Genomic DNA, 71750 nt, shown 5'->3' on the forward strand with positions numbered 1-71750 from the left:
GCAGGTTTGCAAAAGCTCGAGCAAGTCCAAAGATATTTTACTTAGGAACATGAGATTAGAAGAGAGCTCTCGTACTGGGAGAGGTTAGAAAGGTTGGGATTGTACAGTACGCAGAGAAGGTACGAAAGGTATCTGATATTGTACGTTTTCCAAAAGCATTTATGAGCTTTGTCCCAACCCAGGATTTAGGGTCAATTCTAGTGACCGTAGAGGCTTAATGTCCGTTTTGAGAGCACCTTCAAGCCCTCGAGAATCCAGGCTAGTTAAACAATGAAGTCCAATCTCTTCTTTCTCGGGCTCCTTCATTGTCAATTTGCTGCCTTTGAATATTCGTAGGGTTTTGTAGGCGTTGATCCAGTAGAAGATATAAGTCAGACTTGGCAAGTTTTTGACTAAAATTCCGGATCAACCTTATATTCAAAGATTAGCCAGATCAGCCAACTCGAATAATCTTTTCGTCTGAACTGCTGGGATTCCAATCCCGGTAGCGGTAAGGAATCCGCACAAAAAAAATCATGGACAAACAGTTCTTTAGTTCTTATCGTATTTTGCTAAACACATGGTCCACATTTTTTGATAAAAAAATGAATGTAATGTATAATAATATAAATATCATAATGAAAAATATTCTTACCAAGGTAGAATTGCTTGTCTTCACATTCCCGAAATTAATCAGCAATCTTTGCAAAGCGTAGTTGAGGTGAAATCCAATAATCCCTCCAGGGAATTTAGCTAGTTCGTTCGTGTCGACCAAGTCCTCCATATCTCCAATTGTTGACTCATCCGCATCCGTTTTAAATATCATTCTGAATGGTCGCTGTTGAGCTATAAAAAAGGAATAAGCCAATTATTTGCCTTATCAAAGTGATGCAACCTACATTTTATTTGAAAGGCTTTTAACCATTCGCACTCCATCATTGTTTGCAAGCTAATAATTCCTGAAAACCATCTCTACTTACAAGACATGTTTCTTGACATGCATTGAAGTGTTCCAAAAAAATATGGAGCCCCTTTAGCAGAGATACACCTCTTTGTGATGGCAATAAAATGAGTACAGATTGATCGGCATTCCATAGTCTTAATCTATCTGAAATCATCCAAATTCACTTACTGCAGATATAGACTAACGATTGTCAGAACAGCTCCAACTCCAACTAAGTCAGTATCAGAGTATCCAAAAAATCGTCCACACACACGATCATGACCATGAGATCCAGTGGTTCCCACGGTGAAGTCATCTGGAGCAGCAGCATCTCTTTCACTGCCCGGGATCTGAAAGTCAAGCCAAAACCGTACTTGATTGCCTTTGAATGATGAATGATGTCAAGGCGAAAGTTCAAAAGCATCCACAGAATTGCAGAATTCGGAAAGAAGTGGGAACAAGAAATAGGGGAGACGTTTCCAATTTGCAAGAAAGAACATAAGGGAGCTTTATTGGTCAGTTGAAAGGCATGGAAAGTGAGAGAATGAAATGGATGGTGGATATAATACCCACACATGAGCTCGAACAATGACATCGACCGTTATTATTCCGATTGATGGAAAATCTTACAAGAATGTGCGGTATGAAATTGATTGAAATTAGAGGAAGACGGGGTGTAGTGGCTAACGTTGTTTCCCAACCTGAAGCGGGTGATTAGAACCATGGTTTAACAACATAAGGCTTCATTCGGAGAAGTATAAAAAATGAACTCCATGTTAGGTAGATATAACTCATGATAGAGCATTCGACTTGGACATAAGGTATGATAAAGATGGGCTTATTTTTTTTGGTATTCGTCTCCGGACAACATAATCAATTTGTTTTTCAATTCCGTCCACCTTCGCGATGCTCATCAGAGTATTACGAGAGCCCAAGTGTCTGTCCCAATTATAAATACATTTGCCAAACCTTTATTCTGACATCAATTCAAAGATCAATTGCCTTAACATCAATCAGAACCATATGTCAGAAAAGAGGAACCTTCTCGTCCTTTTGAAAAACTAACAGTCGATCTAGTTACAGTTTATGCCCGATGCCCGACCGAAATTTTATTCTCGTTACCCAACAGCCCCACACGAAGTGTTTTCTGTCACATTGCAGCACCATTAATGAGATGATCGGACCATGGTCCACAACTTAAGTCGGTGTTGTTTTAGGATTTTTTTCACGATTAAGGATTATGTTGAATCACAATCATCAAAACGAAAATCTTTGTTCTGTTTCCCAAGTGGTAGAGCATGTAAAGCTGGTCATTGAGGGACTAGAGTATACAACCACACGTTTTAAAACTTTATCTCTTTTCAACTGGTTACGCTCATCAAACATTTCATTGTTTTGGAGGAGTGCTAAATAGCAACTTGTAATGACTTTGTCCGTAAAATTTGAATTGAACTTCAAGTTCAAGGCACTAGTTTTATGAAGTATTAGTGGAGCAGATCGTTACTGATAATTCAACTTTAAATTGGGCAATGTTGATGAAATCGGTATTCAATTAGAATTTTTTTTACAAATATTTGAAGACACTGACCGTTAGAGACAGCCCAATTCATCAGTGTGATCAAGGAAGTGCAGAGTCACCCTAAAATCGACAGCTACGAGACATTGAAAGCGCTAAATTTGAAGAGACCGTGCCCCGACCTTAGGAAATCTGAAGCGAAATCATCTTTTAATTCATGTGTGTGACTGATATTGAATTGTCCGCCCTTGGGTTGACCTCACTACCATCTTGTCGATCCATATCAAGAACTTGGCCACTTGACCCGCGCCCACGCTGGATTACAGCCATTGAAAATATCAGATCTAATATCGTCTACTCGTGTGTTCCCCATTGGAAAACTTTGTATTACAAACTCCAGATGAGACTCAAGACGGAAGAGAACGGCATGAAAGATCCTTCATAGGTGAGCTAGTATGGACAAAGCGTCTATACTGTTTCAACACCTTATCCTTGTTTCCCAAAACTTGGCCATCCGATTTTGAAGTCATATCATTAGGAATTGCGAGTGCAAGCACCTGATACAGATTCAATTAAAATTAGGAAAAATTGGACCAGCATGAAGAAGATGTGATGTTATTGACATGTGGTTTTGGACACAAGATTTGTAAGTGAGTCTCTATTTGCCTATCTGTGAAAAGAATGTCAATCTTTGATTTCCCTTGAAAATTTCCTTCCCCTCCTTCCCTTGAAAGCTCAGGTCATGACAAACCAAGTGGATTCACTCTCAGATCACGTACCAAGATAAATCATTTCAATGACCGTTACTCTACAAATTGCAAATCACATTACTGAGCCCGGGAAGGGGGATTAAAGGTTTAAAGATATGATGTAAGAAGCCACCTGTAATTTCAATTCTTACCCCGTCAGTTAATAACAACCACCAGTGTCTAGCTCTGAGGCTCCAACTTGTAAACCCATAAGACATTGAGTGAGGGAGTTTCGCAGTGTAGTGAAGTGTGCCTGTTGCAATTTGGCCTGGGGCCCCCCTTTCCATATATTAAGCTTGGAATGCAAAGTTGTTGGCTTGTGCCCTGGCCTATAAACACACCAAAATACTCTTCAAAACTGGAGGGAATGAAGAAAACCAACGTTGAATTCTAATGAAAGATTGGTATGAATTATGTGTTGGTTGGTCTTCTGACTTTAAAGTGTATTTGGAAAAACCCATTGAGTTGCATCTTTTGATCTTCGTTCAATGTACTACGTCAATTCTGGTTAAGAATAATCAGAGATTCTGACAGAAGTTTGTTATAATTCTTTAATTTTGCCATCCTTCAGCAATAATAAGGCGTAAGAGCTATTCAATAAAACCTTCACACCTGGCATTTTTATCTCTTGGGTTAAAAAGACTAGATCTCTATTTTATTGAACCTATGTAAATACACTTACTAGAGATGTTCATCACCACTTTCATGTGGCTTTAGTTTTTAATGGCTTAAAGCTGAATTTATTGCCCATAGCGTTTAAATCCGGGTTTAAATTATCGCCATTAAAAATGTTAAATCTTTCAGCAGGTCTCATCCATAAAGGATTTAGGTGCAGTCCTCCAAGATAATGGAAAGTTCGATGAGCATATCCAGTTGAAAGTTGGTAAAGCTTTGCAAACATGTGGTTAGATATATCGCACGTTTAAGTCCAGAGATAGTATCACGATGCTAACTCTGTACATATATGCCTCGCCCATTAAGGCTCCAATTAGTTCAGCAGGTTTAAAGAAATTCAAACAGGTCCAAAGATGTTTTACCACAAACATAAAGGATATGAGAGAGCTCTCGTAATAGGAGAGATTAGAAAGGTTGGGATTGTACAGCATTCAGAGAAGGTACGAAAGATATCTGATATTGTACTTTTTCAAAAGCATTTATGAGCTTTGTCCCAACCCAGGGTTTAGGGTCAATTCTAGTGACCGTAGAGGCATAATGTCCGTTTTGAGAGCACCTTCAAGTCCTCGAGAATCCAGGCTAGTTTAAACAATGAAGTCCAATTTCCTTCTTTCACGGGCTCCTTCATTGTCCAATTTGCTGCCTTTGAATATTCGTAGGGTGTATGTAGGCGTTGATCCAGTAGCAGGATATAAGTCAGACTTGGACAAGCTTTTAACAAAAATTCCCGATCAACCTTAACCCTTCAACTCCTGTGTACTGAATCGGAAAGGCAGCTGTTTAGCCTAAAGGACCTTAGCTAGGGCTCCCATCTTTAGCAAAAGAGGGAACAGAAGTAAAAATCAAAAATGCTTAACCGAGTGTCAAAACGTGACCCTGCCTTGCTAAGACTCGAACAAAGGGTTGCTTCAAGACTCGTTCTTGATGTTTAATTGCTCGGCAGTACCTGTTTTTGCTCGAGTTGAGAACCCAAACTGAGGTCCTTCAAGCTAAATAGCTGATTCGCATGAGAAGCATAGTGACGAAAATGTCGACCTAGGAGCTCCCGGGTTATATTCAAGGGCTAGCCAGATCAGCCAACTCTAATTCGTTGGTCGATCAAATAACATATAAAAAATAAAAGTTAAGTAAATTGAATAAATTTCTCGTCTTGAACTGCTGGGATTCCAATCCCAGCAGCGGTAAGGAAGTCCGCAAAAAAGACGGGAAAATGAAACATTGGAGGAGATGGTAATTTGTACATTGGCCATTTTACAACATTTCTAGATGTTTTTTACACTATATATACCTTTTTAGACAACAAGGCTCAAAAGCGTGATGAATGAAGCATTAGTGGAGATTAGATGAAAGGAGCATATGTTCCAACCTGATTACCAAATTGAAACAGTGCTTGCGCTTTTTGACCTACTGTTGTGAACAAGACTATTGCCTTTTCCTTGTCCGTCCAATACGCACTGTCCATCGCTAGTTCTGGAGAACTCCATGTTGTGATTCAAGCAAAAATACCGTCATATGTGAGATAATGTATAGGACAAGTACTGTACCTCCAGGTAGTCCGATGTACATCCTGAATCTTGAACCCCAGTCACTGCTGCTGCTGTAGTACTTGAGACGGACAGACCAAAAGATCCTTGGTCAATGATGGCTGATCCCATTTTCACGGCGGTAAAGCAAATGGCACATTTGCCTACTTCTTGTCGAAAACACATGGTGTAACACTGACTTGACAAGTGTGTCACTGAAAGTGGCAAAAAGCTACATAAATATTATGCGTAACGTAGTGCACGACTAGTTTTTATTTTTTTGCTATTGTATTATGGGAGGAGACGTGGTGTAGTGGTTAGCTAGCACAGTTTCCTATCAAGTGAGAGGTCACCGGTTCGATTCTCCTCCCCGACCTCTCTCAAGGAAACAGTTAGACGCTTTCCACACCCACAGACGGAGAACCAATCTGATACCGATTATGGCACTGCCAATCGGAACTAAATACGGACGATGTGCTGGCTAGCTTCGCTGGCCGAGCGAGGCTCGCCCCTCCGACCCTAGCACCCCAAATACAAACAAAAATATTAATTGCCATAGGTAAACGTAGGCCTCCCAAAAGGGAGCTTGCCAATAAAAACCTTCGCTAGACACCAAAACATTGTTACGTAAATACTGCAGAAATAAAAAGAGAAGGAAAAAGGACGGTTTAGTTCCAGTCAAAGACTCTCAGCACCTCTCCCATCGCTATACATCGTTGTACACATGTGCTCTAAAATCTCCTTATGCTTTCTCTATGAAATAAACGCTCTTCTGTGTTCAAACTCTCTCGTCGTATAAGGTACCCTATTTGCAACGTCATACGGCCCAGAGAAAACGGGAAAAGATTGCTAAATAAACTGCTGTTGCCTTGCCTTGAAAGCAATTTCTTTTCCGGACATTATGTGACCCGGGTCATTAATCATAAATAAATTTTTGACAGAATTAGCCAAAAACAACACAAACGCATTAAAATTCAAGAAAGAGGAATCGGCGCAATCAGCCCTTTATTTGGTAAAGGCTGCCTGAACAAAGCGCCGTCTGAAGTGCAAAACGTAAACCATATTTCGTGTAGCATAAGTAGGCTAAACGTGACTCCGGATGGCGAAGTCTGCAGGCATAAACCAAGCCGTTTAACCAATGTACCAACCCTAGAGGAAGCAACTCTTACAGAGTGCGATGCGAGCTAGCCAGGCGGACTCGTTTTCAGAGTTAAAGGGTTACAGCCGACCGACTGATAGGGTATAGTTTCTGATTATAGAGGCGCTACAATCTATCGGCTGGAGTTGCACTGCCCACGGGTAACCCATTCAGGTGCAGTAAAAACACAAAATTGATTTTCACTCTTGCTGCCGTTACTCAGGTTTCAACTCAAATTGAACCCAGGAGGGTGCCTGAAGGATATCACTAAAAGTTATATTTATTCAAGCATCAAATATGATTTTTAGAACTTGAACAAGGTATGTTACTCACAATTAAACACTATTCACTCTCCAGTTTTGGCCTTCCAGCCTGCGTTTTTTGAAAAAATGCTCATCTTGATCAAGATTAGATGATCGTTGTTGCTGCAGAAATCGGATTCCTCAATTCGCGGAACAAGCGCGAGTCCTAATTGGTACCGATATCAAATGCTAACAACGCTGCCAAAAAATGCACAATCTTTATTAACGATGTTAGGACAGTTTTCAAAAAGGTACGTGACAAGGGTCTGTCATTTCACAAATTGCTCTCGCTTTTTTTTCACGAATCATACGGCTTTGGGGCTTGGCGGGAAATTCAAACTTGGATATTGTTGTAATATCTGGCTCAATCCAAAGCCGGATTGGTTTGGACCCTACACGTTTTCTTCTTTTTCCATTACTTTCTTTTGACCCTGTCTTCTGGCTCCCTCGTTGGGGTTCTTGGACCCATCACCCCTCTCTAACAAGACCAGCTTGTTCGCAGGGCGGTGATACTTGGGGCAAGTAAAGGTACTTAGATCGTTTGGGACCCACAGGGTCGTATACACTCGACATTGTTGACAACATCGATCTTTGAGTAAGCATAGTTTGGTCAATCTTGACTCGAAATCCAATTGTATCGTCCTCGACGTTCCAAACGACTCCCAAAGCTCTCTTGGCTGGAAGCTCCGAAGTTTCAAGGGCAAGAGTTCCCAGTGGGGTGACTCTCCAATCTTCAGTGAAATGATGTCATCAACTCCAGTAAATTGCATGGCACTGGGAATGCGGGGATTGACGAAATCTGAATCCGACAAATTGGCTAACATTTCGGCCACGCCCAGGTCTTTGATGAGTTCTCTTCCAAAAATTCGTCCAGGTACAACTTTAGTTAAATTACAGAGGATTTCTCTACAATCTCCACCAGTATCTAACGGCCGCATTACGGACCATCCCAATTTGGTCTGAATGGCATACGGAGCAAGTTGATAGGAATCATCTGCCACGATCACCTTAAGAGGTCGCAAGGCAGCAGGAATGTCCACGCTGATAAGCAGGAGTACCGGCGGGCGATTTCATTCCAAATGGGTTCAAAGTCTGGCCACTTCTTTATTAACTTGAGGCTGGCCAACTCGTTAACTTGCATGGTTCTGACAAATCAAGACCGAGTTCAAATGGATGAGTTCTCTTTCGTTGCCATTCTGCACACGATGTCCCGTCAAAATAGTTGTCTCCTCAGTTGGGCAGCCGTGTATGGTCTGAATTGATAACCTTGTTTGTGGTCCGGCCAGCCTGAGAGCCTCCTGCAAAAACTTAGAAGCAAACGTCCCTGAACTCATTGGGTCTAAAAGAGCCAAACCCTCAATAAAGTTTGATTCGTCATTCGCATGGAAAACCCGAACTTTGACAACGCTCATCCCAATGGTGGTGCCCGTTACAGCAACGACCCTTGTAGTTACCAGTTTCTCCTCTGATCCATCTTTGTGTTGGATTTGCTCAACACTCTTTTGATCCACGTGGAGTGATGTAAGGTGGGTTTTCTCACAAATCTCGCGCACACGTCACGAATTACACTTTCTGGAGATGTGGCCGCCCCTTAAACATCCGAAACAAGCACCTTTTTTCGGATCAGGTCTTGCCTTTCCTTTAGATTCTTGGTCTTGTATGTTGCACAAGACTCGGTATCGTAGGCAAAGCCGCAATCTAAACAGCCACTTTCTTTGGGTTTTGTGGATGTCACGTATGTAGTCGTTTTCTTTACGGGACTTGATCTTCTCAGATCAGTCTCAATATCGCCTCGGGACCTTGCAATAGTAAGAGTTCCCTTGATAGCCTCTTCGCCGTAAATTTGATCGCTAGCCTTCTCCAGCATGTCTTTCACGAACATGATAAACAACTGGAAGCCTCCTCTACTCGATGGATCTCTTTGGCTGCGAAGGACAATTGATCTCCAGGCGTTCCTCATGTGATACGATATTTTCTTTGCAAGATCTTCAATGAAACGAGGGGAATCTAACTCGGCTTTACTCACAACAGAAGAACATTTCAATCGAGCACAATGGAAATCTTGTAGGCTCCTGACGTAATTATCTTTGACTGGTTGCCAACTTCTCAGTTCTTCCATATAAACATTGGCTAAAAACGACTCATTACCGTAACGTCTACTCAAACGATACTTGGCCTCAAAGTAACAATGCCCGTTTTCAAGGATGTGCAACTTTCCACAAGTTTCCTCGGATCTCCATATACTACTTCGAGCAATTGATTGAATCAAGATCAAGGATTGGATAAATTTCGCTTGATGACATCCTCAATTTGACAAATGAATTGTTTATAACTCAATGGATTGCCCGAGAATGGCCGTTTTGCTCTGGACAAGAAGTTGATCTCCTTGAGGTGCAGTCGACGAAGCGGGAAGAGCCTGTGCTGGCAAATGAGCCAAACCCAGAGCTGACGGTGCCATCTTATTGACTGTGGGTGCTGGATTGACCCTCAAAACTTCTTCTCTAATCCTTGGGTCAGGGCCATCTATTTCTTCCCTAGCTCGAATTTCCGCGGTCAGGACGTCAATGCTCATCTTCCGGAGAAGCTTTTTCTTGCGGGCCTCCAGCTCGGCTAACTCTTTGTCCACTGAGTCGAGCTCCAAAACGCACACGGCTTCAGCCTGTTTCTTGGCCAATTCAACGTGGGCTTCCACTCACTTGACATACGATGATTCACTGGACTGATTGAACCGCCCACTGACCTGGCTCATGACTTCGTCCACCTCATTGTTCGGACCGTATAGAATCTCGGCCGCAGCGCGGGCGTGGCTCCCGTGGAAGGAATCACCCTCCATGTTCGCATCGGCTGACTTCGATTTGTTCACTATCGTGTTTTCTTTCAAGGAAACGCTTATCCTTGTCACTGATGTTGCTGCAGAAATCGGATTCCTCAACCCGCGGAACAAGCGCGAGTCCTAATTGGTACCAATATCAAATTCCCGCAACGCTGCCATAAAATGCACAATCTTTATTAACGAAGTTAGGACAGTCTTCAAAAAGGTACGTGACAAGGGTCTGTCATTTCGCAATTGCTCTCGCTTTTTTTCACGAATCCTCCGGTTTTGGGACTTGGCGGGAAAACAAAAACGATAGATAATAGTGGGAAATTCAAACTTGGATATCGTTGTAATAATCGAAATTAAATAGTTTTCTTTTTATAACTTGCATTCTACCACAGAAATCCTGCACTAAATATGTGTATGTATAAACCACACGGGTTACAGTGATTTCTGTTTTGAATATTTCCGACCTCACGATCTGATTTTCTTATAACGCGTGAGGGGAGATACCATTAAATCATTCTATATTCACGTTTATTTAAAGATTGCAACTTGGTACTATATGCACCGACAAATATTATATCATGTTAGCCAACCCACAACGAAAAACAATTGTGGGTGCCAAAAGATGGTGTGCCTTCATAATCTTAGCAAAATCTCCTTTCAGATTAATAAGCAACTAGAATGACTTATTTTGTGTTCCGTCCACCAGCCAGGGGTGAAAGGTCCTGACTTAATATATTCCCGTGGTGAACGGAAACATGGAACACCTGACCCAAGCACTAGGTAAAAATACCTTGATATCTCTCAAAGATGGAGAGCACCTAGTACAAGGGCTTAAATTTCTTAGACCTGTCTTAAGGCCTTCGGTTATAACCCTAATCAGGGTACAAGCAATAGTTTGAGCTTCCTTTATCAGGGCTTCAAACAATCATCAAATGACTAAGCATACAAATCGCTAGCTACCTCTACTCCCTACGATGCCAGCACGATCTCGGTCGTCTGGGAAATCTAAGCTACTCTTCAAGGCAGACTGTACAGTTCAATCTACTTTATTAAATCTAGGCTACTCTTCAAGGCAGACTGTACAGTTCAATCTACTTTATTCATCACAAACACACCGCCTATCAGCTGTCTTGCTCCGGTAAGAAAAGTGGGGGAATTGTAGGGGCCTATGGAAAAGGGGACATGCGCATTTGAAATCGATGAATTAATAATTACTGCTAGATGTCTGGCAAGATGGTCCAACGGAGATGCTTGGATGACGTCCACTCGACGGGATTGAAGGTCCACTAACAGAGTGACGAAGTGCTTTACTCAGACTCGGCACTTCCCCAGGTCCTCTTGCTCTTCTGCACAGCTTCCTGGGTTTCCTACTCCCATATGATGACGATCTCTGTCCTTCAAAACAGTTCCAACTTATTGGAACCACAACAATGGCGAAGTCCCAGCACTTAACAATGGCAGGTGGTTCTTCCTCGGAGAGGTTCAAAAACTGACTTCTCTCCTCGAGCTCCAAATCGAGGCTTCTGTCCTCCATGAAAGGTGATGCGTGACTGCGCTCTCCTCGAGCGCGAAAATGTGACTGTGGTTTTGGTTAAATTTCCCGTACCACGTCGGTTTCCGCCTCTTCTTTATGGAGGCTAAAATGGGTTGTCCCAGGGCCCTTGGTGGACGGCGACGGTTTCTTCTGTAAAACTGTTGCACACAAAACATTGGGCCAGAACTGCGTCCCAACGGGGCATTCAGGAAGAACAGTCATTTGCCGTCAGGGGGCCGGCATTTTGGTAACATTGATCCTTGAGGATGAGCTTGCTTATTCAGATCCTCTTCCCTCTTCTCAAAATGATCACGAGAATATCGTTTTTGATGACCGAGGATTTCCTGTTTCTCCTCCCTTCCAACATGTAGCCGACATTCCTCACCCATGGATGTAGCTGGGCTGACCAGCCCCTCGCGTACTGGGGCTTTTCCTTGGTGATAGGAACGATGTAGAGATTGATTCACCCTGAATCACAAAGCTCTTTGATACAACCGGTTCCAGCGACATTGTACATCTATGATCAAGGGCTGGAGGAGCTGGTTATGATGGATCACGACGTCGCTACGAGCATTAGGCTGGCATTTGGTTGACATCTGACCGACAAACGGACTACACGATGGGCAATCCAACAACTTTGTGGTTTTCCCAAGATCATAATATACATTTTCTTAACATTTTGATAAAACCCGTTCCGGGAGCAATCATTCATCCTGTACATCACTTATCCATATCATATTAAGATGATGTACGCGATTGTGGACGGAACATTTTGTTGGCTTAATGTAGTCTAAGCATTCCAACAGAAATCATATTGTAGATACAGTGTAAAAGTTCCATGGAATGACCAATAGATCCAACTGTTCAGGAGAGCCTTGAACCCGAGACGCCATCGATGGGTTTGAGGAAGACAGCTGAGGAGGAGCACTGTGGGCTTGCTCAAGTCCTCAGAAAGATAAACGTTATTATCCACTGTAGTTGTTAAAAAGGGTTGTGATACTCGCTGGTTATTGAAGTAGAGTGTATTTCCCAATCAAACACAAAGCAATATATAGTCAAACGCCAACGCATTCTTGTAATTAGCATATTCGCTACACCTCCCATCCAGTTCGACTCCATCTCATCAACCGACAAAGAATGCCATTCATCACGAATCTTGCCTCGCTTCCGTCTTCATAGGACAAGCCCAAGCAAAATGGCCCTTTCTTCGACAGTTGTAACACGTTCGTTGTAAGTCGTTATAATTCGGATTCCCCAAGGTTGACCCATCGCGGACCAATATTCCTTCGCCCAGAGTATCTCTCACACCCTGTGCCATCAAGCCCGTCTAGATAGCCTCATCAAGTTTCCCATTTCATCCGTTAAAGACAACAGCTTTCAGCTCGGGGCCCAAACCATGAATGAAACGATTTCTAACCAAAAGATCTCGATTTCCCTTGGCGAACTTTGGGTAACATTCCATCACCACGTCTCGACATCTTCTTACGAATTCCATCACGGATTTCGTCGTTTTCCATGACCAGGGACCAAAAGAATTTCTGAACCTCAGCCTCCCGGTACGTTTCTCCCAAAGGTGCGACAGTAGATTTGATTAGCTCAAAGCTCTTCAGGACTCGCTCCTCCAAATCTTCCATTACCGTCGACCCCACCTCTAGAAGTCCCGGAAATATTCTCGCTGCTTCCTGATCCGTCCACCCATTGGCCTTTGCCACGCGATCAAAGTACTTCACGTAATCCACCAACTTGTCCTCGGACCTCTTCGGGACAGGCGATATCCACACACCGTTGCTTGAACTGCCCATTGCCATCTCGGCTTTGCGTTCCCCCGAATCCATCATTATTGAACTATGGACACGACTTTGATCGGACACTATTCAACCAGGCACCACCGCTGCCACCATGTAGTTGTTAAGAAGGGTTGTGATACTCGCTGGTTATTGAAGTAGAGTGTATTTCCCAATCAAACACAAAGCAATACATAGTCAAACGCCAACACATTCTTGTAATTAGCATATTCGCTACACCACCAATTACTTGTCGGTGCTCATTTTTAAATGTGTGGCAAAATGTTATAAAATTTACATAGAGGTTTTAAGGGTTATTAATATCGTGTTAGGTTAAATGGGGTCAGGTTAGGTTAGGTTTGATTAGGTTAGGTTAAGCCTAAAAAAGTAGATCCGCCAACTAATCGGTGGAGAATAACGTTTACCCTCAGAAACTGTCTAGATCAAATCCAGGGTGGCTGCAAGGGATGAGCTAGACTGCTTAGAGCATTTTTAAGTTAGATCAAGGACGACTTTACCTCCGGACAGCGACGGTGGTGGCGGAAAACAAGTAATTCCAATGGGGCACCCCCACGTGGTTTCGTAAACGCAAATTTTGAAATGCGAGAGTACTAAATTTTACCCAGTCGCATTTCAAGATGTGCGTTCACGAAACTATGTGATAGTCGGAGTAGGTGCAACTGGGTGCAAATCGCATCTCAAAATATGCACTCACGAAACCATGCGGGGGTGCCCCATTCCAATCAATCAAATTCATTTCTCGTCACACGAATTGACTCAATTATAGCCCGAGAAAGCATTCGTCAATTTTGACCTCAATTGAAGGTCTGTGTCAAAAATTATAAGCATTTCAAACTCAGATCACTGAGGGCAAAAAATTGAATGAGCTAGCACCACTTTGGTAAGATCTTACCAAGGTGGTGCTAAGCAAGTCATTTTGTGCCCACGTTGTACTGAATTTCAAGAGCTCATTGCTTTTGACGCAGACGTTTGATGGAGATTGACGAACGCTCTCTGAGTCAACTAAAGTCCTGCTTGTGTGAAGAAAAATGCATCCGGTTGAATTGGATAAAAGTTACACTTCCCCCACACTACCGTCTCTGTCCAGTGATAACGTCGTCCTTGGTTAGACTAAGGCTCCAGCATTATTCTGCAATGATAAAGTTACCGAAACTAAATTGCGGTCCTTTGTTGAGGTTATTTACTTAAATGGAAAGGAAACTATATTAAAGATGCATTGCATCTTCATCGCCAGTATCAATACTAATACGGCAAATAAAGAAACAAAACAATTGAAAAGTACTTGTAATTCAATGCTCGAAAGAAGCATGAAATTGGCCAGCCTGGGCTTGAACCAGGCTTCGCATATTGGAAAGGAGTTACTCTACAAGACGGGGCTGCAACTATCCTGATACCGGAAAATACAGACAATGAATTTGGGCTTATACTAAAATAATAATACAAAGAACCATATAATCGCCGGTCATTATCTTTTTCACAAGATTCGCCAATTTTGAATGTTATTTTAGGCTAAACATTCCAACTTAACAACGTATCAATTGACAAGAGACAGTTACATTAGTGTTCCAAATCAGAGTGTTGCGTCTAATTAAGACCAATTTTACAACGAGAAACGAAATTAAGCAATGAAAGCAAATTGGGGTATTCATCAGTTTGAATAAAGGAAGTCTTGTTACCTGTTGAAGATATCGTTGCAGATGTTGTTGGAAAGTTATAACTAGAAATTCAAAAAGAAAAACATCAAGTTAAGCACAACTGAAGCATTCTACAATTGAGAAAGACACGATTTAATTTCACGGTTTTCAGCTGGTTCATCCAAGCATGGCCCATTAAGGTACACAATTGAAACCGTTAATGTCAAAAAATGTGTTTTACCTGGCAACCTTTCCTGAAACTCCCGTGAAGTATTGGAGACAGCCTTTTGGACCTTGAAGCAAATTAGAATGCCATTAGTACTGGGGATTATATTCCCTGCATGGTTAAAAAGCCCGTGCAAGCCTTAACCACAAACAAATGAAAAATAAATTGGGTTTGCTCTTGTCGACAAAACCAAGAATGGTGTTACCTCCTCTTTCATCTCCACAAGTGTATTGAGTGACTAAAATGGCATACCAAAAAAATTCAAAAATAGTTCAAAACTTTTAGTTATAGTGGAAATATGTTTGAAACGTACCTTTGATATCAAATTGACGAGTTGATCCAGTTCCAGTAAAATCAAAAGTTGCCTTATGGCATATACCGGAAGCATCCAGAATCACTGAAAGAAATAGTTCATATTTGCTTTTACGAAATTCATAACAAGACTGATGAGCGGATTGAAGATGTGACTAGGGAATGAAATATGGCAACAACTATTACCCACTTGATACATGTGTAAAGTGCATAATAATTTTTTCCAACGCTCATATCAGATTTAGAGGACCAAAAAAGGATCATTCATACCCTATTTACGTATATATAGTGGCTCTTAATAAAACATAAAAACAATAGAACGATACTAAAAGGACGGACACTTACTGTGCTGACCCGAATTGAACCCACAAACTACAGGAGATGACTTATACCCTGGAGCGGTGACGCTAAATGAATCCACATTGCAATCTCCAACTGAACCACCTAGAGATTGAGCAGATGGTTATCATGGCGAATCAATATCCAACCAGGGGTCTCACAAAGAACTCTACCTTTATCCTCTGGTATTGAGGTACCAGTTGATGTCGTACCTATGGCTGGTCCAGCAATTGAGAAGGTCTAAAAAGCATGAGGGATTACATTTATTTACATCCATTAAATGCGATAGACATTTTGGTCGTCCTCGACATGTTTGATTTCCCCCAGTTCGAGATAAAAACACTTTGTGCGTTACATAAATCTCTATTGCCACTGCAATTGACCCTAAAACGTGGGTTGCGATAAAGCTCATGAATGCTTTTGAAAACGTACAAATACGAGCGGCCGTTTTGATGAACTTAAAAAATGGTTACTAAATACCGAATCCAAAACTGGCTTAATTGACCAAAATTCTCAGGACACCTCAGTTCTTGTTTATTTAACAAAACCATGCATTTGCTTCATTGCTTTAATTTTTCTTAACAAGTGAGACAATATGATATCAGCCTTTTAGAACGTTTTTCATAACTTTTACATTTTTCTACCTCTAGAGGAACATTTTGGAGATACAGCAGAAAATGCAAACTCCTCCGACTTCTCGAACAACTGATACGTCGATTTCGAAATGTAAACATTTCAATCCGGATTCATGTCTAGCCAGAAAATGAAATACAAAATAATGTTTTCTTCTTTTTTACCCAACCTTAAAAACGCATGAAACATGCTTCAGAGTGTGGCAAAAATTACCGTTTTTTCAATTGATACATTCATTGGCGGCTTTGGATGCTCCCTTCAATTTTTCCTTCTCAATATTCAAAACTCATCGGTGAGTTGTCCAGCTACATCATATGAAATATTTCAGGCGACGGACTGTTAAGGGATTCCAAAATGGTATTACGTAACGGCTAATGAATCGACAGCTTTCAAATTCAAATCACAAAACTGAAGCAAGTTATTGTGGGATCATTGCTATATCGGTGGAATTACTCAGGTCTTTAACGGTATTACGATCAACTATACAAATAGAAAATATCGTACCGTGAAATCGAGGCGAATCCTGCAGATGTCAGAGGATTGCTTGCAAATAGTAAACGTACATGGATTGGCGGGGGGGTTGGTGGTGGCTTCTTGAACAAGATAAGTGCAGTTTTGCGATGTTGTGGCCCCACAGGCCACAGTAACTGGAAGACAAACAGCGTTAATGACACTTTCATTCATTGGATGTAAAAGAAACACAGGGATGGTCAGATAATCTTACAGGTACAGCAAACTCCAAATCCTTGGGCGCAGGTTCCAGCCGAGGTTCCACCTAAACAGAGGATTATTCCAAGGGATTCAGACAACGTACACGCGTGCTTAATTTCAGTGCCTCGTCTAGCCTGACAGGATAACACTTACCTCGCGATGAGCATTCGTCGGCTTTGATTTGTAAGATAATTGGATGCAATGAGAGCTAACACCTTCAGCGATATATCTGAATAAATTTTGACTCAAATCAAATCATTCTCACGGGGTTTACTAGCTGCGGCAAGGAATGGTCAATTTTGAAATAATGAAGATTTCAGTTTCTGCCATTTTCTGCCAATTGGTAGTAAATGCTTATTGATAATTTCTCACAGTAGCTTACAATAGAAAGAATACGGCCATGAGCACGGCTGTCTAATACATTCGATTGCTTTTTTGAAAAAAAAAAAACTTTATCCCATCTCTTTGCATCATTTGGACTATATTGTAAGTTTTGCAAGTCCTGGCATATTTAACCTTCGCAAGAGTAAAATTTTGTAACATTTCCTTGCAAATATTTTGATTTGCTCATATTGCAACTCATGGTCATGCCACTTTGCATCATGCTACTAAAGTTTTTGCATATTCGCAATATTAGGCCCATGTATATGTTGTATCTATATCTTTTCTTCTTATCGTTGATAGACCGACAGCAATAAAACCAGTTATTAATCGAACGTAAGGCAGTCGGCAGAATAAAAAAATGCTTGTCGCCTTTCTTCTTTTTCTATTTCTAATTCGGCAATAGTTCATAATAACGATTCACGATGCCTAAAAAACATGTCGCCAATGTGGAAAACATGCCTGAGCAACCATTAAGTGCAAGCATCAAACCGAGCATTTCGAGGTCACTTCACAAGATGCACGAACACGATCAAAGATTTCATTTCCGACTGTCCCCAGATTTTTTTCCGAATTCGACCGACTGGAGGCAAAAGCTCTTGTTTGTGAGCCCCAATAATGTCGGGAAAAAGCGGAGGATAGTTTTCTGGCCATGGCGTCGTACATTACCCCAGAAGAGCTGGATGACGCAGAAATTCTTTAAAGCACATCATCAACTGAAGTCGATTCTTTCCACCGTGCCCATACTTTACTAAGAAGTTTTTTCCTGACATCTTTTTGTTAAAGGTCGAGAAGGTCCCAAGCTGTTTCACATCAAAGGCATGATACTGCTCTCGTATTCGGAGAAGCTTAAAAGGTTGGGATTGTACAGCATTCAGAGAAGGTACGAAAGGTATCTGATATTGTACGTTTTCAAAAGCATTCATGAGCTTTGTCCCAACCCAGGATTTAGGGTCAATTGTAGTGACCGTAGAGGCTTAATGTGCATTTTAAGAGCACCTTCAACGCTTCGAGCATCCAGGCTAGTTCGAACAATGAAGTCCAACTTTCTTCTTTCTCGGGCTCCTTCATTATTTAATTTGCTGCCTTCAAATATTCGTAGGTCGTATGTAGGCGTTGATCCAGTAGCAGGATTTAAGTCAGACTTGGACAAATTTTTGACTAAAATTCCGGATCAACCTTATATTCAAGGGTTAGCCAGATCAGCTAACTCTAAATTGTTGGTCGATCAAATAATATATGTAAATAAAAGTTAAGTAAATTGAATAAATTTCTCTTCTTGAACTGCTGGGATTCCAATCCCAGTAACGGAAAGGAAGTTCAAAAATAAGGAAAAAATATGGAATCCAAAGCAATTGGCGGGCGACCCTCAGGATTGCGTTTCTCGGGAATTATATACCGTAGTTTTGAGGCGCGCAAAATTCCTCAAGCAGTAGCCTGAAATAAGACATTTGCAAGGAAAGGCCTATAAAACCGAACACCGAGATATAACAGGAATGAAGATTTTCCTTCCTTTTTTTCCTTTTTTCTAAAGACAGATCTGTTTTTCCGAGGCCACACAGTAAAGAGAGGTCTAAATCTTTGCAGTGGTCCCATTGAACACCAATCATATACCTAGACCCAAAATGGACAAGAAGACAATATTGTAATGTCACATTGTATTAAACACTGATGTAATGAGAGACAACCTCGCAATAAAAAACTTATACATTTATTTTTTAGATTCAAGTAAGCCGATCATCTAAGCTTGTTTTGTAGATCAAATTTCATAGCAACAATTTGGCCTGGTGCTATGCTAAACTTTATCTAATTTTTAATTTCTGTCATAAATGAAAATCTCATGACATTTCAAATCCAAGTGGTTGATAAAAATATATATATTTTTTGGTGCTTTCGAAAGCATTAACATAACAATTTGGATAGTGAGCTTTTCATGTATTGCTAAAACAAGATATGTTAGCCCAGAAACATTCAAAAAGCCTTTCCTAAACAACAAGCCTATCCGGTGCGTCGTAAAGAACAACACTGGCAACTCTTTTTGTTGTACGGTACATACGGAAATAAATGAGTTTGGGAGACAAATAAAAAGCAAATGGGCAGATGTGAGTTAGACAGAAAGTAAATGATAAGAAATAAAACTTTCAAAGGTTATTAAAGATGATTGTTGATTCAAAGAATGGGTTGTTATAGACTTTTTGATACTCAAGAGGAATGAAAAACGTCTGAAAGCAAATCCAGAATGAAATTTAATGGTGGTGGCGGGCCAGATCAAAATACTGAAGGTTCCCATTGGACAAATCATCAAATCCGTCAGCTGGTCTCGTTCTAGGAAGAGGGAAAGCCTCTAACTGATGAATATATGTGAAACATCCATTTTGTCTGCTCTAAGGTCATCTTATTCACAATTAAAGGCTTGGGTGTTGGTATAATCATTCTCCAATCAGCCCAAAAGGCATTTGCCTTTGACTGAGCTTGCAACCAGTTTACAACTCTCAGAGTTCCAAGAAAATCCGTTTTCAGGCCCAAGAAAAGTGCGGGAATAAAACTTGGTCAACAATATGCCTCCTTTGTGACCGCATCTAAATATCCAATCTCAATGACTTTATTTAGGACCCTACAACCAGCAAAGTAGTCGTCCGACCCTGTCTGGGTTGAGAAAGAATTCCGTCTCTCTGCGACCAATTACGTAAAAATGATGACAATTAAAATTATTGTTTGGAAGCTAGAAACGTCAGAGGACCAAGTTCAAGTTTTTCTATTCAAATAACGCGCGGCTCTGGTCCTCACAACTAACAAGACAAAGGCCTATCTAACGCCGTACATAGCTCATTTTTATCAAGGATCAAAAGTCAAACATTGCACTTTATCTGGCAGTGTTATATTACTCAATTTGGCGGCGAATTACAGCCAAAAACAAAATCCTGCTTCGAAAAAGCTTGATTGTCTCACTCACCCACACCTATAGGGGCTTCAACTCCATATTCAGCCTCAACAATTTCTATCATCTGGAGGCATATATGAACGCCAAGAGCAGGGCTGAATAATAGTTTAAGTTGACTAATATCACAAGAGCTCACAAATGAAATATAGACTAAATGGGTTCATTATTGACAAAGATGTGACCATTTCAAACTCTTGGGTCCTAGTGTCCAGTTCTTTATGACGCACCCGGTATTTAATTCAATGCCTTCTTTGAAACATCATTTGCTAACCTATGTTAATGTTCTTCCTAATCAACTTTCAACTTGTTCAATTTTCTCACCTCCTCAATTGTTCACTTACAAAATTTGAATGTTTTCACCTAATCAATTTCACATACTCTAATGTTCTCTTACCGACGTAATCTTGACATGACAAGTTGAACTCACATTTGGCTGTATTGACTTAAAGGTTTTCAATTTTGTCGCTCATAAAGCAGGATTCCACCTTCCATGAACTACCTCAACGTAATAAGAAAATGGTAGGCCTAACATCTTCAAAAATCGTGACGGCGTCCGTGTGTGTACATGCTTTGTGGTTGATACCAACTAACTCAGTACAAATAGTTTTCCCAATTCCTCTTTCACAGAACGGCGGAATACCGTCAAAAATGTACTAAAAAGGGTTAGCTTACCGCTTTGTCAGTGCCCAACCTGACAGTTCCCAATTTATCGTCGGACTGAATAGTGCCTTTTGAGATTTGTTGTCTTTGAAGTCATCTCTTTGCTGGGTTTCAGTCAAGGTATCTTGCCTCCATTCAAGTATCAATATCAATAATATATCCATTTCCATATATCCAGAATAAACTTCCATATAATCGCTTCAAAGTGATAGCTCTAATGCATATGCGTTAAGCTGACATGTAAAACATGTTCCGTTTCTGGTTGAGGATCCCACACAAGGAGCATTCTGGAAATAATTGTATCTACATTAGATGAGAAACCATATGTTTGACACTTTCATTCACAACAAAACCGGAAATATGTCTTACAGGAAAGTTGACGATCTGAAATATGGAAAACACTGAAACGGAAGGGATGGAAAGTCGTTAACAGAGTTTTAACTAATTGCAGGGACAAACACAGCCTAATTAGCTGAATATCTTACATCAAGAATGACGGAATGCATAGACTTCGAGGCTGTGGGCAAATGTATTGATTTCCGGCTATAAGTAACCAAATAGGCTTATTCTGTAACCATTTTTGTGAATAGGAATCTGAAGTCTAGCAAAGAAATTTCAAAATGATGAAATGATTTTTGTAGAATTGAGGGCATTTTGAGCCTCACTACAGCCATTGTTACGAGACACGAACTCGATGCCAATTTTCCTTGGAATGGTTCTTGATGGTACAAAAGCAATGGCACATTTCAATTGTCTGTTATTCGTTAATCAAAGCCCTAATCTTGCTGAGATCAATTCATACCAAATTTATCTGATCAAGAAAAAAATAGCGGCTCAAATATATGTACTCGTACGTATGTTTGTACTGAATGTATTTCAGGGTTTAAATGACTGTTGTTTATGATGATAAAAAAAACAGTAGCTCCCCAAGACTTCTACAAGCCACATGGTTTGTTTTTATGGAAGTCCACTTCACAAAAGGTACGAGAAGGTACCTAATTGCAGGACGCCTTCAAAGTCATAACGCAAAATGTGGCTAAATCGTTAAAGTATCAATAGATAGTATGCCCCATTGTAGCATGCCACTTATTGCACCATTCACCTGAGCGTCTTTTTACCGGATCACAAAGTCGTCAGATAAAGTTGAAAATATAAAAAAGGACAAAAACGAAAATTTGAGTTGCATGAAAAACAATTCTTTAAGTCCCAGTCTGATGAATATGAGTATATAAATGCGATCCGATGTCACAAACTGCACAACTGAACGAACGTCCGAGCTCAGAGCCAAGTTTTTTGAAGCCACGGAGTGAGTCTTATATCGAGAAAAGACCCAACTTATGTAGTATAGTTCGGCATTTTTTCGGTGTAAGATTAACTCCATCGCTTTAAAAAAATGGCCTCATGTCTACATGTATTTCGTCCTTCTTGCCTACCTATGAAGATCAGATTTTAAACTTACGTTTCCCTGCTCGCGTGTTATTTCGAGACGTGACCGAGGAGACTTCAACTCCCAAACCAATGATGATTACCACAACCAATGTGAGGAAATGCTTCATTTTGCGGAACTCTGATCACACTGACAAACTTAGGGTAATTGATAACATCCAAGATCCGATATTCCGAAGATTCGAACGTAGCCAATACAATTTGTCGTGAACGGAGCCGGCCCGTGGCATTCAATTCTTACTTGGACGATGGGATGTCTTTGAACAATAGACCAATTGGAGCGCTCTTTGAAACCATATTTTCGAGGATTGGCTTTTATTGGTGTTGAGTCCGTTGACGATCGCATTACTTGTCCGCATGTTTGGGCCAGCGTGGATCTCACAAACGCACTGTGTATTGTATTAAAACAAAATGAGAGAACAAAAAAGTAGGGAAATTCAGTGGCGAAAACAGTCAATGCAATCGGTTTTTTTTCACAGGCTTTTCTAACCGCTACAGGGAATGTAATCCCCAATACTACTAAAATGAAAAATTATAATTCGTTTATTTATTACCTTTCAATCTTTATATGATGTTTGGTCTACCAATGAATTTGAGTTGGCAGACCGAGCTAGTCTTTGAATGTAGGGTCGATCTGGAATGCTATCTAAAAATTTGTCCAACATTAATTTTTTAAGTTACAGAGACAATACCGTATGATGTAGGTACATGCGTTTCTAGCTCAATCAAATGTGAATAAGCGTGATCTTCGATTTTTTTGGATATCCATTATCATTTGCAAACTTTTGAGTAACCTTAAGCAAACCTTTCAAGTCATTTAACGATTGTTTTTGATGTCAACAAATCAAGAGAAACATTTTTTTATTTCAAAGTCTATAGCAAAAGTAAAAATAGTAAAATGTCTAACTTCTTCCTTAAAGCACATTTATCGTACGTATCTCTTCTCGTGACTACACTTTCACTTCAACTGGGATTTCTTGAGCACATTTAAAAGGCTATTTAGCAACAAGTTGAATGGATCAGTTTTAATAAAAGCTGGCCATCAAAAGGCGAACTGAAGTCTTTTGACTAAAATCCCTGGGCCACTACATATTCAAGGGCTAGCCAGTTCTGCCAATTCTAATTGAGACATTGAAGCAGCAGGTACACGATAAAGTCAGCACAAATTTTGGGAGGTCAAGGGGGCACTTTTCAATATAGATAAGGTACTACAAAACCAAGACACAAATTCCAATATTTAACAAAAAAAAGGTTTTTAAGGGTTCGCATGATCGTATTGAGTGGACAAAAGCGGAGGACACATAGATCGAGTAAAGGTTCAGATGGAAGTATATTTCTCGACTAGATATGCTCGGAAGTAAACGTCAATCATAACTCGCATGACAACATCACAACATACCAACTCCCTTTTTTTGTGTATGAATGGAATGGAAAAACATAGTGAACGAAATATAAAAACTATCATGCTTGAAAGCGAACAATCTGACGTCGATCACGAATTGGTCTTGAAGGAAGTGCGTCAGGCTCGTCAGCTGGCTCTTCATCATCGATGAGGTCATGAACGAGTCCACGACGGAGAAATCTCTGGTTTCTCACCAACACTCTGCCTGATGGCAATCGAAGCATGTACCGTCTCGGCGTCTTGTTGTCGACCACCACTCCTTCTCTTTCCCATCGTCGTGTGATCGGATCTTGGATGAGGACGCGCTGACCCAATGGAATCTTCTTCCTGGCACGTGTACTCCGATCATAATATGCTTTTCGAAGTGCGTCATCCCGGAATCGTTTGGTATCGGCCTCATCCGACGTGATCTGAAACTCAGGCATAAACGCTTTCCAATGAATTGGCAACTTAGACCTGAGAGGACGACCGAATAAACGTTGGGCTGGTGAGAGTCCGTCTGAGCGTGGTGTGTTCCGCAATTCCAAAAGACCGGACATGAAAGCACTGGATCCCCATTCCCCTCCGGACTTGGCGAGGAGGTATTTGATGCTTTTCACATTGGATTCGGCATGGCCATTCGACTGGGGGTTATGGGGCGAGGAGGGTCTCCATTCCACACCCCAATGGCTGAAAAAATCTTGAGTTAATGATGAAGCGAAGGGAGTACCATTATCGGACCGGAAAACGTTGGGCACGCCCATCGTCGTGAAAAAACCACGAAGTTCTTGGATCAAGGACGAAGCGCAGGGGGAAGAACTAAATCTGGCCACGAGAGGAAACCCAGAAAAACGATCTGAATAGACGAGATAGTCTTTCCCCCCATAAGTAAAAAAGTCAGCAGAAACCATTTCGAAAGGACGAGAAGGACGATCATTGGACATCATGGGTTCTGCCGGGTTTGATGGTCTGAAGTAGGCACATTCACGACAATTTTCGACCATATTCGTAATATCGGATGAAAATCCAGGCCAGTACACGATTTGTCTGGCTCGTCTCTTCGTTCTCTCTATCCCTTGGTGACTAGCATGTAATAAGGATAAAACCTCTCCGATTGCAGAAGGCGGGACAACAATACGTGAGCCTCGCAATACTAGATCACCTTCCACAGACAATTCATCCGCGATCTTTTTGAAAAGAGAGGGATATCCAGTTTTGACCTTGGGTTTGAAGTTACTCTCGACCAATGACTCCAACGCCTGGTACTCCGAAGATGACCGCGCGTGGGCCGAAAGATTATCCAGAACAAGGTCCGTCTCTTTAGCCCTGATCGCCGCTACTTGGAGATTCGAGGCAATTGGATCGAGATCTTCATCCGCGTTGGGGTCCGAAATGGGATAACGAGATAAGGCGTCGGGAATATAATGTTGCTTGCCGCACTTCCACTCTACATGAAATTTAAATGAGGAGAGTCTTGAACGATAAGTCAGGATTCGAGGATTCTCAATCGAGTTCAACATTTGCTCATTAAAAATATTTTTCAGCGGCTTGTGATCAGTGATGACTGTAAAATACTCTAAACCCGCCAAATATATTCGGCACTTCTTGATTGCCCAGTAGATCGCCAAAGCTTCCAGCTCTAAAATAGCGTATCTACTCTCTGCATCTTTCAAGAACCGGGATCCGCATTGAATAAGTCGCCACTCACCCTCATGGAGCTGCATAAGCGCAAAACCCAGACCTTTCAATTTCGATGCGTCTGTCTGAAGGATGGTTTCGGCCCCAAGTTGGAACATTCCCAAAATAGGAGGAGAGGTAAGAGCCGATTTTACCTTCTCAAACGCGTTCATGTGTTCGGGACACCATGAAAACACATTCTTTATTTTTAGCAAATCTCTGAGGGGCTCAGCATTGTGAGCGATCTCGCTCGAAAATTGACCCAACTGGTTAACAAGACCCATGAACGATCTCAGGTCTTGGCGATCCTCTGGGCAGGGGAATCTCGAGATGGCTGCAACTTTCTCGGGATCGGCCTTAATACTATCGCGAGATATACGATATCCGACAAAATCGATCTCTTCGGCCCCGCCAATAACGCTCTTCTTGGCATTGACAGTCATGCCGAAACGGACACAACGTTCCAGAATGTCACAGGTAACGCGAACCAGATCAGGATACAATTCCTTTCCCACAGCCATATCGTCAATAACCTTTTGAATGCCAAGGCCAGACATTGCGACATCGCCTCTATAAGAGAAGGAATCCCCGGTTGAAATAAATCCCATGGGTGAACGGAGAAAACGGTATTTCCCAAAAGGAGTAATGAAAGTGGTCAATTCTTGCGACTCTTTGGCCAGCGGCATTTGCCAGTAGCCTTTGACCAGATCCAACTTGATGAAATACTTATCACGGGGTTTGAACCCACAAATGGCCTCGGCCGGAGTCTTGATGGGATGAATAGAACGAACGACTTCAGTGTTCAACCTCGTTAAGTCGACACACAGACGGAGAGATCCATCCGGTTTCGGTACGACAACCAAGGGATGGCACCAAGGTGTGGGAATATCACCCACGGGTTCTATTATCCGACTATCAACCATCTTATCCAAACTGGATTTGACGGGGTCCAATTGAGGTATAGGGATCTGATGCGCGGTATTAATGGCAAACGATCTTGCTCCTTCCTTTAAGGTGATCACCATAGGATCACCCACGATTGGACCGCGCATGGGTTTCAAACTTGAATCGTCAAATGCCGTACTGTAAATGGACTTAAGTTTGGATTCAACGTTCATGAAGTCTTCCCTAGAAGGCAAAGAAGGTAAGGAAGTAATCCATTCTTCTCGCTCTTTCAACGACCAAACAGTCGGATCAGGGATTCTTACGACCTCTCTTTCAATTACAGAAATCATTGGTTGTGGAAAATTGGGTCCAACAATACCCAGGGCTCGACAAGCATCTAAACTCAGATACGAGTCGTCAACATCATAGCTGACGACTATTGTTACGTCATGGGCCTTATGATCCTCATCTAGAGACAAATTAGCTCGGAACGAACCGACCAAGCTAAGAGATCGACCATCAACACCAGAAATGACGGAGTTTGACGAACGTTGATCTAGAGTGGTTAGTTGACAAATATCGGAATCCCGAAATTGATTCATACCAATGATAATGACGTCAGCTCCCGTATCAGCGCAGAATTGAAGGCTGACCGACTTGGACGATTTGTGGGGTGAGACCATAACGTTGATGCGGTTCTCGCGCTCACGAGTGGAAGACGAAGCCACTCGGAGGTGTACCCCACCCGCACGTTTCTCCTCTCTCCTTGAAGGACTCTTTTGACGGCAGACGGGTTGCCAATGCCCAGTACGACCACACGCATGGCAAGACGATTTCAATGCCGGACAATCCTCACGAGAATGGGTCTTGGAAAGACCACACAGCGGGCACTGCTCGGATCTTGTTAAAAATCATCTTACCCGATTTGCCCCCATTCTTCTTGTATTTAGACTTGGTCACATGGACAACTTGATCAAGAACTCCCACGGTTAAAGATGAAGACTTGTGACTGAAATCGTGGGCACCCCGTCTAGCAGTCTCAAGTTCAAGTATACACTTGCGGGCTTCATTGAATGTTGAGGGATTGCGTTCCATAACCTTGGCTTTATCGGAGTCATTCTTCATCCCCTGTAACAAGAGTGCAATGAGAAGACGATCCTCAGTGATCTTAGCTGCGTCAGCATAATCTGCCAACTCTCGAAGGGAGTTACAGAAAGATAAATAATCCTGACCCTCCTTCTGTCTCACAGCCAAAAGGTCTCGCATATCGAGGTGAATATTTCGGAGACTACGAAGGTGCTCCTCAATTAGGTCCAAAATCTCGACCACCATACAACCAGTATTGGTTTTGATCCCAAGTGAATGTTGGATGATACTTAAAAATCCCGAAGAACAACATTCCCAGAAGAGTCCAACCTGGGTAAGTTGGTCCCTTTGATCTAGATAAATAAGGAGCGAGTAATTATCCCATAAAGGACGCCACCGTGTGAACACTTTATGATCTGTGTCTTCATGTAGTAACGGAGGTTTCTTCGCATCTAATCGAGGAAGAGATAAGGTCTGCCCAGACTCACGAGAGGGATGAGGTCGATGCTCACCCGCTGCTAGGAGCAGTGAAGCTTCGACATCACGTTGAAAACCGATAAATTTGGATTGGGCTTTGAAAAGAGCCTCGAGGTGTTCCTCTACAGCTGGATCTGCATCTTTGGAATCAGATGATAGATGGCATACGACCTGATCTTAGGCTTGTAAGTATTTTTGTAATCGATCGTCCCAATGATTAACAAATCTTTCCAACAACGTTGGACGTTCACCTTCTACGTAATCCTCAAACGCAGATTCGGCCACATTCCTAGCCCGTGAAAGAGCTGCCTTGAAGCCTTTACGACTGGCTTTCAAGACCTGGACGGCCTCACGATCGGACATGCTGAGGATTCAAGACGGGAACCACTGGAAATCCACAAATCAACACCACGATGGCACGGGATGGATTGGATCCAAGGATGATCACGTACAAATAACCGATCACACAACCCGAAGTCTCAGATCAGAGATAGCCGTAGACGGAACGTACATTTAAGAGTTCGTACAGACCGACTGCGCCATCGCATGATCGTATTGAGTGGACAAAAGCGGAGGACACATAGATCGAGTAAAGGTTCAGATGGAAGTATATTTCTCGACTAGATATGCTCGGAAGTAAACGTCAATCATAACTCGCATGACAACATCACAACATACCAAGGGTTCAAAAAACTTATTGCAAAAATACAAAACTCTAAAATACAAATAACTAGGCCGAAAAACGGCTTTTTTCTTTTAAAATTAGCTTTTATGCTTTGTTAATGAGACAATTTATAAGAAAAATAGCCACATGAGCCATTCCTTTATGGATAAAAGAACTGAACCTTTGATCTAATCCTTCAGCAAAGAGATATGAAGCCTCAAAAGTAGGAGTGAGCTCTCAAAATTTGGTGATGACATCATGTTCCTTTCCTGATTCAATGAGTCAATACGTCGGTCGATCAAATAAGGATAAGGAATTAGTGTTGGGATCCCATTCTCAGTAGCGGTAAAGAAGTCCGCAAAATAATAAGAAAGAAAAATAGCGGACTGACAGTCACTTGTTTTATTTGTGTTACCATTCACAAACTAATACATTTTGAAAATATGAAAAATACATATTTGACCCATATAAGCCAAGCATTGCCAAGATACGTTGGACAAATCGGCATACGCAATTGTTCAGTCACACCAAGAATTTGTTTCGCCTTCTGCGCTTTATGTTATGACATCTATATATGTAATGATGAGAAGAGAAGCTAACTGTGGCATTCCTAACCAATTGAGAAGCTTTCAATGGATGGATGTTAGGGTGATCTTCTTTGGTCGAGTTAGATTGGCAAATCTCAGCTCGCTTACATCGACTAACTCATGGCTGTTCCTCAATGATCTGCTTTGCGTTTACACTCAAATAAATTAGGTGCTCATGATAAAAAATGCGCTCGAAACCCATGATGACTAGAAGAAAGGGCTTCATGGGGTGCAACGAATTCCACAAGTTTCAATTTTAGGGCCTTCTCCGGGTCTGTTGGCATGTTCGAAGGCCGAGAGATCGGCTTTAGATTATTGGGACATGGTTGCTGAAAATTTAGAACAACATGACCTCGCTTCAAAAAGAATGAAAAACTTGCGCTGATCGAAGATGCAACAAAAGCAAGTTCAAGGAAACAAGAGCATAAACCTGTGAACAAATAAGTTATGATTAGATAGAGACCATTTGGCCCAATCGTTGACGGTCAGACCAATGCCCGAGGGTTTCAGTGTTGTTTTTGTACCCCACGGGTCAAAGTTTGTCGAAGTCGAAGAAAAGAGTCAAAAAGTCGAAGTTTGTACGGTAGTTACGGTAAATAGGTAGTTCTCCTTGAAACGAATGATGGGGTGAAATTCTCCATTGCAAGTTAGGATCCAACTAACTTGAATGAAATGGTGGAAATAATTGATTGGTAACAGTTTGGATTTTTTGCTTATGCCATGCTTCCCCTCTATTATTTATTCAAGGCGTGAAATTAATGAAGTTTATGTCCAAGTCTCGACGAGTGATCATAAAGGCTTTACAAGTGCACATGTACGCAAAGTAAGCGGAAAGTTGTCCTATTTTTGCATTTGTGGCAGACTATGGTTCATTGAAATCCCAAAATTCAGAGCTAATAGGGCACATGAAGGAAACTCAAGTTATGACCAATACAAACTATGACAAACATCAGTGTCAACTTTCAGCGTCATCCCCATGAATTTACAATAATGGTCGGATTTTGATTGAGCTGTGTTACAAAACCTAGTAAAATATCATGTTTGGTGTAATTCGGTGAAAGCATTGTCAAATTGGCTCAATACCACACAAGTATGAATAATAATGACATTATTTGAAATTGATGTTTGTGATAAGAAAGGGCATTGTTTGCTTTGAAAAAGTGCAGACGATATTGTCGTGACAGTGGATGCTAACAGTATCCCGGAACTTAAGGCGTGTCTTGAAAGCGTAGCACAAGCAACGATCGCGTATGCCTCGTCGAACTACCTTAAGACTAACGACTCAAAGACAAAAGTGATGGTGTGTGGAAGGAGTGATACCGAGCCTGTGAAAATCCGCGTGGGAGATGCATCCATTGAGGGATCTCGTACGTGCAAAATCCTGGGGGTCGAAATGCAGAGAGACCTCAAGTGGAATCATCATCTCCTAAATCTGCGAAAGGAGGTGAATGCTGGCCTGGGCACCCTTCGGCTTCTTTTATCCTAGTTACCACGCTCTCAACTAAAACCTGCGGTGGAGTCGCTTATAATGTCTAAAGTGCGTTACTGTCTTCCTTTATTTTTTAAAATAAGGACCAAGGTCGACCAAGAGCAACCGCAGATCCAAAGAGACCTCCAGGTCGGCCTGAACAACGTGCTCAGAGAACTGCTTAGAGTGAAACTCAAGGATCACGTGAGCATCAAGGACCTTCATGAGTCCCTGGGACAAAAGTATGTTAACCAGATGGCGGCTGAGTCCGCCCTAATAGAGACTTGGAAGATCATGAACACTTGTCAGCATCCAGATCACATCCTACTGCAACCAACCAAACCAATCGACCAACAACGAACAACAAGAAGCCAGGCCAAAGGGGATGTGAACATCGCGGTGCCGGAGGATGCCACCTTCTATGCGCAGGGAAGGCTCCTCTGGAACCTGATCGGTCCACTTACCCGAAATGCCACCACATTAACACAGTTCAAAAATGGCATAGCAAAATTCATCAACTCTTGTCCTTTATAACCTTTCAATCCGTCACACCTGTCATTTACCCTCAGCTCACCCCTCGATTCCACAAGATGCCCACCATTTTTCGCACCTCTAAAGAAGCCACACGGCTTAAATATTTTTAAATACAAATACAAATTCAAATAAACAGCAAAATTCGAAGCATGCACATGACAGATAGGCTGGGCATGTCGTCTTTAAATTTGGTCCACGGAATGACGTTTGCTGTTCATGTACTTCATGCCTTCACTGGCAAAGCCGAATTGGTTAAGCTACGAACATTTACAGAAGTGGACTGCGGTCACAAGATCTTCTTGAATAGATGAACTTGGCCAAATTTGAACCCACTACCATGCTTAGGGAACTCAGGAGATGTGGCCAAAGTAAACACTATAGAGATTCGAATTTTCGGCCTTCTATTGGTCAGACATATCACACCCCGTATTCCGATCCAAAGAAGGACATTTTCAAATTAGGTGAAAATCGCAAGTGTGGAAAAATGTAAAAGATCACGTCAAAGTGGTCAATATCTGCCACACTGTCATTTCAGTTTTCGATTTGCTTTTCACTACACTACACGTTTTAAGTATCAAATTTCAGCCAAACTAAGCACCAATATAATCCACTTGTTCTCTTTTTCGATGATTTCTTAAACCAGTGTCAATCGCTTTTTCACTAGCAATGGCCGCCTCAGAGTCTTGTTGATATCAATAAGTTGTGACGTCACGATATTAGATTTAGTGCTACCAAATAATCAAACAAGAAGAAATGTACGAACATTCTTTTTCCATGGGTGGTCCGCATAGATATGATATATTGAAGGTCAAATACTACTGCGCATTGTTTAACATCTGTTATTGTATACTTCAGATGTGGAAAATGACATTTTTGCTTTAAAGTGCTCACAAAGGACTTTTGCACAAACAAAACCAAATACGCAAGGTATGGTAGCACTCATCTGACAGATCGGAGTGTCCAAAAATACGGGATTCTAATGCGAAATTGATCAGGGAGACTACCAAAAATATTTGATCATCAAAAATCCTAAATATCTTACAACAACCTAATTAGCTCTTCCTGCGACAAATTAGCGACAGGAATTTTGAATAGAGTGGTCATTTGCGATTTTCACCTAATTTGAAAATGTCCTTCTTTGGATCGGAATACGGGGTGATCAGCTTTTGATAACATAACCTTGATACGATCGACTTTACAAGTAAATGATGTAGAAATGAACTGCCTGTAATTGAAATGATCTACGTGAAACACGTAATCAAATTGTCTTCCTAAAATTTCCTTGGACTAGACCGTGAAGGAATTGTAGCAATTAACCGATCCGTTTCCCGACAATCAGAGCTTGAATAAAAACTTTACCCTCATGATGACCATTAGAAAAGTCTTTCATGCAAATATCTGCTCAGTCGACCATGCTCGGAAATCGAGACCCGTCAAGTTTACATTCATCAAAAGATAATTACTGCCTAATAATGGAAAGTTTTTCATCCGAAAACATTCGATCATGGACAGGTGGGGCGTAACTTATACGACTTCTCAAATCCAAGGTAATTTGACAAATTAACATCAATCACCGGAAATAATTAGAAACGTCCAAATGATTCGGCCCGGTTGTCGATTTTTCGTTAGACTCGAGAGATTAAGGTTGATTGCCCCTCAGCTCGTCGGACTATGATGATTCCAACAATTCAATCTCGGTAAACGCTTTCCAAACAAGAATATATTAACGAACAAAAATGTGAAAGTTAGACACGGCGCAATTTCCTCTCATTTCCAAAAAAGCTGCACTTTTAAGGACAAAAATTTCATTTATTGGAAGCATCCAACGAGGAAAGCATGCCTATCTTCTCTAGTCTTAAACTTAGATTTGACTGTGCGCCTTCACGGTAAGGTCTTTGTCAAATGGAAAGAGCAAGTCAATGGTCAAATCATCAATATTGGTCTGTCCAATGCTATGGATGAGGCCAAAGGCAATCCCAATTTTGATATCTGGTACTGATCAGTTCCCTCGAAATCAATTCCCCGCTAGTTCTTCGAACTTGGAAGAGATCAGCATTGATGAAGAAGAAGCCCCTGAACATATTCAGCTAGATGGAATACCTTTTGCTCTGCAGATTAAATGTGGATTCCGTCGGGCCTTTGATTCAGATACTCACGGATAAGTCGAGGAAGGTATATCACAAACGGGATTATTCATAGAATGGCCATGAGGCCTTACTTGCATGCCTTAATTACACCAAGAATATTCCCGGGAGGTACTTCGGCCTTATGAGAAGAATGAGCACGATTTGGTTCAATTCATAGAATATCTGTACTCTGGGCAAGTTCAAATGTCAGATGGAAAATCCGTTGTTATTGCTTGCATACCTTGGCTAACTTTGCCTTTCGACAAAGTTAACGGTGGCTCCGCCTTGGCCGTACAGCGTCAGATGGAAAATCCGTTGTTATTGCTTGCATACCTTGGCTAACTTTGCCTTTCGACAAAGTTAACGGTGGATTATCGATGGAGGATTTAGCTTGAAAGTTAGCACCTGAGGTCCACTTCTAGTTTGGATTGTAAGTTGCTTAAGAAACAGACGGATTCAAAGTTAATGGTACGTCGTATACCGTTGGGTTAGGTATCCCTCAAGGGGCAATCCTAGGTCCCATATTCTGTTTCTTTCCGAGTTTACAATATTGTCCCACTAACCAATATAAGTACAACTTTACGCAACCGTTTCAAGCTGAGTTCTTAGACAAATATTAGTCACAAATGCCAGGCTTTGGTTCCAGGGCACCACAGAAAATAGTTGATTTGCAACATCCCCGCCAGTTCTTGTTCTTTGCATGCACATCAAAATTGATCTACAGGGTTGCTACAGAGTTCGCCGGCGATAACTTTCAGTACTTGTAAATCCACCGTGGCTCAAATTGGCAAGTTGCATTGGCCTTAAAATTTTGTAGGAAAGGCGTTCCTAAAGACCACATAAAAATGTGGAGGCACTCGAAAGAGGATTAAAGGCTGCCCGGGAAATATCACCATTAAAGCTGTGCTTACCACAGTGAATGGAGTTTCAAAACGTATCAGTCAGATTGTCCGTGCAAAAGGAGGTCAAGTGAATAATTTTACAAACAAGAAAGTTTAATGGCAGTTCTAACATCACCATAAAAAAGTTGGATGCATGGATCAAACTTTTGATATGAACTATTTGTATTTCTAATTGCCGGCGTACTTTGTAGCAGCCTAGCGTGCCACAGTGAATGGAGTTTCAAAACGTATCAGTCAAATTGTTCGTGCAAAAGGAGGCCAAATGTATGATTTTACAAATAAGAAAGATTGATGACAGTTGAAACATTATCATAAAAAAAGTTTGATGAATGTATCTCATATGTTTTTAGAACTATTTGTATTTCATAGTGCCGGCGTACTTTGTGGCAGCCCTGTAATTCCACGGCAAAAATTGGAAGGCATTAATTGTTCTCTCTCTCCCAACGATCCCAGGATCTACTTTCTCATTTGATTTGACGGGTGCCTCGCAAACCCTCCAGAACAAATCTTGAACAATTTAGTCTCGGTAGCAATCGTTTCGATTTTCTTCTCTTCTGGAATGATTCCATTGATTTGCTCACGATCAATGAAGTCTTGCGTTTATTGATCAATGACTCTGGCTATCATGTCACAAGTCAGAAGTGATATTAACACGTACGTTTTAATCTACAGCTTGTTTGATCTTGCGAGTGAAATCCGATGGTAAATAAACACAAATCTGCACTTATTCCGTTAAAGACGCTCTCCATCTTCAAAGCCATGCATAACCCCAAACATTAAGGTGCGACAATTGAAAGAATGATCAACATGAAAGCAAAAAGTAATTATGATAACGATCCCGCATTTCATGATATGGCTGGCTCTCTTGTCGAGCGTGACTCTATTTCCAAAATAAGTGTTTTTAATTGGCCAGGTAAGCATTTCCTGCGCGTTTAATGGGAGTAATCTTCGTCAATGGAGCTGAACGCCTTCATGCAAGAAATCTTGGCGCAATTAAGTCAGATTTGCCTACCAATGCGTGTATCAACATTAAAGAGCCCCGTGGGGGACAAAAAAAATCACAACCGGAACATGGTCATTTGTTACGCCTGTCTTGAAATTGCTTGAAAAAAATTAATGTATTGTAATCAGAGCTCATCAGCCCAGAAATTTACAGAATGCTCGGCTCGCGCAATTAACATTCTAATGAAATTTAGAGAATTGAAGACATGCAAATTTTAACCACACTTAAAGTCATTGTTGAAACACATGTACCGCATGAGAAACTAGTGGATATCAAAGAAATCATACATATATTTACTTTCGTTCAACTATTAGGCACTTTCAATCAAAAAAGGGGAACTAGTAAATCCAGCAAGTAATCCTTTGCTCTGGCTTCAAATATTTTCCGTTGCCCCTCGATCCACAAGGAAAGTTATATCAAACCTTGCAAAGTTCTTTAGTTTTCAAGGAATTCTGCGCAAATTGCGAAATTATGGTGGGTTACAATTTCGGGTTTCAAACCTCAAAAGAGTTTAAAGTCTGAATAGCAAAGATGCCACGAGATTATCAACACCTACCTATTTCCTTCTGATGTTAAAGGGAAGTAACTTAAACAATTATGGAGCCCAAGCAAGAAGGGAGATTGGCTTCATTGCTCTAGCTAGCCTGGATTCGCCAGGCTTGAAGGCGCTCTTAAAATGCTCATTCAGCCTCTAGAGTCACTAAAATAACATGGTGTGGGACAACGCTTATGGGTGCTTTTGAAAAATCGTACAATGTTAAGTACCACCCTATCCTTTTATGAATCCTGTCCACTCCCAACTTCTTTAATCTCTCCCAGTACGAGAGTTATTCCACACCTTCAATGTTCCTGGTAAAGCATTTTTGGATCTGCTCGACCTTTTGGAAACGTGCTGAACTTACTAGAGCCCAAATGGTCAAAGCAAGATGTGGGCTGGACACCCGTCTTACACAGAGTTATCTCGATATAATCTGTGCGATATTTGTTCAAAATCAACAACATCTTCCAACCCCAATGCCATCCCCTTCCAAACAGCTTTTCAGTATATTTTTAAATAAGAATCAGATCCAAGGTAAAACAGGATTCTGTTTCTTGTTTGAAAGCTCACGTTTTCTCCTAGACTTAATCGTGAGGTGATCCAGATTCCCGGTACTTTGGCTCGTCATTCCCCGATTGAGGAAATCCTTCGAGTTCTACGGCGCTCGAGCCAAACCAACACATGTTCCGACCGGCTTGTTACGGCGTCTCTCTCGGTTGGACAAAAAGCTCGCGAATAAGGCGAGAGATCTAGGCCGATATCAACGACGCCCAACAACGGCAGTTTTGATTTGCAATCGAAAGTGAACACATCGGCTCATCATGGGTAAAGTATTGATAGCACACATACACGTATCTTTGTCTTTGATTCTCGCCTTGGGTAAATATGGATCTTTTGTTGTAATTAGGATAAGATCGGTTCTTGTGAAAGGACGAACAATGCACACAACTTGCTTTGGACATTTTTCGATGGAATTGGCCTCCAATCTTGCCCATTTAAGTCGGGGTTGCTGGTAAACCTTTGAAAAACGGCGTTCTTATTGGGCCTGTTCTTTTCAATCCTGAGAATTTTAGTACTGGCAACAAAAAAAAACTTTATTGCTTTGAATCCTTGCTGGTAGCTTACATTTCATGGTTGGCTTTTCATGATTTCTATAAAATAATTTCCCGATGTGGGATTATTGCACTCTGAACCAACATAGTTAAATTTCATCTCTTTTCAGTCGTTTGGACTCGTCTGGCGTTGATTTTGATCTTGTGCGTGATCCAAGATGGAGTGATGTCACGAAACACGACCAAGACCAACTTTCGTCAGAAAAGTAGGATTGGTGTACAGCACAAAACTATCTTTCCTCACTTTGGAAAACGACCGTTTCAAAATCGTTTCATTTATCTATCTTTTCAGGACTTTTTAGCATTTTCAACATCGTCACCTTTAAGGTAGATCAAATATTTTTCCATGACTTGCACTCACTCATTCTTTGATTGATTTGCTTTTAGAATGACCCGTGCACCACAACAGGAGCCGGGAACTTGGGTGGAACGTGCTTGGATTCGACCTCTTGTAGTTCCAGAGGCGGGACCGCGTCCGGGAATTGTGCTGCAGGTGGAATGTTCAGGAAAACTTCTTGCTGTACCATGTCATTCGTATCAAAAGCTCATTGCTTCGACTTTTAGGCTTCGGAGTGTGTTGCCTTTTTGTTGTAAATGGAGCTTGCTCCGGCGACCAGACCATTACTCAGGTAAACGCATGTCATTTCTTTGTTTAAGCCAAAAGGCTATTATTGTGTCAATAGTGCTTATCCTTAATTTTTATCGCTTCAGAACTGTACCTACATTCGGGTAAGATCTTTGGTTAAGTTGAAACTTTGTACTATCTATAATTGCTTAAAAAGACCTTCCGTGACCATGTCAACGCCTTTATTTTCTTTTGGTTTTTAGAACGATGGATACCCTGCTGCTGATACGACCGCGGATGAGACGTGCAACTATAAATTCAATCGGATATGTGAAAGTAAGTACAGTATCTCAATTTGTATAGTTTTACATTCCCTACGATTTTTGATAAAGAGTCAATGAAGCAGAACGTGTTAAAACAATCGCACACTTAGGTTGTAAAGAATACTGGTTATTTCATTCACTTTTTTTTCATTTTCAGACCTTTGCCAAATTCGGTGAGTCAAAAAAAAAAATATGAAAAGAAATCAGCTTTTAGCATTCCAACTAAAAGTTGGGTTTGGCCACTTTTTCCACTTTAGAAGAGCACCTTTTTTATCTTGAAATTTCCTATCTAGGTTAGATTTTGAGACTTTGAAGACTGAAGTCGACGCCACAGGTAAGTGTCATCCGAAATAGCTTGAACATATGGTCAGATCCTTTGATGTTCTTTAATTGACTATCTATTCATTCATAGGAGCTTGTGGCACGGCGGCCGATGCTGTTGCAGTGACGAGTCCGTTCTCAAGCACTGCCAATGGATTTCCCCCAACCGTTTGCGGAACTTTAACCGGACAACACAGTAAGTCAAGCCTAACAAAAGCGTTTTATAAGTGAACCGAAGGAAAGAAATGCTGAAAAGCAAGCGGAGACTGGAGAAACCCTTCGCTGCCGGAGGTCACTTCGATGCTTGGGTGGTAAAACTGTTTCGAATGTGAATGCCAAGAGGACCATAACTTGCAGCCGCACCTTGTATTTGAAGCCTCCGAATCAGAGGATTGAGCCTCCAGCCTTCAGCCTTTACCCCGGCTAGTAAACCAAGATGTATTTCTGATACACAATTTCCAAAGCCCGGTGATGACCCGTCTGTGAGTTTGTGAGACCGATTGATATCGAAAAAAAAGATTGAGGAGAAGAATCGAACCATCACCATCTCTCTTAATCTTGACAAGGAACAGCGCTGACCACTTAAACCAATCTCCTCCCCTTCAAGTCAAGTTTTGGAGGAAGGTTTTTTGAACTCAAGTCGTTGCCCGCGGTACTTCTCAGGCAGTTCAGCTACTGATTTTTCAAGTATAACCAGGCAGAGGTTAACCGTGATCACCAAGGCGGTTCCTCCAAGGCGAGACTCGCTCATTGCACTTCAAATGGGCTGACCCTTGCGATTACCCCAAATGTGGGTAACTCGAGTGCGTAATTTATGTTAAATTATGCAGTGTGTATTCCAATGAGAAGTCCTGCTGAACGGCAAACGTGGTCTTGGCCCCTAGAGATAAGTTCCAAAGATGATTGTGGCTCTTCTTTGCATTTCAGTGTATTTTGAGACGGGCAATACGGGCGATACGGCTGGTATGCTGGCCATTGCCAAAGGCACCGGAGCGGGTAGTCGAACCTATGAAATCAAAGTCACATATTTCACGTGCGACAACGCAGCCAAGTAAGGACGTTATATTACTTAAGGGTCGATTACATACCAACCCCATCTCTGGAGGTTAAACATGGTAATATCTGAACGCTTTGATCCACTCGCAACTCCAAGAAAAACGATCCTGGTTGGATTGGGCATAGCAAAATGGTTGTTATATACAAAACTACTCACTTACCATAACGAAAACATATACCCGGTACATGATCATATATTTTCTTTGACGTTTTATCAGAATACGCTCCTTCACTGCTTTCAGAGCTCCCGAAGGATGCACTCAATATTTTACGGGAGAAAGTGGATCCTTTCAATCGTACAACTTTGCCGGAGGCCAACTTCTGACCAAGCAGAATTATAACAATTGCTTCAGACAGGTAGAAGGTAAGGAAGGTCGTTATTGTAAATCACAATCACGTTCGAAGGGGTGGTCTGTAAGTTGTAAATATGATACATCCATGAGTGTCAACAAAGGTTTTACGTGTATGCTTCCACAGCTGCTTCAGACGCACTTGTTACTTATTTTGGGGGTTGTGATAACCGTAACATGCCGCAACCAAGTCCGTCCCATTGTAATTCTATAATCCAATAGGTACATCATGATATAAACGAAGGTCTTACGTGCACAGAATTTCGACATATCAGTGAGAATCACTAAAGGCTGGTCCACGAATGGGGAAGTTCAGGATTGGTCGTAAAGTTAACCTCGAATTCATTGCCGCATTCAAAGTTTGTCAAGCGCCCTGATTGATTGGATTGTAACTGTCATAGCTGCACATCCAATTTGGAGACTCTGGGCAAACTTTATGATTTAAGGTGTTTGGACAATGCTTTTTGCTCAAATATCGTCCTCTAGCTAACCGTCTCCAGCTCAATGCTCAAAAGGCAATATTTCGAAATTTTAATTTGCTTACCCTCGTCCGGGAACAAGTCGAAAAGCCAAAATGAAACCCGTAACCCGTGCAAATCAGCCTCTTCTTCGGTTAATACAAGAGCTCTCGAGGTGCTATCAGAAGCCATCGAGTGGCTTTCACTCCTGACGACAACACTACGCAAAAGAAAATGGAAATTTTCATCCCATATCTTCATCCCCTCCGGCGTCAAGAGATCGGACCACTCACATTTGTGTTCCGTCAGGCTTTGAGGAATTTGAACTTTAAGTACCAGACTCTTCTACAGGTCAGGTCGGTCGCAATTTGGCGAATACTATCGACCTCAGAATGTATGGAGCAATATGTTCAGAGTCGACAGAAGATGTACCAAGAAACATATATATGGAACGTCTCTCAGCTACTGGAGATGATGTGGAACAAGCCAAGAATTCCCTTGAAGTTGTTGGAGGTTCCAAAATATAACAACTTGCTAGGACTAAGGCCTTGAGGATGATAAATGTGTTTGCGGAATGGTTTCGGCTATAGGCCTGAAGTGGAACGACCGTCAGGGATATATCCCAGCTTCAGATTCCTAAGTCGAATCAATTCCAGTTTTAATCAATTGAAGCCAGTCAAAAAAACCTGCCAAAGACACCAAACAACCGTTCACATTATTCAAGGCCAAGATTATTGATATTGGAGTTGTGGCCAATTTGAATTGATTGGGAGGATTCTCTACCCGATAATTTGACCGAGTCGTGGCAGAAATGGATTGGTCAACAACCACTTTGAGGAGGTCAAAATTCCGCGAAGGATTAAGTGGGCGACTTCATCTCGTGGATTTGACGAGGAATTGGCGATTACAAAATGCAATCTTTTCGGGATTTTTCTCATGCCGGGGAGTGTCATCCTCGCGTTCGGACGTTAACCAAAAGCTGATTTTTACAATGGGACTCTCACAAAGCCAAAGTGTAAATATAGGGCCATGCCCATTCTGACACAAAGACTCAGTGGTGGAATAGGGCACCTTTCCTTCCAATCTATTAATAAGCCGTTCCAAGGATTCAAGTCATTCCAAGGTTTCAAACTTTTTTTTGGTCCATGTAAAGGTCCACTCAATCAACTTGGCCCATGACGAAACCTCAAAATACCAAGCCCTCTATAATACCGTAAGAAGTGGGCGCTAACGAATCTTTCAATGTCAGAACGTCAGGCCTGAAGTCTGGAGGCGTCCAAAGGGAAAACCGTTATCATTTTTAATCTAGCTTCGCAAACGTTTGCAAAAAAGTTTGGTGAAGGCAGATTTGGGTGAAGATGGTTTTTGTTAGATGTTCATAGTCTGAAACTCAATATAAAATATCGCAAAATTAGCATTTTTAACACGACTCGGTTCTTGGTAACGGATTAAATACATTGTTCTGTCTTTTTTTTTCCCCTTAGGATATTGTCGACTTCAAATCAGAGAGTCCTCTGTCACCACTCCGGATCCATTTGCTTTATCGGCTCCACCGACAATGGCAGAGGTAAATTCCAATAAAGTAGCATCTATTTTTAGTGATATTGCGATGATATTTCTAGCCTTATTAACATCTAGAAATCTGATAACGATCATCTCTTTCTGTTGACAGACTACTTGCCAGGAACTGAGCACGTTATCGTTTCCATCTGGCATCCATTCCGGGTATTGCGGTGGAGCCCTAAATACCGTTGACGGCAGCACCGACCCAGTGGCACAAACCTGTAAGAAGGATTCTGTCATAGCTATTCTTAAACAGTACAGTACTCAAGCTAAGTACTCAACCTATGAATCTAACGCATCTTTTATAACGTGTGCTAAAGTGGCGGCCAGAGTTCTTCCTCCTTCCCCTCCCCCTTTACCCTCTCATCAAAGGTTCTTTCATCCTCTGCCTAAGACGAATTTTGTCCAAAAATGAGATTTTTCAAGGTTAGAAGGCCTAGTCAAAGATTTGATAGCTCTAGTCTATCAAAGGACAATAAGCCCGTAAAAGGGCTTTATCTGAATGTGCATTGTCTTATTTCCAAAAAGGATAGCACAAAGATCAACGTTCCTGAGGAACTAGCTTTAGATAGGCAGGTCTCGTTCATTTCCATGACAAAAACCTGGCTTCGACCAGGGGTCTTAGATGAAGAGGTAGCAATGGCTGGTTTCAATTTAGTTCGATGTGATAGAGTACGCCCTGATAATCCCATTTTTCCGCATGGGGACGTATGTCTATATGTTAGAAATGACCTGTACAATAGTCATGTAAAAATGTCGAATGGAGAAGTAGAGGTCTTAGTTTGTCACCTCCAAGGTCTTGATCTGTCTATTGTCACAATGTGTAGACCCTCTTCTTGTTCAATAAGCTCTTTTATGTCAGCTCTCCAATTCACTGGAAATGAGTTGGATCCGGCAGTTTGCTCGAAAATTTTCTTTGTAGGGGGCTTTGATTTCCCGACTAGCGTTGGAGAGTGGGAAGGTAGTCCAGATGGGTATATTCCCATTTCGAAATCGACGTCTCAGTCGTTTGAAAAGCTGGAGGAATTTGCGATCTTGCGCAATCTCTCTCAGCATGTTGGTGTAGCCACCAGAGGGAATAGCGTTCTTGACTTGTTTTTTTCCAATGACTCTGATCTGATCCAGTATGTCCATGTGACACCTAGTAATCTGTCAGATCATCATGTTCTTGAGATAGGGTCGACCATTACTCAAAAGCCGGCGTGCTCTAGGGTAAGACCAGCCAAAAAGTCGGTCTGGTCAAGTTCAAGTTGAAAGAGGAACATTGGCCGTTGATTACAGAGAGATTAGGGGAGCTTGACCTCATTTCAATGCTAAAAAAGGAATCGTCCATAGATGTAGCCCTAGACAAAATGATTCTAGTTTTTGAAGACGTCTTTTCCACTCTAGAAATCTCTAAATTTGTTCCAAAATGCGGGGCTCCGTCTAAAATTCCGAAGTATCGAAGGCAATTGTTTAAAAAGAGTTACAAACTAGCAAAAAGGCTCCAGAGCAATTTGAATCCAGTAGTTGTGGCTAGCCTTCAAGGAAAGTTGGATTTGATCCAGGGTAGAATTAAGGCCTCCATTGAGACCGATCAGTTGAAAAAGGAAAGTAGAGTTGTTCAGGAGGTGAGGTCGAATCCAAAGGCATTTTTCTTTTATGCAAACTCTAAGAGGAAGATGAAACACCCTGTAGGGCCTTTGAGGTCTATGGAGAAGCAATAGACAATGAAGAGTCTATAGCCAACATACTTGGAGATCATTTCTCTTGTCTGTTTTCAACTCCAAAGAGTTTAGGAGCAACAACCCATTCTTCTATTGATGAGCTTCTTGAGATTTGCAAGGCTTGCCCAGCTGAGTATTTAGATGATAATGTAGTCACAGATCAAGATGCCTTAAAGGGGCCATCAGGAACTTGAGACTCTCGAGCTACCCTGGCCCTGATGGAGTGACATCTCAGTTTCTGATGAGATGCTCACAGGTTCTTGCCCCTTTTTTCTCGTACTTGATGCGTTGCATCTTGGACCAGGGCAAGTTCCCCTCTACTCTGAAGGTAGCTCATGTTGTTCCAATTTTCCAAGGGGGAGATAAGTCGTTCCCCAGTAACTATAGGCCGATTTCTCTCACTTCAAATATTGCGCAATTGTTTGAGAAGATCGTGAAGTTCAAAATGGTAAGGTTTCTTGAAGTTCATTAAGTCCCTCCTTCCAGCCAGCACGGGTTAGGAGCGCATTTTAACACGGTTACCCAACAGATTGAACATTCAGAACAGGTTACTGAGGGACTAGAGAGCCACGAATCAGTTGATATTGTCTATCTTGTTTTTGCCAAGGCCTTTGATAAAGTAGATCATGGCTTTTTGTTGAATAGACTTCATGACATTGGGATCCAAGGCAAGGTTCTCCATTGGATGAGAAGTTTCATTCATGATATGAAGCAAGCTGCTAAGGTTGAAAGGTCACTTAGTGACATACATGATGTCACGTCAGATGTTTCTCAGGGCCTCATTTTGGGTCCTCTCCGTTTCATCATCTTCATTGCTCCACTTCTGAAGTTTGATAGTAGAAATGTCAGTATCTCTTCCTATGCTGACGATGCAAAATTGGTATTTGTTAGGAATCGTCAGAATACCGGTAGTCTGGAAAAGGTCCTCAACACTCCACTATTAGATGACGAAGGCAAGGGCATTCAGCAGGTCTCATCCTTGAGGGATTTAGGGGCAGTCCTCCAAGATAATGGAAAGTTCGATGAGCATATCCAGTTGAAAGTTGGTAAAGTTTTTCAAACATGTGGTTGGATACATTGCACGTTTAAGTCCAGAGATAGTATCACGATGTTAATTCTGTACCAGTCGATTGTCTAGCCGGATCTTGAATATGCCTCGCCCATTTGGGCTCCAATGAGTTCAGCACATTTAAAGAAACTCAAGCAGGTTCAAAGATGTTTTACCAGAAACATTAAGGATATGAGAGAGCTCTCGCATTGGGAGAGGTTAGAAAGGTTGGGATTGTACAGTACGCAGAGAAGGTACGAAAGGTATCTGATATTGTACGTTTTCATAAGCATTCATGAGCTCTGTCCCAACCCAGGATTTAGGGTCTATTGTAGTGACCGTAGAGGCTTAATGTGCATTTTAAGAGCACCTTCAAGCCCTCGAGAATCCAGGTAGTTAAAACAATGAAGTCCAACTCTCTTCTTTCTTGGGCTCCTTCATTGTTCAATTTGTAGCCTTCAAATAGGCGTTCATCCAGTAGCAGGATTTAAGTCAGATTTGGACAAGTTTTTTACTAAAATTCCCGATCAACCTCAAGGGTTAGCCAGATCAGCCAACTTTAATTTGTTGGTCGATCAAATAATATATTTTTATATATATATAAATAAAAGTGAAGTAAATTGAATTTCAACCAATTTCATCAGTCCATTTTAGCTAACTCGACTAACGATGTGATATTTTCCCAGGTGTTTGGAGACCATGTGGTTGCTTTTTTCCTCGTTTGCTTTGAGTGATTTTGATTTCAAATTTTCGTATTTCCAGCCGTGCCCGGATCCCCGTTTCAAGTTGGTTTGCGTACCCTGGAGACAACACTCGCTGATTTGACAGGCTTCAGTCTAGACTACAAACAAATTCCTTGTGATTGATCGAGATCGACTAGAATTGAATCTAATATTCTTCTTGGGCTTGAGATTCGAGAAGAAAACATCGTTGTTCTGTACGTTATTAACGGCAATATTGAAATACACATGGTCCACCAAAATTTGATTCTTCATATCAAGTCATCCACAAGCAAAAGTGTACACTGATGTTGTATTGGGAAAATGATAAAAAAAAAACATCTTGGAACTAGACCTTTGACGAGACTGGCCAAAGCCATGCATTGTGGTCGAACATGGGGTAAGAAGTTCGAAATAGGACTAGCTAAAAAATCTCTTTCAGTCAACTATTGTGGCAGCATTTTAAAGATTCTTATTAAAAAAAAAGATCTAAGGCCATAAAGCAAAACATACGTAGAAACATCAATCCACAATAAGATATTATCTGAACAAACATGTCAATAAGTCTGTTCACCAATCACCCTTCAAAGAGAAAAAGTTACCATTCAACTCTTGAGTTTGAACCTCTCAAAGGCGGAACCACTTGCTTTTACAAAGTCCAAAGTCCGTTGTGGTGGTGGCAAGAAGTAGGAACTGTTTCGAGGGACCGAGATCGTTATCAAATGCAAGTGGGAAACCGCTGAAGTCGTGATGAGGAACAAGAGGACCTGGGTAAGTGCCGAGTGTAAGTACAGCACTTTGTCCCTCGGTTGGTGGACCTTCAATCCCGTCGAGTGGACGGTCATCCGGGGTTCTTCGTTGAACCGTATCGCCAGACGTCGAGCACTAATTATCAACCCATTGGTTTCATGAGTTCATCTATCTTTGGCCCAGCAATTCCCCCAGTTTCTTGCCGAAACAAGATAAGTGATAAGCGAAGTGCTTTGATTAAAAAGTGGATTGAACTGTGCAACTAGCTTTGAAGAGTAGCCTAGATTTCCCAGACGACCGAGATCGTTCGGGCAGAATTGGGTAGATAGCTAGTGATTAAAAGCCATTGGTATTTAAGGTTCGTCAATCTTCAAGCAGAAGTCAGAAGTTAGATTCTAGAATAGAGGTTGACTTTGAAAGATGCGCTTGTACTTGGGGAGGGACCTCACATTGCTAGGAAGGCTAGCCTTGAAGAGTAGCCGGGATTTTCCAGACAACAGAGATGGTTCGGACATCGTTGGTACCTTGCAAATTGTCTCCGGAGTTGTTTTTGTAAATCGCATACCCAATTTAGAGTAATAACAGGAGGCCTTAAGATAGGTGTAAAAAATTGAAGCCTATTTACTAGGCCCTCCTCATCTCGAGGAGCTATCAAAGTATTTCTTCATGGTGCTTGGGTTCTCTCACTTCGAATAATGCGCAATTGTTTGAGAAGATCTTGAAGTTCAAAATTGTAAAGTTTCTTGAAGTTCATTAAGTCCTTCCTTCCAGCCAGCACGGGTTCCGAGCGCATTTAAGCACGGTTTTCGACCGCCTTTTAGCACTTTTTCGAGGATATTTAAGCACGGTTTCCCAACTGATTGAGCTTACAGAACAGATTATTGATGATTTTTGTTGATTTTGTCTATCTAGATTTAGCCAAGGCCTTTGATAAAGTTGACCAAGGCATTCCGTTGAATAGACTTCATGTCATAGAGATTCAAAGGAGAGGTTCTCAATTGGATAAGAAGTTTCACTCATGATATGACGCAAGCTGATAAGGTTGAAAGGTCACTTAGTGACATACATGATGTCAAGTCAGGTGTTTTCGAGGGTTCCATCTCAGGACCACTCCTTTTTATAACATTCATTGCCCCGCTTCAAAAGCTTGATATTATTGCCAGTTTCTCTTCTTACGCTGACAATACAAAGGTATTTTCTGGTAGGAATGGCCAAGGTTCCAGTAGCCTTGCAAAGGACTTTGATCGAATCTACTCATGGGTAACTGAGAGTAATATGGTCTAGAACTAAATGAAATTCCACTCTATGACCGCTGGGTCAACGCCTTGAAATGCCCCATTTGTTGATAATGGGAGATAAATATATTGAGCAGGCCCAGTTTCTGAAAGATTTAGGCTCTTTTTGGACGCTTTTGGACATTTTTTTTGGTTTTCAAATTTGAAGACAAGCAATTCCATAACAATCATCTCGTATACCGGTATTGTCTATGCTTAGTAACTTGGCAATGGTCTCAAGCCAACTAGAGATAATACGTTTGTTTACTTATATATCATTGCCTGATCGTTATAACAAATTTGTAAACGTGTCCTGCGTGTGTTGCACCTCAAGTTAACCTTATTATCTCAAACTAGGAACATGCACACGTGAGAGACCGTTTGACCTTTACTAAGGACCATGTTGACAGGGGCGAGGCATTCTGGTCTTCATGCTTGTGGAGCGACGAGACCAAGATTGAGCTCTTTGGACATTGCGACAAGGCATTTGTCTGGCGAGAGAAATGAATTTGATCCAAAGAACATAGTTCCAACCATTAAGCATGGTGGTAGATCCATCATGCTTTGGGGGTGCTTCGCCGCCACTGGTAGTGGGAAGCTCGTCCGCATTGAGGGCACTATGTACAAAGAGGACTATCTCAATGTACTGCAGGACAAGCTGCAACAATCAGCGAAAGATCTCAGCCTTGGACGAAGATGGACATTTGTTCAGGACAATGACCCAAAGCATAAGTCCAAGATCGTTACCAAGTGGCTCTCCGACAACAAGATTAAGGTTCTGGATTAGCCAGCGTAGAGCCCGGACCTAAACCCCATCGAAAACATGTGGTACGAGCTGAAGCAACGGGTCAAGGCAAGGCATCCTCAGACTATCAATGAATTGATAATTATAGTAAACGGTTGACTGCTGTCATTAACCAAAAAAGATATGCAATTGGCTATTGATGTAAATAAATCATCACGTTGCCAATAATTTCTGACACCATGAATTTAGCATAACTGGGTATAATTCGGCAACCATTGCAATGATTGCAATCATACTTGATGTGCTACTTCTTTATACTAATACCATTTTCCACATTTTTTTTGCTGTAATTGTTAAAATACGTCGTAAGTTATTTTAAAAAAATTATAAAAACGAGGTGGTTGCCAATAATTTCCGCCCCAATTGTATATCCAGCGGGACTAGCCTCTCACTCTGCAACGCTAGCCAGAATCTTGAATTCCCCTACAAAGAAAACTTTCGAGCAAACTGCCTGATCCAACCCATTTCCAGTGAATTGAAGAGCTGACATAATTCTTATCTTTATCGCGAGTTGGGTCTCATTGGATTAAGATTTGACACACATATATATTATGTATACTATTAGGACGTCCCATTATGGGTTCGAGGACCGCCGTTCGAGGCGATGTAATCCACTAAAGTATGGGGGGGGGAGACCTGGGATCGAATCCATGAACCCGAGCAAAGCTCGGTCGCGCGTTAACCAACTGCGCTACAACCATCTCCCTTTCTGAACAAGAAAGGGGTCTCTATACATTGTTACAATAGACAGATCAAGCCTTTGGATATGACAAACTAAGACCTCTACTTCTCCATTCGACATTTGAACATGACTAAAGTGCAAGTCATTCCCAACGTATAGGCATACACCCCTATGTGGGAATATAGGATTCTCAGGACGAAACCTATCACAACGAACTAAGTTGAAACCAACTATGGTTAATTCTTCATCTAAGACCCCTAGCCGAAGCCATGTTTCTGTTATAGAGGTGAATGAAATGTCTCTCTCAACGGCTAGTTCTTTCAAGATCTTAACTGTTGTGCTGTCTTTTTTAGATATCAGACAATGCTTGTTCAAATATAGCCCCGTTACTGGCCTCTCTTTTGACGGACCAACTTCACAAGATCTTGGACCATCCTCTCCAATCGTAAAGAAACCTCTTATCATCAAAGCTACGTTCTACTGGAGGCAAAGCATGAGCTAATGGGGATGGTTGGGTTTGAGCATGGAGGTCTCGATTTTACTGGAGGTCTATCAAATTGTCGCCGTAAACCCCGGTAGGCTTTCATTAGGAAACGGGGCTAAACCGATGAGTTAACTTTCGCCCTCCATCCTGTTTAAGAGGTTCCTGTTTAAGAGGTTACTGCTGATCATTTCCAGTCAATACAGTCCAATTTTCACGCATATTGTTGTTTATTACTCAAGATGATTGATTGACATTGGAATTCCAGGATCGTGTGTATAGTTGGCTTTCGCTCTATAGTTAATAGAACAGGTCTGATTCACTTTCAAGGAGTGCTTGGATGTTTCTGGCAACCACTCACATCAAAAATATTTTGGAACTTTACACGAATTCTTGTCACTTGTAATTTTTATTCGAACAAGTCATCATATTTCACGGTTCTTCCATCTTGTATCACCCGTTTACCTCACAGAACTTGGACAGTTGAAAAAATAATCGTGGAAGTTCTAAATCAACAATGAATATCTCGAAGGATACGTGAATAAAAAAAGTCAAATTCTTAGACCCGGCATTTCTTTTTGAGAGGCTGCGTGAATTCATTTCCACAGTTCCGTACTGAAAAAGCTCAAAGATCCAATTCGAATTTCATCAGGACGATTCCGTCCGGATCTAATCCCAGTTCGGATTTAATCCCGAGCGATTCCATCCGGAACCAATCCCAATCCGGATTTTATCTCGGACACTTCCATTCCGGACGATTCCATCCGGATAATTTCATCCTGGACGATTCTATCCGACCCAATCCGAACCCGGATTTCATCCCGGACATTTCCATTCGAACCCAAAGTTTCAAGGCGTTTTTGTATTTTCAATGACGAAAAATTCAGGGAGTAAGACAAGGAATAGAACAAGGAAGGGAAATTCTTGACTAAAGGAAAAAAAATCGTTTTCAAGGTTTTGTCAAATTGTTATTTTGTTGAATGTAGCTTCTCTCGTTTGCATTTGGGAAGAAAAAGCGAACGATCCAGGGGGGGGGGATCGTTTTTTATCCAAACGAGGGAACGTTCTCGGATTTTAAATGTTTGGCACATCTTGGTTGGTACATTCAAGAGATTCAGCCAATTTCTTCAAGACTTCGAGGTCCACGTCAACTGAAATAAGGGACCGCTTTATTTTAACCAATTTGTCTTCATATCAAGGCACTGGTATCCAAAATTCGTTGTTTGACAAGCAATACCTGGCTTTCATTTAATGAATCAAAATGAAATAATGTTATTGCACGGTGTTTTGAAGGTTTTTAAGTAGCTTTCAAGTATGCTCTCAAGACTTTCCAAGACGGTTTTTGATTGGATATTGCAAGTTGAATTTTACAGTTTGCCTCAAAACCCGCCACCTAATTCGTCTATTCTCCAAAAACCAATTACCACAAATCAATTGGCATAGATTTTCGATCTCAGGCACTAAGATGAATTATTTATGTTACATCGTTGTGATGCTATTTTAAGTCAAAATTGATATACGGTAACTTAAAACATTCAAAATGCACATTTGTATACAACATCTCATAAATGTGCTTCATATACCTAGTTGAGCAGTTCATTGCATTTTTCATGAAAATCAATGCCATCTGAAGGTAACGCTATTGATCAATGATATGCACCAAGCTTTTTGCCATGCTTCAAATAAAACCTAACCGCTAAATAGAAAACCATAAGTTTGAGAACAAGCAATAATGTCATCTTCTTGTGTTCTCTTGGGAGAAATTTGATTTCCGTTCCAAAATATGTTTTTCTAATATGTTCTTATTGACTCAATATCCACGCGGGAGGGCAGGAGCCGGGTGAAGACTGAGCCCATGGTGGCGGCCAACGGCTCCATGATTGCACCACTATGGGCAGAGGACCATACAGCTCCAGTTTCCGTCACAGGTGATACTGTCAGGATTTCTGGTTGTCTGATGTGGCCCAACCAATCCTGGGAGCAGATTTTTTTATCTCTCAGGATCTGGCATTGATCTCCGTCGCAGGGTACTGGTGGAGAAAAATTCTACTCAACCGTGGACTGTAACAAGGCGGCAGCCTTCCTGCAGCCTGCCAACGCCGGCATCAGAGCGGTCTCATCAGACAACCCTTGCTTCCTCAAGATCCTGGATGGTTTTCCCACCATCACAACCCCTGTTTTTGATGCTCCCCCTGTTGCACATGGCGTGCTGGATTGCGTGCCAACTGAGGGGTCCACTTGTTCACGCCTGAGCCCGGGTCTTGAAGGCCAGAAATGGAAGGTGCCAAAGGCTGAGTTTTGACTCTCTAGAGAAGGAGCGTATCTACCTGAGATCCAATCGCCCTGGAGTTCACCCCTCCATGTTGTCAAGAAGTCGCACGGTGGCTGGCGCTGCTGTGGCGACTACGGGTCGTTGAATGTGGCCACAAAGGATGACCGGTACCGGCTTCCTAACATTACGGATTTGGTCGCGGGCTGCATGGGAAGCAGGTATTCTCTGTAGTAGACATGGTTAAGGGTTTCTACCAAATCCTAATGGTCAATAAAGACGTTCCCAAGACCGCCATCATTACCCCCTTTGGCCTCTAGGAGTTTGGTCTTAAGAACGCAGCCCAGGCTTTCCAGTGCTTCATGGACCAAGTCCTTGACGATCTCCAATTCGCTTTCATTCATCTTGATGATGTTTTTGATTGCGTCGGGAAACAAGGAGGAGCATTAGAGGGATTTAATGAGGTTTTAATCTGTCTGGCTCACCCCTGGGAACAAGAAGGAGGTTCAGAGGTTCTTGGGGATGTGTTAATTTTTATCGCCGCTTCCTTCCTTGTCTTGCTCGCCACCTGTGTCCACTCCACGTTGCCACAACCAAGGTGAAGAGGACTTCAAGGTCAACAGACGCCCGCATTTCTTGATAGTGTAAAGGCCAGGAACGTTATTGTGGACGCCACTCCTCCGGTTTCCGGACCTGGATGATGAGACAGCAATCCATTGTCCACCATGAAGCTGAATGGCCATTTACACCTCAATAAGGGCATTCAGGCCATACGTGGAGGGGCGCAAGTTTGCTGTCTTCACGGATCACAAGCCCCTTACGTTCGCACTCCAGAGTTTGGCGCAAAAGAGTCCTCGCCAGACTCGCACCTTGCTTCATTGCTGAGTTCATGTCCCACATTTGTTCCGTCCACAATCGCCTACATCATCTTAATATGATATGGATAAGTGATGTACAGAATGAATGATTGCTCCCGGAACGGGTTTTAATCAAATGTTAAGATAACATATGTTATTATCTTGGGAAAATCCCAAAGTTGTTGGATTGCCATCGTGTTGTCCGTTTGTCGGTCAGATGTTCGACCAAATGCCAGCCTAATGCTCGTAGTGACGTCGTGATCCCATCATAACCAGCTCCTCCAGCCCTTGATCATACAGTGCCAATCTGCAAACCCGTAAAAGTGATTTAATTACCCTAATTTTGTAATGAAGTTTTTTGCATTTTCTCGCTAAAAAAAATTCTTGCGCAGGAATGCATCCAAGAACAACATTTTTGTTTGGTTCAACTCTGTAACTTCAAAACGCCGCCGAGTTGGAAGCCTTGCGGCAGCGGGTCTCGGATTTGCTTGACGCGGCAAGTCAATCTCAAAACGATTGTGGACATTGTGGCTGCTCCAAGAACCTCGTGTTCAAATAAAGCGGATGAAAAAATGGCGAGAGTTTGGCAAGGAAACCAGGGAGTGGAGGAACACAACAAAAAGAGGTCCGACGAGTTCCTGTGATGACGTGGCCTCCGCGATCGGCGCCGATGGCAACAGCAGCATCCTCTGAGATCGCCAAGGAGCTCGCCGTGATCCCTTCCACCGTCAGCAGGTCCATTGGGGATCTTGCAGCAGCAGCTCCTATGTCAGATGAAGACGTCAACTGCTGACTGAGGCGTCCAAGAGACAAAGGGTGGAGAAGGCGACAAAGATCCTGAACTGGCTGAAGAAACGGATCCACAGTCCGGATCTTCCGACAAGAAGAACTGGAACGTGGATCAAACCAGAAACAGCCAGAACGACCGCTTCCTGGCCCACTGTGTTGACGAGGTCCCTCTCATCAATGCCACAAAATTACCCGGCCTTGGCCATGATGCTCGGCGTGCTCGCATCGGACGAGAGAGAGGATGTCCCCTTACTGGTTCCCCAATGGCCTTAGGGTGGGGACCAAGGAGTACCTGGACGTCCTAATCAATGTTGTCCAACCTTGGCTCGATGCCAACTATCCAGACACTCCTTATGTGTGGCAGCAGGACTCGGCGCCGGGCCACAAGTCCAAAGGTGACCCAGGAGTGGTGAGCCAAGCCAATTTCCCAGCTTCTGGCCCTGGACGATCTGGCCGCCGTCCAGCCCGGACCTGAAATCCGTGGAACTATGGCGTTTTGGTGCGAAGTGGAGAGGAAGGCCTGCAAGACCCCTCACCGAGGAGCAGTGGACGACCTGAAGGCCCCATGGAGTGGGAGTGGGCCAACATGTCCGAGGACTTCATCAAGAAGACATGCAAGGTCTTCAGGTCCAGGCTGCGAGGCCATGATCCGCGCAAGAGGTGGCCATTTCGAAAAATAAAGCTTTGAAACATCTATGATTAAGTCAAAACTGATTTCAAATAAATCCATAGCTCCCTTCTTCATGGACTTGATGAAGTTTGACACTCCCACTTTTACTTTACGTTTTGCTGATCGGCACTGTAGATGTAATAATGCTCGCTGGAACCGGTTGTATCAAGTGAGGTTTGATTCAGTGTGAATCAATCTCTACATCGTTCCTATCACCAAGGAAAAGCTCCAGTACTTTGAGGGCCTGGTCAGCGCAGCTACAACCATGGGTGAGGAATGTCGGCTAACATGTTGGAAGGGAGGAGAAACAGGAAATCCTTGGTCATAACAAAACGATATTCTTGTGATCATTTTGGGAAGGAGGAAGAGGATACTGAGTAAGCAATCTCATCCTCAATAATCGATGCTCCAAAATGTCGTTCAGACCCAGTGGTGGTCAGATGTGGCCCACATTTACAGAAAGGCGAACACAATCAATTGTCGGCAATCCGGGAACCCTTGAATGGCCAATGTGGCTAGCCTGACGAAAGGAGGTCAACCCTGGACATTGGTATGTGAAAATCCCTTTTGCGGTCAGAGGTCATTCAGGTGCAACAGTTTACCCAAGAAACCGTCGCCGTCCACCAAGGGCCCTGGAACACCCGTTTAGCCTCCATGTGGAAGAGGCGGAAGCCAACATTGCAAGAGAAAGTTGAATCAACGGACAGTCACATTCTGGGGCTCGAGGAGAGGAGAGTCCACATTTTGGTTCTCAAGGAGAGAGTCTGTTTTGAACCTCTCCAACAAGTGACCATTGAACATTGAAAGTGAAAGCAAACTCCCATCTTGGAAGCTCTTGCTGGTAATTTGAACGAGAACATTTTGATAGGAGACGTGCTGGAGGTTGAATCGATCCATTTTGAATAAGGGCAGTGAAAGTCAACGCTTGGAGTCGGGCCCCAGGAAGCCGTGCAGAGTCAAGAGGACCTGGGGAAGTGCAATAGCAATACATCAGTGAGCCGGCATAGACGTGTTGATAAGTCTCTGGAAGCTGAGTAACAGGTGCAACTTCTGAGTTATACTCCGTCAATTCGATTCTGGACTTCAATCCCATCGAACCAACGTCATCGCCGTGAATCTCCGTTGTACAAGAATCACCACTCATCAAAAAGTAAGATCCAACCACATTTTCTTCGTCCCATGTGATGTTTCCCTCTTCCATGGCCAGAGCAATTACCCCCTCTTTCATTACCCGAGCAAGACAGCTGATTGGTAGAGTGTCATTTTCATGTTTGTGATGAATAAAGGATGAGAACAGTACAGTTTGCCTTGAAGAGTAAGACTAGATTTCCCAGACGACCGAGATTCGTGCTGGCATCGTAGGGAGAGTAGAGGTAGCAAGTGATTTGTATGCAACTGTATCTAAAGTTCATCACTCTTGTAGCAGAAATCAGTAGTTAGACTCTAGAGTAGAGGTCGCCTTGATAGACGATCATTTAGACTAGGATAGTGACCACATTTTGTGCAGGATATTTAGCCTTGAAGATTGGCCCAGGTGTATGCCAGACAATCGAGATTGATCTGGGACCAATGGGGGTAGAGGTAGCTAGCGATTTGTATACCTTAGTCATTGGATGATTGTTTGAGGCCCTGATAAAGGAAGCTCAAACTATTGCTCGTATGCCCTGATTAGGGATTATAACCGGAGGCCTTAAGATAGGTCTAAGAAATTTAATCTTGTACTAGGTGCTCTCCATCTTTGAGAGCATCAAGGTAGTTTTACCTAGTGCTTGGGTCAGGAGTTCCATGTTTCGTTAACCACGGGAATTCAATAAGTCAGGACCTTTCACCCCTGGCTGGTGAACGGAACAACATTTGCCACATTTCAGGTGTGAACAATGTGGTGGCCAAATGCCTCTCTTGTCCACCTGCTCTCCAGGAGCCAAGAAGAGGTCTCACCTCCAGACTCTCCTGTTTGGCAGTCCTCCGCGGGTTGCCGGCCCCTCTTGTCCCGTCCATCAATTACGCGGGCCATGGGCAGTGCACAGCTCCATTAACGAGTCCAGATTGACTTTCCCCAGTCTTGAGCTGTCTGTGCTTGGAGCTGAGCTCGTTTGCGATGTCGGCCAGGAGTGCCCCGCCCCTCGCGCCCTATGGCTTTCAGAAAGAGCGTCTTTGACGCCGTGCAGTCTCTCCCACGCGGGTCCCAGACCGTGTTCCTGGGCCGTGACTCAGAGATTTGGTTTGGCCCTTGTCAAGAGGGAACGTCAAGGAGTGGTGCCGCGCCTGTCTTCCTTGCCAGAAGGCCAAGGTGGCGGTCACACACCTGCGCGCCCTTGACACGCCGTCCCCCGCCAGACCGCCGTTTTTGGCAGCCTCCATGTGGATTGGTGTGGCCCCTTCCTATGTCTGAGGGTTACATTGTACCTCTTCACTATAATGGATAGAGCTACCCGATGGGGTGGAGGCATTCCCTATAACAGATGCGTCTACGGCCACCTGCGCCCGCACTCTCATCCGCAACTGGATTTGACAAAAACTGGAACATTCAACTTGCAATAGGTAAGTAGCCGCTTTATTTTATGTCCGTGAAATTTCAACTCAAAGTGCAACTAACATACCTCATGATATTGAACTTTTGGTCTGATGTGCCATTGAGTATATTTTAAGTGTCAATTATACTTTTTTGATCGACAGACAACTGGGCTTTTTTTAAACAAAAATTGAATTTCTTGATTTATTAATATCAAAAAACCGTCTTTCAATGTCTTGAGTGCAGTTTGAAAGTTACTTACAACCCTCTAAACACCATGATTGGACATTGAAGCTGAAATATTGCCTCACCTTCGATTGTACTTCTTCATCATCACTATTCAAACTCTGCTTATTTGATCCAAGGTTTCCAGAGGCTTCGGCTGTTCCATTGTCATCAGTAAGATGACCGTCACCAGCATCTTTTTCAAGATATTGCGGACACATTCTTTAATTCTCCAATAGGGCCAATAGGTTAGTTCGAAAAGATTAAATAATAAACGTCAGACGAGAGGTTTAAAAACAACACTATTCCTTAATCATGTATGCAGTTTTACTGTCATACCATTCAATGATTGAGTTGAAGCCGATTGATGCTTATTAACTGCACACACGGGAAACCTCGATTGGACATTACAAGTCTTTTGTCTTTTCCCTTCATCTACAGCTTAAACGGCCTTTTACTCGATGTTTTAAGGCGAACGGTTGGTACGAGGAATTAAAAGTGTTTTAAAGGATTGCGTTGTTTGAAAGGAGCTAATGTGTTTAATCAGCTAGGGTTGCAACCCAATAACTAACCCCCAACGATAAAAAAAGGAATGAAATATAAAGAATTGGCTGACCCTGAACAGGGCCAAAACATTAAAAACAGGCTATTGAATGAAGTGCTCTTGAAAAAGTTTGCCAAACACAAATACATAATTCCACTTAAATTGCAGCTACCATGTTGGAGTAAAATGTTTACAGATGTTCTTTAATAGTTTCAACAGTTTCCACCTTCCCACTCACAGACCTTCATTGCTAATGAATATGTCATAAAGAAGAGGCTCTTACCCGTAGGCGTATTGTCGGCAATTGCAACTGTACTCATAGACCACAAATTGTATTTGAAGGCATTGAGGACAACGTAATATACAATCCGCTGATTGCAAACGAACTTGTTCTTTGACAGTTTAGATCGTCACTTCCCCACTTGGCAAGGTTTTGATAATATGCAACCCATCTTCGGACTTTTTCGACCCGTAGCCTTCAATGGCTGTGAGAGGCAGCCGTAGTAGTCACTTTTCGCTTTGAGAGGCCTATCCCTCTAATTTCTTCAGTGGCAAGAAATCGTTTTTTGAAAAATCCTTTTTATCTTTTTCACCCACAAAACGAAACTAGATTCATGTTGGGTTTGAGGACCATCTTGATCGCTCGGTGGTATCTTTCAATGTGTAAGTTGTGGGAGAGGACCCAAGCGTGGCAAATTGGCCCTGGCTGTAATTGGGGCTTGGCGTCCATCAGCTCCATAGTTGTGGTGCAGCGACCGTCTTAATTCATTCCATCTTTACCAATTCCAGCTGTTGAGTTGAGTCTTCTCCTTTGTTTCCATCTGTCAAAGACTCAAGTCATCTCTGACTGGCTGGGTCAGTTTTCCGCTGTTTGTTTACTCTCTCGTTTTCTTCACAAGGAATACATGTTCGTTGAAGAGTTTTCTCTCTCTAATTTCGTGATCCCTAAACTGGTGATCCCGACGTCATCAAACACAGTTCGATCACCCCCGCCAAGCCCTACCACCTTCACCTTGGCCTCCAACAACAAACTCCATTGACCTCAAGTGATCGTCACGCCGGAGGGAATCCTCTCACTGGCATACTACTTCGAGAAAAATGCCCACTCTTGAAACAAAGATGGAGGCTAAGAGCAACCCCCCATCGTCACATTTCCCCTAGGAGGCGTTGCAAGTGCCGCCAGCCGGCTTGAACCTAGCGGTCAACGCCACAGAGTCAACGCCGCTAGAGGTCAACGCCGCAGAGGTCAACCCGCAGAGGTCAACCCGCAAGAGGTCAACGCCGCAGAGGTCAAGGTGCCCTTCTGGTTATCACCTCCGGGTATGTGGTTCCAGAAGCTCGAGATGGCCTTTAGTTCAACAACTGAGTAGCGCCACCTACTTGGTGGATTCAGGAGCAGACGTGTCCGTGTTTCCCGCCACGCGGGAGGGCAGGAACCGGGTGAAGACTGAGCCCATGGTGGCGGCCAACGGCTCCATGATTGCCACCTATGGGCAGAGGACCATACAGCTCCAGTTTCGTCACAGGAGATACTGTCAGGATTTCTGGTTGTCTGATGTGGCCACAATCCAGAGCTGGCGGATTTTTTTATCTCTCAGGATCTGGCATTGATCTCCGTCGCAGGGTACTGGTGGACACAAATTCTACTCACCGTGGACTGAATCACAAGGCGGCAGCCTTCCTGCAGCCTGCCAACGCCGGCATCATAGCAGTCTCATCAACCAACCTTCCTGCTTCCTCAAGATCCTAGATGATTTTCCCACCATCACAACCCTGTTTTGATGCTCCCCCTTGTTGCACATGGCGTGCTGGATTGCGTGCCACTGAGGGTCCACTTGTTCACGCCTGAGCCCGCCCGTTTGAAGGCGCAGAAATGGAAGGTACCAATGCTGAGGTTTGACTCTCTAAGAAGGAGCGGTATCTACCTGAGATCCAACTCGCGCCCTGGAGGTCACCCCCTCCAAGTTGTCAAGAAGTCGCACGGTGGCTGGCGCTGCTTGGCTACTACTGGCCGTTGAAATGTGGCCACAAAGGATAGACCAGTGACCGGCTCTCAACATTACGGAATTTTGGCTCGCGGGGGCTGCATGTGGAAGCAGGTATTCTCTGTAGTAGACAGGTTAAGGGTTTCTACCAAATCCTAATGGTCAATAAAAGACATTCCCAAGACCGCACCATCATTACCCCTTTGGCCTCTAGGAGTTTGTGCTTTAAGAACGCAGCCCAGGCTTTCAGTGCTTCATAGGACCAAGTTCTTGACGATCTCCAATTCGCTTTCATTCATCTTGATGATGTTTTGATTGCGTGGGAAAGCAAAGGAGGGAGCATTAGAGGGATCTTACATGAGGTTTTAATCTGTCTGGCTCACCCCTGGGAACAAGAAGGAGGTTCAGAGGTTCTTGGGGATGGTTAATTTTTATCGCCGCTTCCTTCCTTGTCTTGCTCGCCACCTGTGTCCACTCCACTGCCACAACCAAGGTGAAGAAGGACTTCAAGGTCAACCAGACGCCGCATTACTTGATAGCGTAAAGGCCGTCAGGAATGGATTTGGACACCACCCTCCTCCGGTTTCCGGACCTGGATGCTGAGACAGCAATCCACGTCCACCATCAAGACTGATGGGGCCATTTTACCACCTCAATAGGGCATTTAGGCCATACGTGGAGGGTGCAAGTTGCTGTCTTCACGATACAAGCCCCTTAACGTTCGCACTCCAGAGTTTGGCGCAAAAGATCCTCGCCGACTGGCCACCTTGCCTTCATTGCTGAGTTCAAATGTCGGACATTTCCACATTTCAGGTGTAGAACATACAAGTGGCCAAATGACCTCTCATTGTCCACCTGCTCTCCAGAGAGCCAAGGCCTGGAGCCAAGAAGGTCTCACCTCCAGATCCTCCTGTATATGGGCAATTCCTCCGCGGGTGCGGCCCTCTTGTCCCGTCCATGCAGATTACGGCGACCATGCAGCCGTGACACTGCTGCCAATTAACGAGTGCCAGATTGACTCCCCAGTCTTGAGACCTGTTCTGAGCTTGGAGCTGAAGCTCATTTGCGATGTCGTGCCAGAGCGCCCCCCGCCTCTCTTGCCCCTATGGCCTTAGAAAGAGCGTCTTTGACACCTTGCAGTCTCTCTCCTCACGCGGGTCCCGGACCGTGTCCCGGCCGTGACTTCTGATATTTGTTTCGCCCCTTGTCAAGAGGACGCTCAAGGAGTGGTGCCCGCGCCTGTCTTTCCTTGCCAGAAGGCCAAGGGAAGCGGTACACACCCGCGCGTCCTATTCTGAAGGGCAAATTATAACCTCTTCACTATAATGGATTGACGCTACCCGATGGGCGAGAGGCTCCCATAACAGATGCGTCTTAGGGCCACTGCGCCTGCACTCTATCCGTCAACTGGATCGCCAGTACGCGCACGCCCGAATACGACTCACGAACAGCATGATGTGGCGCCACTGTTCGCACTTGTGAGAATGTCTGGCGCTTGCTAACCGCCCATCCTCGGCATCTCAGCATCAACAACACCCACTGGGCCTACCAGCACACAGGCACCAATGGCTGGTGGAGGAGGATGCACCCGTTCCTCAAAGGGCATCTACTCAAAGCAACTCTTAACAATTCTGGGTGTGCTTGGATGAGACGAGCTACCACTTACCCGCTGGGTCTTTCTCTTGATGCCCGTTGAGGGCGGCGGCCAGTCGGTTGTCTGAGTTTTTTTGGGGGGCCCCTTAGGCTCGGGAGTGCCTTACACCAGCACCGCGACGACACTCTTATGGGCATCCCCTTTCCTCAAGACCGTGATTTGTGCGTGGAGTTGACCCGCCAGATTCCACGGTGAGCCCCTGCCCATGTTCCTCGGTCATTCACTTTTGAACACACATCTAGAGCAAGGGATTGAGGGCTCTCAATGCAGTAGAAAACAAGGCCTTGCTCTTGGTTCCATTAGGCACTGAAACACGAAGTACCCTCTCCCGGGAGTATACAAAATTAAATGGAGCAAGTCATAATGAGATATTGATGTTAGTTGAGGGTGAACTTAAAGATTCAAACTCACCAAAAGTCACCAAAGTCACAAGATGTAACCAGCAACCACAGTTTTGTGAGTCCATCTATAGCAATTGTGGTTGGATTTTTCTCCAAATCTGTTCAACATATCAGATAGTAGGCCATGGTCCGGGTTGTTTTGAACCCAAGAAAGGGTCATGAGATCAAACCTAAGTTTCGAAGTAAACAGCATGTGGTCAGAGGGTGATCTCTGTTGGGATGCCAAACCAACTGATCCAGTTGAGGGCAAAAGCACATGAGAGTGTAGATGTTAGTTGCCATCTCGAATGCGAAACTAAGTCTGGACAGCTGGGTTGTCTATGTGATCATGGGCCAGAGAAAAAGATAAATGAAAAAGCAAGAGCGTTAAGCGTTAAGACCAGATGTCGTCCAGGTAGATGAAGAACACAATCAAGGCCACAGAGCACTGTGTCCATCAGCCATTGAAAACAATGGGCAGAGTTTTAGACTCTGAAAGGCAACCAAAATAATTCGAAGAGTCCAATTAGGGTGAAGACTGCTGTCTTGGGGATGTCCTGCTCAGACAACTGGGATCTGGCCCTTAACAGGTCCACTTAGAAAAGATGAGCTTTTCTGCAAGAAAAAATCCTGAATGTGTGGGACGGGATACCTGTTGGGGATGTGATGTTATTGAGACCTGTGGTAGTCTCCACGGCGCCAACCCACCGGGTTTGGGTACTATGGTCGTTAAAAAGTGAACGTTGAGATGACAGCTGTCAAGCTGCTCTACATAATCAGCGCATAGACCATTTAACGACCATGCAGTAGATTCTGATAGAGATCGCGTTCAGTTAATCCCTACGCTAAAGTGGTGACCCCTGACACTTGGAGGCGTTCCCCAAGTTCACACACAGCCTACCTTCGTCTTTCATGCCTGGAGATAACGACACAAGGCAGCCGTGGGCCTTAAACTGCCAACTTCTCGGCCTTCCAAACAGGCGTCTTGGTTCGCGCAGATAGAGGCTCAGTTCACAGTTTGTTCGCAACTTCACCCAGGACCTCACAAAGTGCTCCATCTCATCACCACCCTGGACAATGAGACATCTGACCAAGTCATTGACATCCTGAAGGACCCCCAGCCGTGACAAGTACGCCACGCTCAAGGAAAGGTTCCTGAAAACGTTCAAAGGAGGATTGCCCCGCTCGCATCCTGGACTTCGGCCCCATTGGCGCCGACAAGCCGTCCAAGAGGATGGGCGCCATGCTCGTGCTCGCCATGCACCGTTGCGCGACTCAACGTCTCAGCCTGAACTTCCATCCAAAGAACGCGCTGGTCTTCGTTGGCTCCCGACTTGACCGCCCAGATAGAGGAGAATTAACTCACAGCCCTTCTGGCTGATCACCCCAAGCTCACTTCTCCAACTCTTGACCCATAGAAGGTCTAGTATATCTCACTACATTGAAGCAACAGGCCCACCTGTTTTCTGTCATGCTCGCCACTTGTCTCCTGACAAGCTAGCTGTCGCCAAGGTGGAGTTCGGCCACATCTGGGACTCCAACAATCCATGGTCCTCAGGTCTACACACAGATCATACAACGACTAGACATGATGTCGCATTGGCCCGACCTCAGTGCAGAGGAAAATGGATTTTAAGTCAACAACTCTGTAAACCCAAAAAAGAGGAGCGTGACCGCCTGATCAGTGTCAACGACCTACATTCGCTGGTCTTCAACGAACGCCATCAGTGGCCAACTTACTCAAAATCCGGCCACGCTGGCCGATGAAAAAGCATGAGTCACCGTGCACCAAAATTTATGTACCAGCTGATGAGGCAAGTGTTCGCATTTTTCCTCGCGCTATGCGAGGTCTAGTCATTATATGGTCTGTGGTCTACACGCTGTACCAAAACTAAAGTCTTTAAAAAATGAACTCTGAGATGACAGCTCATCAGCTTGCATACACTGGAGGTTGCGTTGTTTGCCTTTCGTCCATGACGTAGCGTATTGTAACTTTTGAAGATTTTTTTTGGTTGAAATGAAAAATATTGACAGTTTTTTTTTTTTGGTTTGTGGTTTTTCACGGGCTTTTCTAACCGCTACAGGGAATGTAATCCCCAGTACTATTAAAATGAAAGATTATAATTCGTCTATTTTTTACCTTTCAATTTTTATATGATATTTGGTCTACAACGAATTTGAGTTGGCAGACCGAGCTAATCCTTGAATGTAGGGTTGATCTGGAATGCTATCTAAAAATTTGTCCAAGTCTGGCTCTGAAAGATGCTACCAGATCAACAAGGCCTACGTATTCCCTACGAATATCAGAGGGAAGCAAATTAAACAATGAAGAAGCCCGAGAAAGAAGACATATGGACTTCATTGTTCGAACTAGCCTGGATTCTCGAAGACTTGAAGGTGCTCTCGAAACGCACATTAAGCCTCTACGGTCACTAGAATTGACCCTAAACCCTGGGTTGGGACAAAGCTCATGGATACTTTTGAAAACGTACAATATCAGATACCTTGTGTACCTTCTCTGAGTACTGTACAATCCCAACCGTTCTAACCTTTCCCAATACGAGAGCTCTCTCATTCCTGTGATGTTCCTAGTGAAACATCTTTGGACTTGCTCGACCTTTTGCAAACCTGCTGAACTCAATGGAGCCCAAATGGGTGAGGCGTATTCAAGATGTGGCTGGACAATCGACTTGTACAGAGTTAGCATCGTGATGCTATCTCTGGACTTAAACGTGCGATATATCCAACCACACATTTGAAAAGCCTTACCCACCTTCAGCTGGATATGCTCATCGAACTTTCCATTATTTTGGAGGACTACACCTAGATCTTTCATAGATGAGACCTGCTCAATATCTTACCTCCATTATCTACGAGTGGAGTATTTAAAGGAGTTGACCCAAATGTCATTGAGCGGAATTTCATTCCGTTCGAGGCCATATTACTCTCAGTTACCCAAGAGTAGATTCGATTTAAGTCCTTTGCAAGGCTACTGGAATCTTGCCATTCCTACCAGAAACTAACTTTGTATCGTCAGCATAAGAAGAGAGACTGGCAGTGATACTTACTTTTGAAGCGGGGCAACGAATATTATAAACAAGAGGGGCCCTAAGATCGAACCCTGGGAACACCTGACTTGACATCATGTATGTCACTAAGGGATCCCTCAACCTTAACCAATTGCTTCCTACCAGAAATGAAACTTTTTAACCAATTGAGAACCCTGCCTTGGATCCCAATTTCATGGAGCCTGTTAACTAAAAGCCCATGATCTACCTGTTCAAGGCCTTGGCAAAGTCGAGATAAACTACATCAACTGATTCATGACTCTCTAGTCCCTCAATAACCCGCTCAATTGTTCAATCAGTTGGGTAACCATGCTAAAATGTGCTCGGAATCCATGCTGGCTAAGAGGAAGGACTTCATGAATATCAAGAAATTCAACAAGTTTGAACTTCATGATCTTCTCAAACACCTTCGCAATATTCGAAGTGAGAGAAATTGCCTGTAATTACTGGGGAGCGACTTATCTCCCCTTAAAAAATTGGAACAACATGAGCTAACTTTAGTGAAGATGGAAACTTGCCCTGATCCAAGATGCCAGCGCATCAAGTACGAGAAAACAGGAGCGAGAACCAGTGAGCATCTCATCAGAAACTGAGATGTCACACCATCAGGACCAGGAGAGCTGGAAAGCCTCAAGTCCCTTATGGCCTCTAAAGCATCTTGATCTGTGACTACAAGATCATCTAAACGCTCAGCTTGATAACCATGTCAATCTCAACAGACTCATCTTCAGAGCAATGAGCTGTTGCTTCCGAACTCAGTGGGTTGAAAACACACTAGAGAACTGATCTCCAAGCATGTTAGCCATAGTCTCTACATTGCTAATGGCTGCCCCATCAACCTCAAAAGGCCCAACAGAGTGTTTCATTTTCTCTTAGAGTTCGCATAAGAGAAAAATGCCTTCGGATTCGACCTGACCTCTGAACCACCTTACTCTCAGTTTGTAACTGGTCATATTCGATGGAGGCCTTAATCTACCCTGAACTACGTCCAACTTTTTTTGGAGACTAGCCACAATTACTGGATTCGAAGTGCTCTTCAGCCTTTTTGCTAGTTTGCAACTCTTTTTGAACAAAGTCTTCCTATATTTTGGAATTTTTGTCCGTGTACCACCTTTCGGAACACATTCAGAGATTGCTAAACTGGAGCAAACTTCCTTAAATGAAAAACTTAGAAATGGCTGCATCTATGGACGATTCCTGTTTCAGAATTGAAATCAGGTCAAGTTCTTCTAATCTTTCTATAATCAACGGCAATGTTCATCTTGAACTTGAACTTAGCCAAACCGACCTTTTTGGCCGGTTTATAGAGCACGCCGGCTTTTGAGTAATGGTCGACCCTATCTCAAGAACATGATGATTCGACAGATTAGTAGGTGTCACAGGACATACTGGATCAGATCAGGGTCATTGAAAAGACCAAGTCAGAACGCTATTCTCTCTAGTGGCTACACCAACTGCTGGAGAAATTGCGCAAGATCGCAAATTCTTCCAGCTTTTCGAACGACTGAGATGTCGATTTCGAAATGGGAATATACCCATCAGGACTAACCTCCCACTCTACAACCTAGCCGGAAAATTAAAGTCCCCTACAAAGAAAACCTTCGAGCAAACTGCCAGGTCCAACTCATTTCCAGTGAATTGGAGAGCTGACGAAAAAGAGCTTGCTGAACAAGAAGGGGTTCTATACATTGTAACAATAGACAAATCAAGACCTCGAAGATGACAAACTAAGACCTCTACTTCTCCATTCGACATTTGTACATGACTAATGTGCAAAATCATTCCTAACATATAGGCATACGCCCCCATGTGGGAATATTGGATTATCAGGGCGTATCCTATCACAACGAACTAAGTTGAAACCAACTATGGTTAGTTCTTCATCTAAGACCCCTGGCAAAGCCAGGTTTCTGTTATATGTAGAGATGAATGCCAATCTCTCTCTCAACGGCTAGTTCTTCTAAGATCTTAACTTTTGTGCTGTCTTTTTTAGAAATCAAACAATGCACGTTCAAATATAGCCCCTTTACGGGCCCTCTTTTGACGGACCAAGTTCACAAGATCTTGGACCATCCTCTCCAACCGTAAAAAATCCCTCTTATCAACAAAGCTACGTTCTACTGAAGGCAATGCATGAGCTAATGGGATGGTTGGGTTTGAGGAATGGGTTGGGCACTACATTTGAATAGGAACGTATTTTGGGAATAGGGTGGGGCAAGGAATATTAGGGAGGAGAGTTTTTATAGGAATAGGGGTGGATTGGTATTTGAAGGAAGAGGAGGAATTGGAGAGAGTGGGGGGAGAGGAGAGGGAGGGAGGAAGCTAAATGGGTTAAGGAAGGGGTGGGGTGGGATTAGGTTAGGAATAGGGTCAGCTCTAAAACTACGAAACTGAGCTATCCTATTTCTCGGCTTTCTTTGCGTCCCTTCAACATGGACGGAGGTACACCGTACATTAAAGCACGTCTTAAGTCTCATGGACTGACGGCACATGTACGGGTGAAAAAAGGACAATTACCTTTGAACATCCCTCTTACTATTGTACTTCTCAAGGCCGAACTTGAGAAGTTTTGACACCATTTAGGGTGGTCAAACTGACAGCCTTTTCCTTCTTCAGGACAAGGCTGCTTTCGATAAACAGGACAGACTATTTTCTCTACAACTGTCTTTTTCTGCGCGTTTTCAAGAGGAGATACTACTTCAACTTCTACGTTGGTCAAATTAGTCGACTTCTCAACTACTGGGTGAGCCTGTTCTTCAAGCAGCACCCTGGTTTCATTGACCCAAGCAACTAAAGCCTCTATAATAAACGGCTTATTGACTATGGAAGGATCCTTTCCAGCTAAGACCAGGTCCAAACATTGTCTAGCCTCTTTGCTGACTTTTCCTAAAATAGCTTCCATCATGAATGCAGGAGGAACTATCTATTAGTAACAAAATCAACAGGCCAAGAAAAAGAGAAGAAAAGAACTAAAAAAGCTGTGCAATCTTGACCTGAGATACAGGACAACAGAGCAAAATAGGAATGAAATACTTCACATCAAACTAACATACAAATCAAAGATGGAGATAGTAAACAAGAAGTAAGTGACAGAGAAAAGCAAGGAATCAAGAACATATGTAAACTAGGACATCAACAGAAAACACAGAAATAAACTCAACTAACTGGTCGAACACAAAATAAATCAATACAGTAATGAACAATAAATTCTAACTCTAAAGGACCAATACAATCAAACTGAAGAACTACACATAACGATTTGGAACTAGAAAAACTACACTACAAATCGAAAGAAACTGCTAAAGCTAGACATAAACATAAATGAGCAATAAACTTATTAGGTTTTAAAGTAATTACGTCTTACCAAAGAGCCGTGAAAAACCAAACCTAATTGAAACCTAAATTGAATCCACAGAAACCGCTTTCATCTAATAGGTTGATTTTATGATAAACTAAGTGCCAAATTGTTAGACCCATTCATCTGACCCCCAAATAAAGGACTGAAGCAATAATGGTTCAATGCAATAGTTTAGTTGGGCTAGGTTGGAAAGGGCTCACCCAAATGGACTCCATGATTGATAAAAGCATCCGACAATCATGCTTGCTTCCTAAATACCATTTAAATCCGAAATCGTACTATCTAACCCGTTTGGACATAAATTAATCATTCAATAATTGGAGGCAAAGTGTCAAATCGGCCCCAGACAGATCCATGAGAGATAATGTGAGACTTGTGCCGTGAACAAGCGCGCCAATTCGCATCTGCTCTAACACCTCCATGAATGACGCTAGACTTAAACCACTGAAGATTATTGACATACCTCGACCAATGCTAGTCATAACAAAAAGCTTCTTCAGCCGCAATAACCTTTAGGCTGTCTGTAGAAGCTTTGGTCCGATTTGTTAGCCAAGATGTCAGGGCTCCCAGTTATATGTTGAAAATTGGGTTCTCTTGAGCTTCAAGAAAGCTATGGGCAGGGCGAACCTGCAACATGGTAAGACTGATAGGGCCACCCTGATGACCAGTGTTGGTCATCGAGATAAGTCCATAATTTTCAGTGGTCTATGCGCTAGAGTTTGTAGAGCAGCTTGACAGCTGTCATCTCAACGTTCACTTTTTCACTTTTCACTTTCGACCACAATCTACTGATGTTTACTCCGCGAAAACAGAGAGAGCGTAAAGGGGAAATAATTGGCGGGAAATACGAATAAATACGAATCGTGAACGAACGAGATAAATCACTGTAAGAGGGCACATCGGCCACTACAACGTCACTGAATTCTCAGTCATCATTGAAAACAGATTCCGCTTTGTAACTTCACTGGAAGTAGTTGTTTTAGTGGTTGTCATAACTTGCTCCAATCTTGCTCCAGAGATATCGTGCAAGGACAGAAATGAGATGGAACTTGGCCAATGTTGGAGAATTTGGGAAATGGTTTTGTAGCTGCTACAGGGATTACAATCCCCGATGTTTTTTAAATGAAAGGTTATAATTCGTCTCTTTTTTACTTTTCAATGATCCGGAATAACACTTAGAAATTTGTCCAAGTCTGATTTGAGGACTGCTAACGGATCAATAAGGCTTACTTATTCCCTACGAATATTAGAAGGAGACACATTAAACAATAAAGGAGTCTGAAAAAGAAGAGAGGTGAACTTAATTGTTCGAACTAGCCTGGATTCTCGGGGGCTTGAAGGTGCTCTATAAACGCATTTTAATAAGGCTCTTTATTTGCAACTCACGGTCATGTCAATTTGTGTGCAGTATAAACATGCACAAAAATAGGTAAACAAATGTATATGGAAACAACTTCAAACATATGATTAAAAATCGATTAAAAAATCTGTACGAAAACACAAGTTAAAGGTTAAGGGTATCCTGAACAACAAGTTATATGAATGTCATTTATGCCAGATTGCTTATTTGGCGTTTGATTGTCCAATCTGGTCCTCAAACCACATATCACCTCGTTAGAATCACAACTTTGTACGGAGTAATATCCCCATTCACTGCATTCGCTTTGATGCCAAGTCTCATCAGACAAACACCACAATTGCAAGCAATTGGCACCTGTATCATCGCTCTGAAAAATAAAAGTACTCGCTCATCAATCCACTTGTCCTTCAATTTGATTTAACTGCAAGTACCGACATTTTTCGGTTCCATCTTAACCCTGGCGGCATTGTACCCGAGGGGACAGCTCTTCATCTCTCCAATGGTTCCTGTCAGATCATGGGCACTTCGCAAAAGACTTCCATCATCACAGACGAGATTGACTTCCGTCATGCCTCGATCGTCAGCAAAGCCACCCTGTGGTTCCTGAGCCCTAGTTTTCATTGATGTTACAAAACCATGTGCACTCGGACAAATTTCCGTCACGCCCCAAGCCCCATAATGGCCAGGGAATTCCAAAACTATTAAGCAATAAAGATCATCAGTATTGGAATCTTTTTTATCTAAAATCTGAAACAGTGTTCACCAAGCAATAACGGTCAAGATTCCCAATGAAATTGATTTTATTTGGTAGCGCAGTAGGAAGTAATCTACCTAAATGTTACTTGTATAGGATTTAGTGGCCCTATGTTCATTGTTTTTTAGCTCTAGAATGTCCCGATAATATTTTTGATTAAATTCCCAAAGAACTGATACAAGTTTTCATAATCATAAAAGTAAAAGATCAAAGAACTGATTAAAAACTGCTTCTTTAATGTTAATGACTATTTCAGTGTGCTTTCCTTGATTCTACGATATGTTCTAGAAAATCTGGATTTTTGCAGGGTTTTGAGTAAGATTATTCAACATTTTAAACAATTTTGAGATACTGCAACAGAAAGGAAAAAACCTTAATTTGTGGTTGTGAAAATCTGTTCTAATTCATTGGGAATTTAAGTTACGATGTAAATGGGGAATTTTGGAGCTAAAAACGGGTAACAATTGCCATTAAAACCAATCATAATTTCTACGCAAGTGCTGCAAAAGGTGTGTTCCAAATTTCATTTATCACATTTTTGAGAATTTTGGTTTCTACATTGTTTTTAGGTATGTAAGTTTTTACGTGGGCTAGAATTTCACAAAGCGATAAAATCGAAATTGTTTCTCATGATTTTCTGAGCTGGCAAAATGTAGTTGGATGTTTCTTTGGAAATTTGATAGGGCTTTTTGACCACTGTGACCAAAAATGATGGCTACAATACAAATTTACAGGGGATTTTATTCCCATGTGTCAGATCAAGAACCCTGAAAAAGAAAGCACAAACTATAATTTTGGTGATATGTTATTTTCCTCTTATTCACAAAACTTTTCCTGTTAACTTTTGTATTTAATTATTGTGTGAAGACAATTTGCTTTTAGTCTTGAACTGAAAGAATCCTCCTTAAACCAACCAACACATACCATGCACAAATTGAAATGAACTCTCTCATCCATTCCATTCCACCTGCTTTTGCGACAAAATAATGTCCTCTCAATAAAACTCAATAAAGCAACTGAATTTAGGAAAACGGTTTTCGTTAAAAACATGTTTCTTCCAAAACTGAATTCCCAACGCGTTTCTTAAGGTAACCACCTTTTTCTTAATAGAACGCTTTCAATTGGAAGAATGGCCGAGATCAACACGTCCCCTCAGCAGTATAGCCGTGGGGGTTAGCTGATCCGGCCCCCCATCTGAGTGCTACGGAGTCTGGTACGGGACTTTGACTGGTACGGGAAGGATTTCCCCCTCATTCATCGCCGTCAATGGGGAGTCAGGCGTCCTTGTCCCTGCTGGAATTCATCATGGGCCAGGTCAAGAGGATGACAGCAGATTTCGCCCTTGACATCGATTTTGCTCCGTTGCTCCCAGATGGGGTTGCAACTCCAGACGACTCGGATTTCCATTTGCGTTTGTCAGTGGCTCGCATCCCACACCTGGAGAAAGGCCTCATGGCCTTGACCTTTATCAACCCCAAGTAATGGAAGCAGAGTTGACCAAAAACTACATGTCCGATGACTTGGTTCAAATGGCCGCCGACCTAAGTAAGAGGATTGGGCATCTGCTCACTTCATTTAAGCAAACCAAGCAAGCCCATTTCCAACGTTTTTCATATTGACCCAAGCTCAAAGAAGAAGCGTATCCATGTAGTGTTCCACCCAGCTCATCGGCCGTGAACACAATGGCGGTTTATCAAGCCAAGTCTGCCGATGAATATGACTCTTCCAAGCACGTCCAACCCAAATTTGATGGGGATAAAGCTGATCGGGATTTCCTTTAGAATCACTATTCCTGGAGAGATCTTGCGCATGAGACTGTCCAAACACTTCATGGTTGCAATCTGATAGTGGCGTTCAAGCTTGTTAAGAGCGTCCTTGAAGGCGAGGCTTTAAACGAGATAGCCCATATCAATCCTTGATCTTCAAGTGCATATGAATCGGCAATGACTATGTTGAAAGGCCTCTACGCTGACAAGTTGAGTCTTGCATTAATTATTTATCGTCCTTAGCGGAAATAGAGGGTGATGACTTCCAGCTCACTGATGCGTTTGAAGATTCCTCGGTTGGTCTAGAGAATAGGGAGGAAACGTTCATTGAAGAACGTGTGAACCCGTTTCAATTTTCCATTCTCCTGCATTTCCGCACCANCCAGCGGAATCGTGGCTTGATTTTTAGGCAAGGAGGCGCCAAGAATTTTTGGGTGATCAAGCTCGCACCAATAGTGGGGAGAAGTGGCACGTTGGCATGGTGGAAAACTCGATCACTTTTAAAGCGTTGCTGGACGTGTTTAGAGTAACAAGGGAAGCTAGTATAGTCCCCCTTACCCCGAAAGCCACATTGGAGCCGATCACGCCTACGCAATAATACCTTGCTTTCGTTTTTTAAGGGAGCCAGAGTCAGAGGAGTGTGCCTGGCTAGCGAAGCTTGCCATCACTTCATCAGCATATTATTCCAATGGGGGGTGCTATAATCACTATCCGTTAGGCTGTGGCTAACGTCTAAAAGCTTCCTTG

The 71750-nt window shown here is 42.7% G+C and overlaps 4 protein-coding genes, 1 long non-coding RNA gene and 1 other non-coding gene across 7 annotated transcripts in view; 3 read left to right on the forward strand and 3 right to left on the reverse strand.

The window, feature by feature from the left end:
• Positions 1-1078: 1078 nt before the first annotated feature.
• Positions 1079-22485, reverse strand: LOC131893360 (uncharacterized). Its single transcript, XM_059243357.1, has 15 exons — positions 22285-22485; positions 21195-21226; positions 21064-21112; positions 16997-17017; positions 16857-16907; positions 16637-16779; positions 15673-15739; positions 15506-15604; positions 15162-15245; positions 15054-15086; positions 14864-14915; positions 14665-14705; positions 5407-5600; positions 1129-1272; positions 1079-1087 (listed from the first exon to the last, which is right to left on the reverse strand). The coding sequence occupies exons 1-15, from the start codon at positions 22379-22381 to the stop codon at positions 1079-1081; spliced, it is 1116 nt and encodes a 371-aa protein (XP_059099340.1). The 5' UTR covers positions 22382-22485.
• Positions 22486-23582: 1097 nt separating this feature from the next.
• LOC131893413 (uncharacterized protein K02A2.6-like) lies at positions 23583-26897 on the reverse strand. The gene is made up of 2 exons (XM_059243431.1): positions 25361-26897; positions 23583-25099 (listed from the first exon to the last, which is right to left on the reverse strand). Exons 1-2 carry the CDS (start codon positions 26895-26897, stop codon positions 23733-23735), a joined length of 2904 nt encoding a protein of 967 aa, XP_059099414.1. The 3' UTR covers positions 23583-23732.
• Positions 26898-27480: 583 nt separating this feature from the next.
• Positions 27481-28434, forward strand: LOC131893414 (uncharacterized). Its single transcript, XR_009374687.1, has 3 exons — positions 27481-27634; positions 27733-27962; positions 28053-28434. It is a non-coding gene; the product is annotated as an uncharacterized LOC131893414 (long non-coding RNA).
• A 7859-nt stretch (positions 28435-36293) lies between these two features.
• Positions 36294-45317, forward strand: LOC131876939 (uncharacterized). 2 transcript variants are annotated; one of them, XM_059222485.1, is made up of 15 exons: positions 36294-36424; positions 36822-36917; positions 37004-37038; positions 37099-37204; positions 37276-37340; positions 37423-37440; positions 37540-37612; positions 37757-37772; positions 37893-37933; positions 38012-38116; positions 38848-38971; positions 39219-39340; positions 41269-41351; positions 41457-41568; positions 44864-45317. In XM_059222485.1, the coding sequence occupies exons 1-15, from the start codon at positions 36421-36423 to the stop codon at positions 44965-44967; spliced, it is 1104 nt and encodes a 367-aa protein (XP_059078468.1). In that variant the 5' UTR covers positions 36294-36420; the 3' UTR covers positions 44968-45317. The 2 variants fall into 2 exon arrangements, with proteins under 2 accessions (XP_059078468.1, XP_059078469.1); XM_059222486.1 differs by lacking the exon at positions 37423-37440.
• LOC131877271 (U1 spliceosomal RNA) lies at positions 38607-38766 on the forward strand. The gene has a single exon (XR_009372861.1). It is a non-coding gene; the product is annotated as a U1 spliceosomal RNA (small nuclear RNA).
• A 23164-nt stretch (positions 45318-68481) lies between the features above and the next one.
• The window catches only part of LOC131876860 (coadhesin-like), a 33553-nt gene continuing 30284 nt past the window's right edge, over positions 68482-71750 (reverse strand). Inside the window, exons 4-5 of the mRNA XM_059222371.1 lie at positions 68915-69181; positions 68482-68850 (exon numbers count right to left, since the gene is read on the reverse strand). Coding sequence (XP_059078354.1) covers positions 68843-68850; positions 68915-69181 — 275 coding nt within the window. The 3' untranslated portion in view covers positions 68482-68842. The remainder of the gene's footprint in view (positions 68851-68914; positions 69182-71750) is intronic.

Source organism: Tigriopus californicus, chromosome 2, assembly GCF_007210705.1.
Source record: "Tigriopus californicus strain San Diego chromosome 2, Tcal_SD_v2.1, whole genome shotgun sequence".
NCBI classification, from domain to species: domain Eukaryota; kingdom Metazoa; phylum Arthropoda; class Copepoda; order Harpacticoida; family Harpacticidae; genus Tigriopus; species Tigriopus californicus.

Coding starts and splice junctions, on each gene's coding strand:
- LOC131893360 (XM_059243357.1), bottom strand. CDS start 22,381: ATGAAGCATTTCCTCACATTGGTTGTGGTAATCATCATTGGTTTGGGA. Junction 15,740..16,636: donor GGATTCGCCTCGATTTCACG/GTACGATATTTT, acceptor CATGCTTTTTAG/ACCTTCTCAATTGCTGGACC. Junction 15,246..15,505: donor GTTCAATTCGGGTCAGCACA/GTAAGTGTCCGT, acceptor TATTTCTTTCAG/TGATTCTGGATGCTTCCGGT.
- LOC131893413 (XM_059243431.1), bottom strand. CDS start 26,897: ATGGTCTCACCCCACAAATCGTCCAAGTCGGTCAGCCTTCAATTCTGC. Junction 25,100..25,360: donor GCTTATGCAGCTCCATGAGG/GTGAGTGGCGAC, acceptor AATTTCATGTAG/AGTGGAAGTGCGGCAAGCAA.
- LOC131876939 (XM_059222485.1), top strand. Junction 37,039..37,098: donor TCAACATCGTCACCTTTAAG/GTAGATCAAATA, acceptor ATTTGCTTTTAG/AATGACCCGTGCACCACAAC. Junction 38,117..38,847: donor AACTTTAACCGGACAACACA/GTAAGTCAAGCC, acceptor TTTGCATTTCAG/TGTATTTTGAGACGGGCAAT.